This window comes from Acipenser ruthenus, chromosome 7 (assembly GCF_902713425.1).
Source record: "Acipenser ruthenus chromosome 7, fAciRut3.2 maternal haplotype, whole genome shotgun sequence".
NCBI lineage: Eukaryota > Metazoa > Chordata > Actinopteri > Acipenseriformes > Acipenseridae > Acipenser > Acipenser ruthenus.
The window spans coordinates 11,303,491-11,375,579 of NC_081195.1; the positions used below are offsets into that span (position 1 = coordinate 11,303,491).

The following is a 72,089-nucleotide window of genomic DNA, read 5'->3' on the forward strand; positions in this document are numbered from 1 at the left end:
AGAGTCATAGTTAACATGAGGATTTCAATAGCTGGTGTGACCTCTCTCTGTAAAAATCTGTGATAGCTGCAACCTCTTTTATAGCCATTTTTAATAAGCTCAAAATTATTCATAATGGTCAAATTGTAAAACAATTGAATTTCTTAGTATGCAGCACAATGTACAATTAGCAGCTATTTAGGTTAAAAATTAGCTACAATTACACATCACGAAAAAAGGGTTAAATTACAAGAAGCAATGTACAAAATAATCTTGCTAAATAACCCTAAATCAATGAGTCCTTTGAGACTCAACAATAATCTATAATAATACAAAAAAGAAATGCAGGTGGAACAGTTAAAGAATAACTGAATATGAATGTGAGGATTAGCATAAATGTTGCATTGCGTGGTGATGCTGTGATAGCAGACCTGTCTGAGGACAGTAAATATCAATAAAATGAACAATTATAGCAGCTGACCTAATTTATGCAAACAAACAGAACATAGGTATAGATTTAGCACAAACTATTAAGAATGTACAGGGGTCTCTGTCTGTATATCAGTCCATCGTATGTCATAGTTGCAATTGTGCATATATCTGGAGAACAGCAAATCCCATTGTGATTAAACACTTCATTGCTAATTCTTATTGTATACCATTCTGTTTATACGCTTCATACATTTCATGGCAATTAACTTATTCATAATACTGATAGCTAATTCTGAATCTACAGCCCTGGCAGGGCTTGTATTGCTTCTGACACACTTGTATTATACAGTTGAACAATATGCTCCCTTACATTTTCTTATCTGACTGACCGGTGTCTTCCTGGCAGACTGGTGCTGTTTTGCCTTGTGTCAGTTTGTTTTTCTTGCAGATGAAAATACTTCCAAGTGCAACTTTTATGGTCTAAATATGCACTATTTTCAGTTTTAATTGCAAAACTGCAATACCAACTATATGTATTATTTAAAGCATTGCTATCCTGTATCAACCCAAGCTGATTGTATTTCTGTTGTTTAACTGAACTATTTAACGGTACCTTTGATCATGTTTATGATAGCATTCTAGATTTACAGTACGTTATTTCAAATCCATATTTGTAATCCACATTTTTAAATGAGTTAATTAAATAGATTTTCTTTAATTTTTTTTTTAATACATTTTCTTAAAACTCTTTATGTGAATCCTATGGGTTAAGCCAAGACTTTGTGCATTAAAAAGCATAGCATAGATAGTAAACCTAACATGGTACATTATACACACAGTGACCAAAGGGGATATATTTTAAACCTTTTCTTTAATTGATCAATTCACTAAAGACAACCCAAACCTAAGGACAATGGCATTCTCTGCAAATTACATTTATTCTTATATCTAGAAAGCATTATTGTAGATATCATTCATAGGCATTGTTACACTCATGTCTTTCAGACAGTCAATACAGAGCTGGAACTCATTCAAATTTAATTACATAGCACCGTTCATTCAAATTTGCAAAGCTTGACAGCCTATTTGGTACATTATACAATTTCCATGCATCAAGAATCTAATCATATTCTTTAAATTATTTCTTCACACAAATACATACATTTTTCCATATTTCTTAGACCCTGAAAGACTAGCTTGTCACATGCATTTTTAAGTTATATTTTAAACCTTTTTTTTAACATATTACTTTTTGCTGGCACTGTCTTGGATTGTATCCGTTTGAGATGTTTTGGGCTCTTCTTGTGTAGCTTTTGTCTTTTCTACCTGACTCTCCTTTACAGGCTTGTTTGTCTCCTCTGTGTCGATTGTCTTCTCTTTGCTCAATTCTTCACTTTCATCAAGACCATTTTCTTGTGTTGTGGATGTGACTTTTCCTTCTTTCACTTCTTTCCCAGTTTTTTCTTGCATGCCATCTATCAAGAGTTTGTCCTCTTTTACAGGGGTTTCCTTTGGAGATTGCATTTCCTCCTCCACTGTTTTTTCTTCTTTGGAATCACCAATCTTCTTTTTATCTGCTTCAGTATCTGGGCTCTCTGACCTTTCCTGAACTTTCTCTTCTTCTCCAAGCAGCTCCTTCTCCTTTGAATTCTCTGGCTTCTCCATCTCCGAGCTATCAGCAGGTGTCTCCTTTTCTGATGGCATCTCTTGAGGTTTTGTTTCCACACTGGTGTCAGTTTGTGTTCTCTCTTTCTCTTCAGATGTTACCTCCCTTTCCTCCTCTGTAGATTTCTCTTGTTTATCGGAAGGTTTTTCATATGTTCCTTCACTTAGTACTGTAATGCTGTCCTCTTTCTTTTCTTCTTTTGGAGACAGTGCTAATTCTGGCTTTTGGTCTTCCTCTGAATCAGATTTTTCCCCTTCCTCTAGAACTTTGTCTGCTTTTAACTCTTCATCTTCTGGGGTTGCTTTCTCTTTGGGTTTGTCAGACTTCAGAGCAACATCTACTGATTTCACTTCACTAACCATCACCTCTTTTGGAATTTCCTTGGTTTCTACTTTGATTTCTGTGGTTGCTTCCTCTTCAGGTTTGTCAGACTTCAGAGAAACATTTTCTTCTGATTTCTCCTGGCTCACTGTCTCCTCTTTCAGAAGGTCTTTGATTTCTACTTTGACATCTGTTGATTCTTTCTCTTCAGGTTTGACAGACTTCAGAACATCTTCTAGTATCAATTGGCTTACTGTCTGCTTATTTGGAAGGTCTTTAACATCCAACTTGTCATCTGTGAATACTTTAATTTCAGTCTTTTCAGGTTTCAAAATGTCCTTTTCTGATGACTTTAATTCACTCAAAGTTTCCTGTTTTACATCTTCTTCTGCTTTGATATCTGGGGTTGTTTTCTCTTCAGGTGTACCAGGCATCAAAGCAACATCTTCTGATTGCTGTTGGCTCATCAAATCCTTTTTCTGAATATGCTTTGGTTCCACCTTAATATCTGCATGTGTGTTCTCTTCAGGTGTGTGTGGTTTTGAAGCCTTTTCTTCAGATTTTGTCTGGGTGACCATCTCCTCTTTTATAAGGTACTTGTGTTCCACTTTGAAATCCATGCTAACCTCTTCTACAGTCTTCTCAGGTTTTGAAGCCTCTTCTGATTTTAATTCACTTACAGTCTCCTCTTTTGGAATGTCTTCTGGTGCTGCTTCAATATCTGAGGTTGCTTTCTCTTCAGTCTTCTCAGGTTCTGAAGCATCCTCTTCTTCTGATTTTAATTCACTTACAGTCTCCTCTTTTGGAATGTCTTCTGGTGCTGCTTCAAAATCTGAGGATGCTTTCTCTTCAGTCCTCTCAGGTTCTGAAGCATCCTCTTCTTCTGATTTTAATTCACTTACAGTCTCCTCTTTTGGAATGTCTTCTGGTCCTGCTTCAATATCTGAGGTTGCTTTCTCTTCAGTCTTCTCAGGTTCTGAAGCATCCTCTTCTTCTGATTTTAATTCACTTACAGTCTCCTCTTTTGGAATGTCTTCTGGTGCTGCTTCAAAATCTGAGGATGCTTTCTCTTCAGTCCTCTCAGGTTCTGAAGCATCCTCTTCTTCTGATTTTAATTCACTTACAGTCTCCTCTTTTGGAATGTCTTCTGGTGCTGCTTCAAAATCTGAGGATGCTTTCTCTTCAGTCCTCTCAGGTTCTGAAGCATCCTCTTCTTCTGATTTTAATTCACTTACAGTCTCCTCTTTTGGAATGTCTTCTGGTGCTGCTTCAATATCTGGGGTTGCTTTCTCTTCAGTCTTCTCAGGTTCTGAAGCATCATCTTCTGATTTTGATTGGCTCACCACCTCCTCTTTCAGAATATCCTTGGATTCCACTTTGACATCTGTGGTTATTTTATCTTCAGTTTTGTCAGGTTCTTCTTCTGATTCCAATGGACTGGTCATCTCCTTTGGTTCCATGGTATCTTGTTCCTCAGTGTGTTCATGGATTGCTTTTTCTGCTGTCTTTTCCTCAAGAGGACTTTTCTTTTCTGGCGTAATTACCTCCTCCTCTGCTGTGACACTTTTCTCTTCAGATGTATCTTCCTCTTTCTTTGTTACACAACTCTCCCCTTTTGTGTCTTCTGTTTTGTCTACTTGTTTTACCTCTTCAGTTTTGTCATCTGAAGTCAGTACCTTTTTTGATTCTTCACTTTCATCTATTTCTGGAGTCATTTCACTGGGTAGTGATTTTGGTTCTCCTAAAGGTTCATCTTCTGGTGCCTCTGCTGTTTCGGTTTCTGCTACATCTGTAGGTTCCTTTGTGTTTTTTTCCACAATAGTTTTCTTCACTTCCTCAAAGGCTTCCACTTTATCAGTGCTCTCTTCTTTTGCTTCTTTCTTATCATTGGTGTTTTTTGCATCAACCACATCATCTTGAGAGGTTTCTATCTCTTCTACAGCTTCTGATGCAACTTCACCTTCAACTGCTTCTTCGTCATCTTTTTTAACTGCAGTTTGCGCCTCATCCCCAGGTTCAGATGAGGTCTCTTCTTGTTCATCTTCCTTGTGTTTCTCTGCTTCTACAGTGTCCACTTCCTCTCCATCCTCTTGTGCCTCTCCATTGTCAGTTGTTGTTTCCACCTCATCCTCTGGACTCTCCTTTTCCATCCTTTCTTCTTCACTCATTATTTCCTCTGTATCAGTGTCATCAATCTCTGTCATTTCCACTTCTTTGGTTGTTTCTGTGATGATCTCCTCAACAAACTTATACTGTGGCTCCACCTTCTTAGTGGTAGTTTTCTGCCTTGTGAAACTTGGCACAGTGTAGACAGAGGATTGTCTGTACTCATATGATGCTGGAACATGGCCTGCAGCAACTGAAGAAAATCTTGTTTCCTCACCTTCCAAAAGTTTCCTGAGAAAAGAAATGGAATTACTGAGGTGTGGAAATAAGTTTTTTATATTTTAAAAAGCATTTAAAAATGATACCCTCACTGTATAACATATTGCATTAGATATCAATGGTCAATATAGTCAAATATATATTTATATAGATAAAACATAAATGACTTGAGATTTGAAGTTTTGGAACTGATAAATAGGGGCAAAAGTAAAAGTGACACATACAGAATATTGAAAGAAAAAATAACATAATAGTGTATGCTGTTTGTAAGAAGAGTATGCATTAAGTAACTTGAGATACGTTTATCAAAGAGTTGGATAGTTAGGTGCCAGCAGTAATAGAGCAGTAGATATGAAAGCATGAATTATAGAATGAGTTACCATGCCATCAATTGTTTGTTATCACACACCTGCCCATGACAGAAAAACAGCATGTCACAGATATAATTTAAATAATTCTGTTTAGCCCATGACACCACTGTGAATTTGACAGTCAGGGCATGCATGTGAAGGATCAGGAGTATCTCAAGCTTGTATAATGTATCCGCTGCTTAAAAAGTAACATTTAAACCAATAGGAATCTACTTTTCAAAGGAGTAAAAAAATAAAAATAAAAAAAGACTAATTTAGTTAATTGTTAGTGATTTCCTGCTAGTTATATCTAGTTTATATAACTATATATACTTGCTTCAAAATAAGGTCCACAGTGTTGAATCTACTGTATACTGTCACTCTAGTGTACACTGTTGAAATGCAAAATGACTGGAATGCCTTTTTCTATTTATACCTATAAAAGATACAATGCAAGACAGTGAAAGCAAAAAGTAATATGGTAAAAAAGTTAAAAATAGAACTTAAAAATGCATGTGACAAATAAATGACTTTTGCATGACAAGTCCCAATGGTATATACAAGCAACCTCCTACATTATAGTGAAAGGCAACAATGTCTGTGATCTTCTAGAAGCCACCTAGGGTGACAGCATTGTGAGTAGATATAAATACTGTTCTCTTGAATCCAGAGTTCTGTAATGCCCCATAAAATCTTTTTAAGCTTGGAATATTGATAACTATTTTAAAAAGGGGATTTATAATAAATGCATCAATAGAGACAACCAAAATAAATGAATCAGTAATTCCAAAAAACAAACAAACAAACAAAAAGAAAAACATTGTAGACCATATAACCAATATAAAAGTACCTGTAGGAAGCAATCTCCACATCTAGGGCCATTTTGACATTCAGAAGATCCTGGTACTCCCTCAGGTGGCCAGACATATCATACTGTGTGTGTTTAAGCTCATGCTCCAGCTGTTGGATAGCATCCTGCAAAAATATAAACATTTGATCAGCAGTTGTAACACTGTCTAATGAGTGCAGGGATAATACCTAATTTAATCTATTTATGGAAATACAAATCTATTGAGGGAGGTATAATATTGGTGAACAGTATTCCTTTTATTGACTTGATTTTAAAGTACCAATTGACAGGCCTTTCCTATAAACCCATATACAATAAAAACTCACAGACAAACATACACTGCCATTGAGCTGACAAAAAATAGAACACTCCAAGTGTCAATCATTAAAACAATTAAGTTATTATTGTTGTATTGTGATGTAAAACTGAATACCAATCAGCTAGATTTTACTGTAATTCAAATTCCCATTAGTACAATTCTTTCAGAAAGAGAAAATGCACCCCATGAAGTCAGTGGTTTAGGGGTTTCTAAAGAGCTTATAGCTATGTTCTGTTCTTATAGCGATGTTATATTCGTTTAGAAGGTAATTGATGGGTTTGCCTTTCAGAAAACGTTTTTACAAATAGCAGTTTGAGTAAAACGCTTTGAGAGCATGCACAGTGTTGTTTAAAAGGTTACATTAACTATGTCAACTAAAGAGAACCAGTTTTAACGGAACGGTTATTAAAATAGTAAACTATACAGTAGATATTACCTGGTTCAACATGTAATTTGTATTGAATTTGCAACAGTGGCAAATGTGATCTCAATTAAAAAAATAAAATAAAAAAATAAATCCAAAAATAAACTATTACAGAAAAAATACATTATTTTCTGTATTAGTTAGTAAACATGGTAAATAAGGATCTAAAAACAGAAATAGATATTGACAGCGGCACACATAATAAACAAATAAATATAAAGTATCCCTTTAACTGTTTGATGTATTATTGTATTGGCATTATTATTAATTCTACATCAACAAGAAAATGTAAAGAAATAGAATACTTGTACTCTTTTTTAAAGCGTTAAACAAACGGGTCAATAATACATAGAAATACTAAATAATAATAAGTTATCTACATACATATAAACAAGATATTACCTGGTAATGACTGATTTCTGCATCGTGCCTCTCTTCAAGGGCACCGAGTTGCTTCTCTAAAGATTCCCTGGTGCCTTTAACTGTCTCCAGCTCTATGGTTTTTGACTGCAGTTGGCGTCTGTGCTCGTGGATGTGTTCTCTTCTGACTTGGAGTGCTTCATTATTCACTTCAGCTGCTTTTGTCAGTTTAGCTACCCTGGCCCTGAAACATTCCTCTGCTTGTTGCCTGTTGGTATTGGTGTGATCTTCAAGCTGGCTTCTGATTTCCCTCAAAGCCGCAGTGATGTCTGGCTTTCCAAAGTCTTTCATATCGACAGTTACTTGCGCATCGTGGATTTGGGCCATCATTTCCGATACCTCTTCTTGGTGGTTTTTCTTTAAGAAAAGTATTTCTTCCATCAGAGAGTGAGCTTTTTTGTCCAGTTCCAGTTTGGACAGCTGTGCGTCATTAATATCTTTCTTCAATGTCATAATGCTGGCCTCAGTGTCTGATCTACTGCGTGCTTCCTCTTCATATCTCCCCCTCAAAAGGTGAATATCTTCCTCCAAATGATGATGCTCGAGCTCAATCTGAGCCTTTTGAGAGGTAATTTCACCGACAAGCTCTCTTAGAGCTTTGATTTCAGGATCGTAAACTTCAGACAGCGAGGACAGGGAAACTTGCTTTTGCCTTAGTTCCTGAATCTCATTTTCCAAAATGTTGTTCTGGCTTTCAAGATGACGAACCTTTTCGATAAAGCCTGCAAAGCGGTCGTTAAGCCCCTGGAGAAGCTGCTTCTCGTTTATATTCGGCACTTTAAACGGGTTTACAAGGTCTGTGCTATCAGTGGATCTGAGAACAGGAGAACTGTATTCTTTTTTACGCATCAGACTGCACTGTTTGAATGACCCAGACGACCCAGTGCTGAGAGAGCTCCTGGAAAACTGCACCCCTGTAGAGGACGATCCGAGGTTTTTAGGCTGAAATTGGAGCAAGTCACCTCGTGCCCTCCTATGCGGAGAGCTCGTGAGATATTCCATGCCGTAGCTCATCTTCGAGAATACCCAACTGCGGTGCCAGTGTGCAGGATGAGAGCTGTGGCTGCTTTTATACTCTCTCGGAATCTTGCGTTGCAGAATGGAACTGCCCAAAGTGCTGAAACAGATCAGCTGTAGAATTGGTAATGAGCCAGCTCCACGCGTTTGCAAGAAAACTGTAGATCCGGTCAATAATGTAGTCAAACGTTTAACAAGCACCACCTTATAATAAGAATAACTATAACTAGATCTAATAGTGTGGGGTAATTTAAAATATAATTCCAACAAAGCCATGAAAAAAGTTAGATTGTTCATAATATATTTTGTATATATGGTTTTATCAAATAAATCGCCCAGAAGGTGTTTTTCTTTTAAATTTGTATTTGGGAGTATGTGATGTGTTGATAGTAAGATGTGAGTGAATACTAATCATGCTAATCATCTGATTGTATAGTTATCTTTATTAAAAACACTGTATGCATTTTTAGAACGAAAACAAAAAAGTCAGAAAGAAAGGGAAATTACCTGAGAAACATTTATGAGTGTCTGACACATTTTTTCTTCATGTTTTCTGCTTCAGTTTTAAAGTATAAAACGTGGAGTTGATTTTATTTCTCAACACACCTTAGATATATTCCTAACAGTAAAGTCATAAAAATCCAATTAACCGTCCACTCCAGATCCCAACATGCATTTATAAGTAATTACATACTGATATTGTGTGATATTGATGTACTGTAACTACATTTTAAATTACAATGCGTATGTATTTTACAAGATACAAGTGGTATTTGTGTCACTCGTAATGCAGTTTATCTGGTCATATTGATCAGGTAAGATTGTCTCTAGTTTAGTTTGAAGGCATTTTATAGCTCTCCAGATTTAATCTCCTTATATATTGTTGTATTCACTTTTTAAGCGTGTGCTTTCCATAGCAGCTCTAAAGCTACATTCCCATCTACGACTGTGATTTACTTGAATGCATCTTGAAAGGAGACTTGTTCTCTCCCTTCAGCAGCAGACTCAGATTAAATCCAGTTAGAATTGCAGGCTGGCAGAACTCAATCTCTCCACCTCACACTGATGGTGGAAGTTACTTGATAAATGTTCAGTACATATATATGCAGGCTGAACTTGAAGGCTGTGAATGACATTATACAGTACTAAATTAATTCACACATATCAGTTACACAAATATGTGAAATGTACAGGTGATCTTTGACTTTTGTGTAATGTCTACTACACTGCACACTGGATTGTAGACTGTTGAATGAACCAGTTGTAGTGTAATAATGAAGCAGGATTGGACTGAGCTTTACAGACTGGTTTCAGATGGTAACAAAACCCATACAATAATATGTACCATTAAGCATAAATTAAATAATGATGCATAGTATGTATAATTATGTAAGTGTATTGTATTATATATTTACAGTATTATCTAAAATCATATTGAATGGTTTAGATTTCATTTCCTATACAGTCTGCAAAAAAAGGTTGTTTTTTTTGTAAAAAGTCCTTCAGTACAGGAACACACTGCTGGTTCTGCATCGCTCCGTATCAATCCTTATACAGTAATGAAATTCAGTTTTTGGTGCAGGATTTGTCATACACACTATTTGGAGTATGTTAGAAACAACATAAAAAATTCAGCTCTAACCTTTATACGATTGCACATTGTTTTCAAAGGATAGCAGCAAAACGTATTGAATTTACTGCTGTTCACCCACACATACCCAATAACATGCACTGCAGTGCGTAAGCTTTTTTTTTATTATTATTTAAAGACACATTCCGTCAGATATTTAATATGACTCAGGGTGATCATTTTCTTAATTGATTTATGTCTTTTTACAGCCAGCTGAAAATTCCCCAAATTGTTAATGAGCTGCTGTCCTGCAAGTGTTGGGAATTGAAACACACATTTACTTGTTTCTTACTGGACACTCAGCAGTTTTTCAAAGGAACTGTATTAATTTAACAGGGTAGAAAACATACATTTGCCTAACATCCAACATTACAGAACATCAAACTACTAGCTCTGATTGGGCTAAAGTGCTATTGATCATTATTGGAATTTCCAGAGAGGTCTCTCTCAAGGTAGCCTTTCACCTCTAGAGGCCTTGGTTTGAATATGGATTATTTTTTTAATCTTCAGTGGACATTAAAATAACTACAGTAGAATAATTGTAAGTTTGACCTGGGGTCCAGTGAAAGCAAAGTAAAAAAGATGAGATGATCTTTTTCACTTTGACCAAACTGGCCTCCTACCCACTACGACAGTGATAGAAGTCATAGAAACATTTGTCTAATATCCTATTTGCATCAAAATAATATGAAATAACACACATTGAAAACACAACTTCTTGATCAGCCATTATTTAGGTAATGTCAATAGGCTATAAATGTATTACTATATTTCTTTATGGTACTACGTTATTATCTTATTGGGGTTTAATGAATCATTTACCTCAATCTAATTGAGAGACGGTCAACCCAAACCTGTTAGTAGTGGTTAGATTAGATACATTTCTGGTGAACTGCTTCACAGCTGCTCCTCTGGGACTGCAGCAAATGCTGATACACTGCAGATAAAATGCAGTTTTATATGCAGTGTATCACTCTCTGTATGGAAGCACAAGAACATGATTAGCTGGGCATATGTCTAAGCTGCTTGAGTTTTTGTTCTATGCATTAGGTTTTGTTAAAGTTGAAAGGCTTATGTTAATAACAGTAATCAAAAAAAGCAATGAACTGGACAGTGCAAGATGTATATCATTTTAATGAAAAAGCTTACTCAGTGAAAGCACTCATCACTACTATGACTGCAGTTGTATTTAAATTCCCACAAGATGGTACAGATGAATAGACATATAGTAAAGATTGCCAATCAATAGCAATTACTGGATTAGGGATGTCACACAATTAGATTTTATGTCCCAGTAAATAATTGTTATTAAAGAATAATTTAAAAAAAACCAAAAAAAAAACAAACAAAAAACACTAACAAGTTTATTGATACAAACATGAACCAACAAAAATATATCAGCATCGACAAGCCATGATTATTATTTTTTTAATAGATAAATAATGTCAACTATCACAAATGTATTGTACTGTTCATTAGAGTGGTGCAATGGCTGAATGAGACTGCACAGAATAGTAACCCTCATTCCCTCTCCTCAACCACACCAAGGCTACAATATTCTATATTGAATCTTCAACACTAAGTAACTGTATAGAAGTGGTGTATAACTCTAATATAGCTAATTAAATAGCTGCAATGTTAAAGAAATGTTCTATATTGGCATACCACAAACTAGTTTACCAGTATGTGGCGAGTGGAGTTCTGTTTCCTAAACCTGTATTCTCAGTCTGCATTAATGGCATTCATTTTGAAAATGTAAAGCTTGCTAATAGTGGGTAATTCTCTGATAGCTGTCACTGTATTCACTATTGTTTTAAATCTAGATATTCATTTCTTTAAGACTCAGACAGTGCTCAAATAGAAAGACTGAGAAGATGCTATCTTTGGTCATGCAATTAGAATTTTCTTGCTGACTAGTGTCTTGAGACCTGCTCCATCACTCTGAGAAACTCTGGACTCAGACCATCCTGACGCAAATCAAATAGCACTGACAGGTACCCACTGTACTCTCTGCTGCTGTGAAACACATTCTCATGCAAAAAGCTGTACATATTACATTAGCTGGGGGATTCCATCACACTGTGTGATATCTAACAACATTTGTACTACTGCTAACTGTATTCTTATGACTTCTGACAAAAAGCACGGATTCATTTTCAGAATACAATTTACACAAGTTATCTATGACAGGTTTAATGCATAGCTGAGAACAGCCTGTGCAGATGTTGCTATGCAGTTTTACACTAAGATGCTCTCTAGAATGTTAATTTGAACTATATGGAAATGCTTCCACTAACAAGGCTCCCAGTCAAAGTGTACACAAATGATGTATTGTTGAAGATGCTATGAATCACACATAGACAGACTGGAAACTAATGCACATCTGCCCCTTTCCCTTGTTTTGTTCCATTTGAGTTTTTTTTTTCTGACACTTGGACTACAGCATCAAGTACTATTGAACAATATAACATATACAAACCCTGGGGCCTGGGGCAGAAGTAATGCATCTGCAGGAGGGGTGATCTCTGTCGTGTCGACCCCAGTAGCAACTTGTGAGTCTCCATGAAGGAATACGCCTGTCCCTTTTTTGCAGAATCAGAAGTAATCAGAAATAGAGGAAGCATTCAAGTGTTTGAATGTGAATGTGATTTCCAAACCACAGATTATTTTTTGGCATCAAACTGTTATGAAGAATTAACTTTTTTATTGAATGGTACATATCATAATGCCTTATCCATATGCATTTTTTACTTTTAATATGCCACCATTGCAATTTGTTAAACATATAATGGCCACAAACTAGATACAAATAATTAACAGAAAGACAAAATACTTAGAGCAGTGTAATATATACAGCTATGGTCAACATTTTTGCATCACCCTATATAATTAACTAATTTTGCTTCATAAAGTCGAATGAAACCAGTTGAATAATGTTACGTTAACATATTGAATTACATACCGCTTTGTAGTTTTCCCATATACTTAAAGTAAATACTGTACTTCCAGTAGACTTTTGCAATGTCATTTTGTAGTTTCTTTGATTGCATGATGTTAAATAAAATACCTAAATTATGTTTATATAGTTTATTTTTATTTTTATTATGTCTCAATCCAAAAGTTCTAGGTGATGCAAAACTTCTGGCCATAGCTGTGCATCTAAGAAGGCAGAGTGCATGTTGAGTGTTTATCTGAGAAAATAATTCCTCCTTTTGCGGTTCAGCCATGTGTTGTTCTGATCAGAATACCATGTAGCAGGGAAGATACTAACACTGTTCTGTCTATATCAAAAGCCTTTTGAGCCAATATACATTCAGAACACAACCTCTCATCACTCAGTGATCATCCAGAAAAACATCTCAGCTCCTGAATATTATTGGCTGCTGATATAAATGTGGGGAGACTTTTGATTTGATTTTCTAACATTCACAGCTTTGTCCCAAACAAAAGAAACAACAAGAATTTCTGGAAATCTTGTTTTGTATTTCAGTAAATGGGAAAAATAAAAAATATTGCCAGCAAGCTTGATGGAAAATCTTATTAGCCATTGCTATTGGACTGCAATTATATTTTGACATCTTGACATTCTGTGTTTGTAAGCAGAACCATTGAATGTCACTTTTAATGTATGTCACTAGGTGAATATGTGTGACGCTTCAACCTGAAATTCAGTAAGTTATACTGTACTATTTGTGTCTTCAGAAAGAAAGCAGAGGACCTTGCTTGCTTACTAGGGTGTGCATTGGTGACAACAGCCTAATCTGTGTTTCCCGAGGCACTGGCACACATTACTGGGCACTCCTTCAATTCCAGAAGGTCACCCCGACCTGCAGAAACTGGCCTTAGGCTACAATCTTAATTGAACGTCTTTCTGCCTGGATACTATTCAAGCACTATTGTACCCAAAAATGTGTGTGTCAGTGTGTTGATATTATTTTACACCAACTGCTGCTGCTCATATAGTCTAGTGTGGAGTAATGGTTAGGGCTCTGGACTCTTGACCGGAGGGTCGTTGGTTCAATCCCAGGTGGGTGATACTGCTGCTGTAACCTTGAGCAAGGTACTTTACCTAGATTGCTCCAGTAAAATGGGTAATTGTATGTAAAAATCATGTGTAAAAAATAATGTAATTGTATGTAAAAATAATGTGATATCTTGTAACAATTGTAAGTTGCCCTGGATAAGGGCGTCTGCTAAGAAATAAATAATAATAATTATAAAGCTTGTCTCCCTTCTAATTTTGTGAAGACATTATCCATATGCCAAAACCAGTGATTGCAGACCAAGGTTATCTGGCAGTCCTCTGTATTATTGCAGATTCAGTTCTGTCTGCAATGCATCTTCTTCCTGACAGGGGCTGTTATTGTTAATATGGCAAAGCCTCCAACGCTAGTCTTGGAGAGCTACTGTGGCTGCTGGTTTTCGTTTCAGCCAATCTCTCAGTTACTTAATTGAACCAATTATTGGCTTAATTAGTCCAAATTAACATGTGTTCCAGATCTTTAGCCACTGGTGATGTAAAGACACCTATAAAACCTGCTGGATAGGGGCTCTCCAGGACCAGGGTTGAAGACCCCTGCTCTAGGCATTGATCCAGAGGGGTCGGGTTAAAGAGTGAGCACTTCACACTGTGAATTTGTTTGTTTTTCAGAAAGGCAGGCACAGCATTACACTTACACGCTTTATCTTAACCTGCCAGTTCCAGCTCTACACCCCTGTGAAAATAGCTGCCCTCCACAGAAAATGTTTATTTCTAAACACCATAAAACAATAAAACACTTCCTCATAGTTATTTTAATTGTATATGGCAATGGCACCTACAGAGTTAGTTTCATAATTCTATAAATTGGTGATCAAAGCATTTATAAAACATGTAATGATGTAGTTTATAAATTAATAATAACTATGCTTAACATATATATTGATGTTATATTAATACAGTAATTAGCCTTTACTTATAATTAAAATACCTGTACAGGCTCATGGAGTCTAATAGCTTACTGTCTTTATGCTGTGGTAATCCAACACTCGCTGTTCTTCACTGTCTTTGGAAAATATTTATTTTAAACAAAGTATTTAAACAATTTCTAACATACACTGAAGCTCTGGAGGACATTCCCATTTGAAGTCGATTGCCTTTTTGTCGCCGAAAAAAGTTTGTACGCAGCTCATAATGTTACAATATCTTGTCTCTGAAACAAACTATATATATATATATATATAATCCCTAAATTTAACAAGTGGACCTTAACCTTAATGAACAAATTAAACTAAGAACAAAGACACGTCCGAACCTGGGATCCATCCAGCTCATTAAGAGGTTCTGTCCTTTTAACACTGTAGGCAAAACATTCTGCCAGGTTAGCTTAAACGCCCTATTAAGTATCTGTCTTTATTTATAATGCACCATCAAGTAGAGCATTCCAATGCTCACATTAGACTGCTGCTTATGCTCTTTTTTATCTTTATGTGAGGGAGAGCTCTGCATACAAAAAAAAAATCAAAGCTGCAGGCAGTGCTACCAGAGTAAACATTTACCATTGCCTACTTGGGTCATTTTAATCTATTTGGAGACACCTGAGATAACACTATTTTTTTGCTCTAAAGAGCAGTCTTTATCTGTTTTAGCAGCCTTTTTTTCTTTTTGTAGAGTGGTCAAGTAGGAGAACTGATCACAAGAAAACCAGTTGTTTCATATTTACTAAGCCTTTGTTCCAGTAGAAAGTTTGCATAATTTTTTTTTCAAAGTGGAAAACTGTTCATTTTCCAAAACTAGTAAGAATTTAGCAATAAAATCAAAGAAATGCAGTGGAGTTTACTCGAGAAGCAAAAGTTTAGTCCCATTCTATATGAGTGACAGCTTACAAGTTTACAAACTCAGTGTATTATAGTGCTTTTAACTTTCTGTTAAAATTATAAAACTAGGGAAATCAGAAGTCTCAGAGAAACCCACAGTTCTGCCCTTTCAGTAGCGCGAATCAAAGGGGAAACATGCTAACCATTGTACCTGAGATAACATCCAACACTGTATCAAAGCTTTGAAAAGGGATTTTGATGTACTTATCTCACTGAACTAGAATGTAGTGTTGATATTGCAGTCAGTCAACTGCTGCACACCTCCTGGAGTGCTGGCAAGATTAGACAGCCTTTCTTGTTACAAAAAACACACATTATTGCAAACAAGCTCCCATTAGGGACCAAGAATTAGAGAATGTGATTGCATTTTAAAGGAATATAAATGAATGATTATGTTGGAGAAGACATGTGCAAAAGTAGCTTATAATAATGCAGGATTATAAAGAAAGCACTGATAGAACAGTACTACAATTTACTTAAAATAATTATATAGGAATAATTATACTTGGAAGAGCAAGTGCAACAGGCTACCTGAAAGTAAGGTGTGCAAACTGAAAGCTTTCTTTAAACTAGTAAGGTACAATACATTTATATCAAAAGCATACAACACTTCAAATATTACATTTTCACAAGGGAGTAGTGGGTAGCTTCAAGAGCTGTTGAATATCTGTGAATTCTTCTGATGATTTTTACAATATTGAAATATGTAAGAGGTTACAGAGAACTTTTGTCTGACATTTTTATTTACAGGACTACCATGCTTCGCTGCATTTTGCTAAGAACATGTTCTACATTTAAAATGGTTAGTAGTGTACATTATTAATATCCAGTGTCATGAAATGCTGAGCTGTCTTTGAATTGTTGAAATAATTACCCAGTGGTTTGTAGGTCGGATTTCTACAGAAGACCACTAAATTGATTAACGTTGAAGCTTATTGCTAGTTAGATGTGCATTGCAATGCTGCCATCCTGAAATAACTCCAGCACATTGGTGCTGTTTATAAACTACCACTTGAAATTCATAAGCATTTATAAAGAGGCATTGCTGTGTCATCCAATCTTTCTCTGCTTGTAAAGTGTAATGATTGAGACACTGGGATTTTGAGGAACATTGCCTGATGGGTTTATATTGTCTCGAAAACGACCTTTACAAAATGACCTGACAGATTATTGAATATTTCTACTTATATTCCTTTCCAATGTTTTAATCACTTTTAAATAATTGTGAATTCATAAACACTCATTTTATATTATGTAGTTATTGATGTTTGAATCGCTACAAGTGCCATTAATTTCACATACAAATAGAATGAACAAAAATAATATATTGGTGTGTATTAAATAGACATGAGCTTATACAAATAGTATGTTGTAGATTTCGAATTCAAGCTCTGTTGAAACTTCTACTGTACTGTATTTATTTTATATATAAATGGGTGAGCAAGGTTAAGGTTATCACAAGCGTCATAGAAAAGATAAAAAAAACCGTCTTTACAATGTATTTGATTGTCCAGAACACTGGATGAAATACAACAAAAGTTCATGTCCATCTAGATTTAAAACAATAGCAAACATGGTTAAAAAAGAAGAGTAGCTGTAATTAATATATTATGAACAATCTAACTTTTTTCATGGCTTTGCTAAAATTATATTTTAATTTACCGCACACTATTAGATCTAGTTATAGTTATTCTTATTATAAGGTGGTGCTTGTTAAACGTTTGACTACATTATTGACCGGATCTACAGTTTTCTTGCAAACGCGTGGAGCTGGCTCATTACCAATTCTACAGCTGATCTGTTTCAGCACTTTGGGCAGTTCCATTCTGCAACGCAAGATTCCGAGAGAGTATAAAAGCAGCCACAGCTCTCATCCTGCACACTGGCACCGCGGTTGGGTATTCTCGAAGATGAGCTACGGCATGGAATATCTCACGAGCTCTCCGCATAGGAGGGCACGAGGTGACTTGCTCCGATTTCAGCCTAAAAACCTCGGATCGTCCTCTACAGGGGTGCAGTTTTCCAGGAGCTCTCTCAGCACTGGGTCGTCTGGGTCATTCAAACAGTGCAGTCTGATGCGTAAAAAAGAATACAGTTCTCCTGTTCTCAGATCCACTGATAGCACAGACCTTGTAAACCCGTTTAAAGTGCCGAATATAAACGAGAAGCAGCTTCTCCAGGGGCTTAACGACCGCTTTGCAGGCTTTATCGAAAAGGTTCGTCATCTTGAAAGCCAGAACAACATTTTGGAAAATGAGATTCAGGAACTAAGGCAAAAGCAAGTTTCCCTGTCCTCGCTGTCTGAAGTTTACGATCCTGAAATCAAAGCTCTAAGAGAGCTTGTCGGTGAAATTACCTCTCAAAAGGCTCAGATTGAGCTCGAGCATCATCATTTGGAGGAAGATATTCACCTTTTGAGGGGGAGATATGAAGAGGAAGCACGCAGTAGATCAGACACTGAGGCCAGCATTATGACATTGAAGAAAGATATTAATGACGCACAGCTGTCCAAACTGGAACTGGACAAAAAAGCTCACTCTCTGATGGAAGAAATACTTTTCTTAAAGAAAAACCACCAAGAAGAGGTATCGGAAATGATGGCCCAAATCCACGATGCGCAAGTTACTGTCGATATGAAAGACTTTGGAAAGCCAGACATCACTGCGGCTTTGAGGGAAATCAGAAGCCAGCTTGAAGATCACACCAATACCAACAGGCAACAAGCAGAGGAATGTTTCAGGGCCAGGGTAGCTAAACTGACAAAAGCAGCTGAAGTGAATAATGAAGCACTCCAAGTCAGAAGAGAACACATCCACGAGCACAGACGCCAACTGCAGTCAAAAACCATAGAGCTGGAGACAGTTAAAGGCACCAGGGAATCTTTAGAGAAGCAACTCGGTGCCCTTGAAGAGAGGCACGATGCAGAAATCAGTCATTACCAGGTAATATCTTGTTTATATGTATGTAGATAACTTATTATTATTTAGTATTTCTATGTATTATTGACTCGTTTGTTTAATGCAGTCAAGTATTCTATTTCTATTTTTGTTGTTAATGTAGAATTAATAATACAATAAATATAATACATCAAACAGTTAAAGGGATACTTTATATTTATTTGTTTATTATGTGTGCCGCTATCAATATCTATTGCTGCTTCTTTTTAGATAATTATTTACCAACTAATACAGCAAAGAATGTAATTTCTCTATAATAGCTTTTTTTTTTTTTAAAGTGAGGTTTGGAATTGTATTTTTTATTGAGATTTGCCACTGTTGCAAATTGGACACAAATTACAGTTGAACCAGGTAATATTTACTGTGTAGTGTACTTTAATGTACCAATTTAATAACGTTAATGTAACCTTTTAAACAACATTACACACTGTTCATGCTCTCAAAGATTTTTACTCAAATTGTTATTTTTAAAAACCTTTTCTGAAAGGCAAAAACTTCAATTACATTCTAAACGAATATAACATAGCTATATGAACAGAACATAGCTATACGCTATTTAGAAACCCCTAAACCACTGACTTCATGGGGTGTATTTTCTCTTTCTGAAAGAATTGTACTAATGGGAATTTGAATTACAGTAAAATCTAGCTGTTTGGTACAATGTTTTTTACATTGTATTCTATGGGTTTATAGGAAAAGCCTGTCAATTTTTTGTCAGCTCAATGGCAGTGTGTGTTTGTCTGTGAGTTTTTATTGTATATGGGTTTATAGGAAAAGCCTGTCAATTGGCACTTTAAAATCAAGTCAATAAAAGGAATACTGTTTACCAATATTATACCTCCCTCAATAGATTTGTATTTCCATAAATAGATTAAATTAGCTATTATCCCTGCACTCATTTGACAGTGTTACAACTGCTGATCAAATGTTTATATTTTTACAGGATGCTATCCAACAGCTGGAGCATGAGCTTAAACACACACAGTATGATATGTCTGGCCACCTGAGGGAGTACCAGGATCTTCTGAATGTCAAAATGGCCCTAGATGTGGAGATTGCTTCCTATAGGTACTTTTATATTGGTTATATGATCTACAATGTTTGTTTTTGTGGAATTACTGATTCATTTATTTTGGTTGTCTCTACTGATGCATTTATTATAAATCCCTCTTTTAAAATAGTTATCAATATTCCCAGCTTAGCAACAAGAGGTTTACAAAGATTTGGTGGGGCATTACAGAACTCTGGGTACAAGGGAACAGTCTTTATATCTACTCACAAAGCTGCCTAGGTGGCTTCTGGAAGATCACAGACATTGTTGCCTTTCACTATAATGTAGGAGGTTGCTTGTATATACCATTGGGACTTGTCATGCAAAAGTCATTTATTTGTCACATGCATTTTTAAGTTCTATCTTTACCTTTTTCTTACCATATTACATTTTGCTTTCACTGTCTTGCATTGTATCTTTTATATGTATAAATAGACAAAGGACACACCCAATGAGGCATTCCAGTCATTCTGCATTTCAACAGCGTACACCAGAGTGACAATATATAATAGATATATATATATATACACTCCTTTGAGACATTTGCCTTTGCCAATTTGTACATGTTTCAAAATACGGTCCTATTGGTTTAAATGTTACTTTTTAAGCAGTAGATACATTATACATTATACAAGCTCAAGTTACTTAATGCATACTCTTCCTACAAACATCACATACTATTGTTATTTTTTCTTTCAATATTCTATATGTGTCACTTTTACTTTTGCCCATATTTATATTGCCCATACATATATATTGCCATTCATGTTTTACCTGTATATATATATATATATATATATATATATATATATATATATATATATATATATATATATATATATATATATATACAGGTAAAAGTATATTGACCATTGGTATCTAATGCAATATGTTATACAGTGAGGATATCATTTTAAATGCTTTTTTAAATATAAAAAACTTTCCACACCTTTCCACACCTCAGTAATTCAATTTCTTTTCTCAGGAAACTTTTGGAAGGTGAGGAAACAAGATTTTCTTCAGTTGCTGCAGGCCATGTTCCTGCATCATATGAGTACAGACAATCCTCTGTCTACACTGTGCCAAGTTTCACAAGGCAGAAAACTACCACTAAGAAGGTGGAGCCACAGTATAAGTTTGTTGAGGAGATCATCACAGAAACAACCAAAGAAGGGGAAATGTCAGAGATTGATGACACTGATACAGAGGAAATAATGAGTGAAGAAGAAAGGATGGAAAAGGAGAGTCCAGAGGATGAGGTGGAAACAACAACTGACAATGGAGAGGCACAAGAGGATGGAGAGGAAGTGGACACTGTAGAAGCAGAGAAACACAAGGAAGATGAACAAGAAGTGACCTCATCTGAACCTGGGGATGAGGAGGAAACTGCAGTTAAAAAAGGTGACAAAGATGCAATTGAAAATGAAGTTGCATCTGAAGCTATAGAAGAGATAGAAACTTCCCAAGATGATGTGGTTGATGCAAAAGACACCAAGGATAAGAAAGAAGCAAAAGAAGAGAGCCCTAATCAAGTAGAAACCTTTGAGGATGTGAAGAAAACTATTGTGGAAGAAATCACAAAGGAACCTACAGATGTAGCAGAAACCGAAACAGAAGAGGCACCAGAAGATGAACCTTTCGGAGAACCAAAATCACTACCCAGTGAAGTGACACCAGAAATAGATGAAAGTGAAGAGCCAAAAAAAGAACAGACTTCAAATGACCAAACCGAAGAGGAAAAAGAAGTAGAAAAAACAGACCAAAAAAAGGAGAGTTCTATAATAAAGAAAAAGGAAGATAAATCTGAAGAGAAAAGCATCACCGCAGAGGAGGAAATTAAGCCAGAAGAGAAAAGCCCTCTTGAGGAAAAGACAGCAGAGAAAGAAATCCATGAACACACTGAGGAACAAGATATCATGGAACCAAAGGAGATGACCAGTCCATTTGAATCAGAAGAAGAGACTTCAAAAACTGAAGATAAAATAACCACAGATGTTAAAGTGGAATCCAAGGATATTCTAAAAGAGGAGGTGGTGAACCAAACAAAATCAGAAGAAGAGGGTGCTTCAGAACCTGAGAAGATTGAAGAGAAAGCAACCTCAGATATTGAAGCAGCACAAGAAGACATTCGAAAAGAGGAGACAGTGCGTGAATTAAAATCAGAAGAAGAGAATTCAGAACATGAGAAGACTGTACAGGTAACCACAGATGTCAAATTACAGAACAAAGAGGTGGTCACCCAGGCAAAATCTGAAGAAAATGATGCTTCAAGACCACACACACCTGAAGAGAAAGCACAGGCAGATATCAAGGTGGAACCGAAGGATCTTCATAAAGAGGAGTCGATGAGCCAACAGGAATCAAAAGATGTTGCTTCAAAGCCTGGCACACCTGAAGAGAAAACAACTCCAGATATTGAAGCAACACAAGAAGACATTCCAAAAGAGGAGACTGTGCGTGAATTAAAATCAGAAAAAGAGAATTCATTACCTGAGAAGACTATAAAGGAGGTAACCACATATGTCAAATTGGAACCCAAGGATCTTATTACAGAGAAGGTGGTCCCCCAGACAAAATCTGAAGAAAAAGATGCTTCAAAACCACACACACCTGAAGAGAAAGCACAGGCAAATATCAAGGTGGAACCGAAGGATCTTCATAAAGAGGAGTCGATGAGCCAACAGGAATCAAAAGATGTTGCTTCAAAGCCTGGCACACCTGAAGAGAAAACAACCCCAGATATTGAAGCAGCACAAGAAGACATTCCAAAAGAGGAGACTGTGCGTGAATTAAAATCAGAAAAAGAGAATTCAGTACCTGAGAAGACTATAAAGGAGGTAACCACATATGTCAAATTGGAACCCAAGGATCTTATTACAGAGAAGGTGGTCCCCCAGACAAAATCTGAAGAAAAAGATGCTTCAAAACCACACACACCTGAAGAGAAAGCACAGGCAAATATCAAGGTGGAACCGAAGGATATTCATAAAGAGGAGTCGATGAGCCAACAGGAATCAAAAGATGTTGCTTCAAAGCCTGGCACACCTGAAGAGAAAACAACCCCAGATATTGAAGCAGCACAAGAAGACATTCCAAAAGAGGAGACTGTGCGTGAATTAAAATCAGAAAAAGAGAATTCAGTACCTGAGAAGACTATAAAGGAGGTAACCACATATGTCAAATTGGAACCCAAGGATCTTATTACAGAGAAGGTGGTCCCCCAGACAAAATCTGAAGAAAAAGATGCTTCAAAACCACACACACCTGAAGAGAAAGTACAGGCAGATATCATGGTGGAACTGAAGGACCTTCAGAAAGAGACAATGAGCCACTTGCAATCAGAAGATGTTGCTTCGAAGCCTGGCAAACCTGAAGAGAAAACAACGCCTGATATCAAAGCAAAAGAATTAAAGTCCGCAGAAGAGGACACTTTGAAACCTGAAAAGACTGAAAAGAAAGTATTCACAGGCGTCAAGGTGGAAGTTAAAGACCTGCCAAAAGAGGAGACAGCAAGCCAATTGATAATAGAAGATGTGCTGAAGTCTGTCAAACCTGAAGAGAAAGCAACCACAGATACCAATGTCGAAACCAAAGAAATTCAAAAAGAGGAGGTGGTTAGTAAAGTGAAAGTAGATGTTGCTCTGATGTCTGACAAACCCAAAGAGAAAGCAACCCCAGAAGATGAAGAGTTAAAAGCAGACAAAGTTCTAGAGGAAGGAAAAGAAGCAGATTTAGAGGAAGACCAAAAGCCTGAATTACCACTGTCTCCAAAAGAGGAAAATATAAAGGACAGCATTACAATACTAAGTGAAGGAAAAGATGAACAACTTTCCAAGAAAGACTACAAATCTACAGAGGGCACAGAGGAGGCAAGACAGTTCAAATCTGAGCTAAAGGAGAGCACAGAAACTCACACTAACTTAGAAACAAAACCACAAGAGATGTCTCCAAGAAAGGAGAAACCTGCTTACAGCTCTGATATGGAAAAGACAGAGCACTTAAAGGAGACAGAGTTGATTCCACAAAAAAAGAAAGTACAAGAATGTCCAGAGAGCCCAGATACTGAAGCAGATGAAAAAAAGATCAGTGATTCCAAAGAAAAAAAAACAGTGGAGGAAGAAGTGCCATCTCCAAAGGAAACCCCTGTAAAAGAGAACAAACTCTTGACAGATGACATGGATGAAAAGATAGAGCCAGAAGAAAAGGTGACAGAAGAAAATGTCACATCCACAACACAAGAGAATGGTCTTGATGAAAGTGAAAACTTGAGCAAGGAGGAGATGATCGACACAGTGGAGACCAAAGTGCCTGCAAAGGAGAATCAGGTAGAAAAGACAAAAGCAACACAAGAAGAACTCAAAACCTCTAAAAAAGAAACAATGCAAGATATTGACAGCAGAAAGTAATATGCAAAAACAGTTAAAGACAGAACTTTAAAAATGTATGTGACAAGCTAAAAAGCTTTAAAAATGTATGTGACAAGCTAAAAATTCTTAATGCATGAAATTGTGTAATGTACTGAACAGACAGTCAAGCTTGCTAAATTTGAATGTACAGTGCTATTTAGTTAAATATGAACTTTAAATGAGTTTTAAATCTATATTGACTGTCTGAAAAATTTGAGTGTAGCAATGCCCATGAATGATATCTACAAACATGCTTTCTGGATATAAGAATAAATTACATTTGCAGAGAATGTCATTGTCTATTAGTTTTTGTTCAGAAGCAATTTAATAACTGGGACTCTGGTTCTTCCAATTCTAGTCTCTGTTCCAAACCTGTTCTAAATTGTTTAAGTCAACCAATTAAAACTCCATCCAGACCCTAAAGTATTTCATTATAGCATGTTACCTGTTAAACTTGGAGTGCAATGGCCCTCCAGGTCTGTGATTGGGCAGCTCTGCTGTAGGGTATAGTTCATTGTTAAGGGTCAGTTAGCTAATTTAGAGCCTGCTTTGAACAAAGACCTGGTCTGAAATGGTCTTTGAGGAATTGTGTTTTGCACCCCTGTTTTAGGTTTTTTGGGATGAAACATGGTTGACATCAGAACCATGAATGTCATAGTGAGGTAATGGAAGCATCTGCCACAATGTCATAATGAAATAATTTCACTATGCCCTATTGGGCTGCACTGGTAAAGAGGCAATTTATTAACTGATATTTTGAGAATCAGACTAATTCATTTGGAGGTTGGTTTTTATTATAAATTACATCTGGTTTTATTATTAGTAACATACTTTATCAGAAACTCTCTCTCTCTTCTCTCTCTCTCTCTGTCTCTCTCTCTCTCTCTCTCTCTCTCTCTAAAACAAACAAGAAAAAAACAGACTTAGCAGTTGTGACCCAATTATAGTATAGAGAAAGTATAACACAAAGTTTAACTATTCATAGTTCAAGTAATGTATCAATAAATCACATTAGTTAAAAAACAGATGTTTTGTAAACTAGAACACCTCACCTGGTAACACATCTGTACAAAATACAAATGAAAAATCTGATTACTGTTATTGACAGTAGATTAAAACACAAAGCAATATTCTCTCTCAAAATCTCAAACAGGATATATATATCCTAGCTGCTTTTATCTGTAAAGCAGGTAGCTTTAGACATTGGCAGAAATGCATTAGCTAAAGTAACACGTAGCTCTATTGATTTCCATTACACGAGAGTAGATGTTAAAACTTCATGCTGATTTGAACTCGGCTCTCGCCAAGATAAGCACCAACTAAGACGTAGCTTTACAGTAAACTAATGTGATCCATCTGTGTCTCCATCCATTTGCGTTTCCTTCTGTCTGGTGTTGATGGCTAAAGTGTAATGCTGGCTCCAGGGATCAGTTTATTTGCCTCCCTGGCGCATCAGCACACACAACGGCTGCGATGCTGGCTCCGGGGATCAACCACAGTGCGGTCTCCCCAGCGCATCAGCATGACAACCGTCTGGATTGAGCAAAGTAGGGTACATCTCTGGGGTCTTCAAGTGGGCACCTTCCATCCTCAGTGTTTCATCGACTAGCCCACGACACCTCAAGAGGGCTCAACGGTGATTCTGGCATCCCAGCATCACCCCCCTCCATCCCCCGCTCAACTCAGCCCAGCTTATTGTGCTTGAGATCCCCAGCCAGAATCTTTCCGTCTCAACCACAGACAGTTGCTGCTCCTCTCTGCTGCTTCAGATAAGTTCTTCACTGTGCGACGCAACTCTTGGCCACTGAATCTGACATCTCTGAGAGACTGGGTTGTAGATTGTGCCACAAATCCTCGACAACCCACCTCCACTGGGTAAACCCGGACTCTCCATCCTGGCTGTTCCGCTTCAGCAGCTAGTTGAGCATACCGCAGTTTCTGATCCAGACCACAAGACAATATCTGGTCGAAGGTTAGTGGTGGCAATCTCAGGTGGAAAAATATCTAAATATTTGCTTTCAAGTTCACTCCACACAGCTTTTTTTATATTTTCAAAATGTTGGTTGACTTCATGAGAATGTATTTGTCCAACATGGTATAACAAGCAAATCCTGACATTACTGGCCAAACTTAAATTATATGGTATCAGGAAAAAAAACCCTCCTACCATTAGGTCATCAAATTGTATTTCCCTTTCATTTTTAATGCCAGACTCTGCACCATCACATGTTTTACATAACAGCAATATCAGATTTCTTGTGATTCTAGTTTTAAGAAAGAAGGATGAAAATATCTAGAATGTCTTATTATTGGCATGTTCAGCCACTGGCCATACAAGCTAATGGAGTGGCTACTCTATATGGGTTTTTCCATAACTGCTGCATTTTACCTGTACTTCCAGCATGACATTCTGCAGCTGCCCAATGTGATTTGGTACATATTTTAAACCATTAACTCTTGAAATATCATCAATTATGATTTTGAGGGAAATGCAGTTCCCTGGAAGATCCAGATTATAAGGAGAATTTTTGTAAGCAAGCCTCAGTTACAAACAATAAGGAAGGAATAAGAAAAAAAAAATGTGCACATAGGATCCCTTTTTATTTTATTTTTTACAATTCTCAATTGTTTATTTCTGGTTAATAATTGCAAAGTACTTTGTATAGTATATAAGTATACATACATTCTATGCCATGTAAGAACACATATTTGTTAATCAGAGTTATAGAATAGACAATAATGCTGTTACTTAAACAGTGTTCAGTTAATTTTCCCCATGTAAAGATTTATATTGTTAATAAAAAAGTAAAACAAAAGTTTATTAACTGAACCAGATTTCAAAGTCATAATATTTCAGATTTGATACATTGCATTATTGCTCAGTTCAGCATTCCCTTCTCTTACAAGGGTTTCTCCACATTACACTTGACATTGCATTGGTGCATTTTGAGCTTGTTAACAGAGAAAGAAGGTTTTTTTAGGTATGGGAATAAAGCCCACTGTGAAGAAATCAAACATCTACAGTTCATGTGAGTCTCCAGGGAGGTGCTATTTAGTCATTTAAAGGAGAGCATTTTTTATACCCAACTGACAACACCCTCCTATATCTAATGTTTGTTAAAGTTAAGTTGAAGGATTGTGTATATAGGTTATAGTGATCTAGACACTTAGATAATTTATGTGTTTGCATAGTTTAGCCATCAGTGTACATTCAAAATGCTCAGTTAAAGGAAAGACTAATTCAGTGTCTTCGTCAGCAGAGAGAGAACATTCTGATATTCTTTATTGTGACAGTCAAATTGCAACACCCTCTCACAGAACTCGATGGCTTTCATTTTATGAATAAACCCCAGAATGCCAAAGGCTTCTCCATCTTGGGGATTCTTCCTGATGCGTTTATCAGCAGTTTTCTTCAGTGTGTAAAAACACATTTCACGTTCCTTAGAAGGATGTTGTATCTTTAACCCTTCTTTGTAGTGTTTGATGGCATCCGACTCAGATTTGTTGTAATTCAAATGGAAATTTCCATAATGTCGATGCAGAGCTTGTATCTCTTGTGGCTTCATATCAGGAATACCAAATAAAGTCTGAAATATTTCTTCTCCCTTTTTGATGTTTCTGGATTTTGCATACATTTCTGCCAGATCCATCTGAGGATACACGTAAAATGGTTTATGCTTCACCACTGTTTCAAAGTGAGAAATGCACAGCTGGATAAGGTTTCTCAGCTCAACGCTATAATTATGAGAATAACCTGTTTCCCTTATCCAGTCATTTATTTTCCATTTATAACAGAGGGCTATTTGGTGGTGCAGAAGCCATTCATCAGGTGACAGTTTCAGTGCACCTTTTAAAATTTCCAAGGATTTATCCAACAATCCCAGCTCTTTGAAAAACTTTGCCACGTGGTGAATTACCTGGGGGTTTTCTGGTGACATCTTCAGAGCTTTCTCAATATACTCCAGAGCTTCCTTTTCCTGTTTACATTGCTTTAATTTATTTCCCAGGAATACCATAATCATTGTGTCTTCTGGGTTAAGCTCTAGTGCACACCTTAGCTGTTCTAGTGCAGCTGAGTCATCTGATTCAGAACCCCCAAGGCGATACAGTGCAATGGCATACCCAGCGTTCCATTCTTTATCACCTGGTTCTTCCTTGAGGGCTTTTCTGAAACATTCTTTGGCTCTCTTGCTATGTTTCGCGGAGAACTTCAATAAGGACCATCCCTTTTCCCCATACACTTCAGGGGGAAGGGCTGTGATGGACAACCTCTTGCAAATGTCTTCCAGCTTCTCCAGGTAGCTCTGGGCTTTGGTGATCTCACCCATGTGATAGTACACCCAGGCAAAGTTTCCATAAGTGACAATGACCAGCTTCTCAAATTCATCTCCGTGGTCCTTCCTTGTAATTTCTTCATCTTTTTCTAGATTTTGTATTGCTTCTTCATTTAACCCCTGCAGGTGCTTCACATAAGCCAGTTGGTTGTATGAGTGCCCAGTCCCTTTATTTTTACCTAGAGATACCTGTATTTGATTTTTTAGTCTCTCTTCCACATATTCAATGTCAGTGTCTTCCGTTACCAAATCCCATGTGAAGTGACACTCTAGTTGCAGAAGTGTGTTTTCTAAGGCATTCTTTTGGTTCAAACTGTAAAACATTAAAAATGTATAATCATAAACATGGAATATTTATTGCATGGAACTACATACCACCCTATATGGTATGTAATTATTTATTTTATTACATTTTCTTCACTTGATTGAAGAGTTTTGTTTTGGTTATTTATTATTTATTCAATGTATGTAGTTTTATATCATTTGCGTTCACATATTTCTTCTTTGCCATGTTTGTTTTACTTTCACTGCAAGGAGTATTTTGTTTGCATGAGAAAAGTATTTTGCATTTTGCAGTTTGCATTGTTGTGCTGCCTTTAATAACTCTAATTAATGGGGTCAAATCACCCCAGGGAACACACCAGGATGACTAATACAGAGTTACAGGGAGGTGTGACAGGGCGAGGAGCGGGGTACCCCTCCGCCCTTGGGCAATTTATTATTTTGTATTTGTTTTGTTGTTGTATTATTATTATTATTATTATTATTTATTTATTTATTTATTTATTTATTTATATGTATTTTTGTAATTTTAAATGACGGTGTAGCCGTGCGTTTGTTATTTTTATTTAAATGTGTTCTTGCAGAGGCGAGGTCGGCAGCTCGTCCTCTGCCAGTAGTAATTAAAAACCTTGTGTAGAAGGTGGCCATCTCCCAAATTAATTAAGTGATTAATCGGGAGATAGCCACCTGCATCTCTCTGCACTCTGGGCGGGTGTTCTAGGAAGGACGAACAAGAGCGAGGTAAACTGAAAAGAAAACGAAACTAAAAAGAAATCTGCGTCAGTGAAGGCTACTGCACAGCCTGACCGATCTATGTGTTTTGGGTTCGAGATTGTGTTTTGTTTAACTGTTTTATTTTCGCTCTGTGAGCGAGTGTGTCTTTTATTTGTTAAAATATTTTATTTTCTTTCTGTTTAAATAAACGGCACCGCAATACTTGTTTCTTTGTTTTCGTTCCTGCATTCAGGCCTGATGTCACCACTACAGCCATCCCTGTCGCAGGAGGTATTTAAGCTATTTAAATCTACTACTGTTTAGATCAACCAAATATACCTCAATACTGTGCCAGAGTTCTTTTAGTATTGAGTACACTTAGTTGGTATACTATGAACAGCAGCACGTCTAGATACCATAGACCTATCTATATCCCCAGCCTGGAGCATTTAATCAGCTCCGTGCTCACTGAACACTGAGTGGCAAGAGCTCCACTTTAGAGCTGGTTTGAAGGAAGCAGTATTTAGTTTAAATCAATAAAATTGGACCACTGTGTGAGTGATTTCAATTATATTTAGTTTTTAACTAACATTCATTTTTGAGTTTATACTAAATTCATACAAAGTAATTGATTTGCATTTTTCATGTTAATGTGTGGTCATTAAACTATGTATAGAGTACATATTAAAACATTTTATCCAACAAAAAAGCTTTTGAAAAACAGACAGATTAATATTAATCTTGAACCCTTATGAACATTGATTCATCACAAATTGGTGCTATTTTAAAGTATGAGCCTATTATTGTAACATCTGAAAAAACATATTAGCTCAGAAAAGGAAAAGCATTTTACACACAGACGCATTCCATTAAACACTGTATAAATACTGCATGTATACTTACTCCATAATGAACTGCTCCAAATTTCAAAAGTATCCCTATCTTGAGCTGCTGCAGATCACAGCAGTACTGTCACGAGCTGTACTTTTGTTTGAAAGAGAACGACCTAAACCATCACATGTTTAAACAAGAAACAAAACTAGTGTCATATTACATTGCTATTGTGAATGTCAGCTAAGCTGATACTGAGCTCATTCTAATTTTGAAACTTAGCAAGAAATCGAAACTTAGCAAGAAACCAAAACTCGTAGCTACAGACCACTGACCACTTGAGTCAACAAATAGTTTACACTGAGTACCCAACCCATAAGTAGCAAGGGAACCTCATATAGCACCAGCAACATTAAATGCTTGCGCCAGTAGGCATGTTTAAATTTAAAAATATATACACTGCTGTGCAAAAGTCTTAGACATGTAGCATTATTCTACGCTGATGCATTATGAGCATCAACAATTTACTCAAAGCCTCCACTAGTGTTTTCTACTATTATAACAACCTTGATTTGCATAAAGAAGGAAAAAAAAGTGAAATAGCTCGCATCACTTGATTTTCAAGGTGTGGTATCCGAAGCATAATCGACAAGTATAGTGAAACATCATCTGTAATTGACAAACAAAGGACTGGATAACACAAAAAGCTGTTTAACAAGGATGAGCAATAATTTAAGATAATATCCTTAAGGAATAGAAAGAAGACAAGCATTGAATTGACAACACAACTGGCAGAAGGTTTAGGTTTCTTTTATATAGAAATGTTGGTGTTAGCGATTTTTATATATATATATATATATATATATATATATATATATATATTACAGCATAATTGTTTCTAATACCATTCATCAATTTGTTAATTAGATTTTTTTAACCCAGTAAAATACTCTTTTGTGAATGGAATAATGATATAATAATAGACAATTAAATTATATCTACCCACATCTAAAAGACTCCCTTTTATAAGTACGTGTTTGTTTGCAAATTTTTCTTCTAAGAAAAAATTAAAATATTACAGATTGCTATGTGTCTTGCCATGGATGAGAGAGATGTGACAATTTTCTTTTTACAAAATATAAAGCAAGTAAACATGAGTACAAATATGGGTGTGATTAAATATAGGGTATATTTTGTTTAATATTTACTGTAGCACAAAAAACAAAAAAAAACATTGAAGAGCATATAAACAAAGGCCTAGACGATAGTGTAAAATAATTCTCAGTTTATTTAATCAGTATCCAAGAAAGTTAGCACAGCTGTTAAAGCACAGACCACAAATCTTGCTCATGAAAACTATAGATTGTAATGAAGAATTAATAGAACTCAAGAAAATGGGTGATGGTAGCTCACAGTCTCGCTAAAACAAATCAAACAAAATACAAATCACTTTCAAATCACACACAAATCTCAAATAATACATAATAGAAAAACTAAACACACAAAACAAAGGTGCAAAAAGAAATGCATCTTTCAGACAGCTATTTTCATGAACTTAACCTTCATATTTCTTATTCCTTTAATTTTAATACCAATAAAACAGCACATAATACAAAAGTAATAAATAATTAAAACAGTCAATGCAAAAACTCTCACATTCTGAACACTGGTTGATTATGCACCATGGCTGAAACCTGGTGCCCCGCCCAAGACCTGCATCAGCCCTGGGCCAAACTCGGATATCTTGCCGTGTCGTAGTTTCACGGCTCAGATCAGTGTCAGCGCCACAAAACGCACAGTAGAAATGGGTCTTTCATTTGTGGGGTATGACAGTGGAATGTGGGTAAAAGTGGATTCTAACCAAATCGGTTCAATGGTGGAAGGAGAGAGAATGTAAAAGCCTAATTGGAGGACAAGACACGTTCAGTGGCGATCAGAAAGAGCTGAATTTGGATACTTACTGTATCAAATGTAGTGAGATTGTCAGTAATTGAAATCGATGGGTAGGTCTATTGCCTGATGAGGCAGACACATTTTAAAGATTCACCCCCAGGATTGCTGTAGCTCTGCTACTCCGTCCCCTGCATTCACACACACTGGCTGGTCCCAATAGTTCTCAATATTAAAAAAGGCAGATCAGTAGCCTGCACTAGAACAGACTTAATTCACACATTTCCTAGGAAAAAAACTGCCACTCAAGCATTTCTTTTGCTTACATATGGAATACATTTGTGCAGTATGTGTGCTAAATATTTTCCTGGATAGAACGTCTGTTATTTGAAAAATAACTAGCTAAATGTAGATAAACATTAAATGTTGTCTGTAGGATGAGACACACACTGCATAATTATAATGGTAACAGTTTGTAATAAATACAGAGAAGGTGAGGGTTAAAATGAGAGTATTCATTCTGGCTGTGCCTACAGTGTGAAAAATATTTTTAGCACCTCATGGTACACATACAGGGTAATCCGGTATGTTTTTTTTATTTTTTTATTATTTATTTATTTTTATTTTTTTTGAGAAAGCTGCATTACAAAAGCAATTTTGTGAAATGAAAAAGAATGTCTCAAAGGAAAAAGAAAAGCTTCAATCCAATCGACTGGGATTATACCACTCTGTGGAAATAACAATGATGAAAAAACAATAATCTGGTTACATTCCTCAGGAGTCATGTAACAGCTAAGACGGAATACGTCATTCACAACAAATTCATGTACCTTCATTTGATTGCTAAAGGTAATGGTAGTGAATAGGAATTCTTGTCTTTCACATGAAGAAACCACAGGGAGCTTTTCAATATTGAAGCAACAGCATCTTTCTCTACCACTTTGCAATATTTCATTTAAAACCATGCAACACTTTTGGGGGCATGGGGCATAGAGGGGGGGTCTACCAAATGATTTAAGAGTTAACTAGTTGGAGCAGTCAATTTGCACATAGGAAAATGAAGGTGTCATAGTTACAGTATGATGTATTGCTTCAGCTCTGGTTTGTGCTCCGAGCTTTGCTGAACAGAATTTGCAAAACAAACATAATTTGTCAGCTAAAGGTCACTGGAGAAAGTGCCATTGAGGCTGCCCTTCTCATTGAGGCTGCCCTTCTCGTTGAGGCTGCCCTTCTCGTTGAGGCTGCTGTGTAAAGGGACTGATCATATTGGCGATCTCTGATAATGACCTTTTCACTCAAGTTAGTATTAAAGGAGTACAGCTTCAAGTGGCATGCTGCACCAGAACTCTGTACATTTATCTTTTGATTTATTATTATTTGATTAGGAGCTGCACAGTCATCTTTCTGGCTTCAATTGTTCTCTATCTTTAGATATTACCATAACATTAAAACTACACCCCTTAATTGGAAGCTTTATACCATCTGCATTATCACTAAATTACATTTCTTACCTGTTTAATGTGTGTTTTGTATAATTGTGTGTTAATGTTTCCTAGGCCATTTTGTGTACATTTCATAGTGACCAAAATATTCAGAGTATAAAATGTATTTAACATACTATGACTGTAATACTAGATTTAAGTTTGATGTTTTTAATAATTGTAGATTGCACTGACCTGTTTTACAGTAGTTAATCATTTTAAAACCAACTAAGCATATTAAATGTACCAGTACATTTACAGAAATGTTCATATAATAAATAATAATAAATATGTTACTGATGCTGACAATCAAAGCACATCTAGATCGGTCACTGTCAAGCTTAACTGCATATTCATATTGAACCCTTCTCCCTTGCAATATTTGATAACGGCAAAGAGCTCAATAACTTCCTTAAAACTAGCTAGCTAGAAGGTCATATGCTGCATTTCTATTCAATTTCTAGTCAAATCATATCTGAACACATGTAAATAGCTTCAATGTGAGCCACATAATATCCAATATTTTACCCTGAATTTCTACGTTATAAAATAACGTAGAAATATGAAGCTATGGGAAAAGATAAGCAATTTATTGGGAAACTGATTTCAGATGACAAAAGTTATGCAAAATCTGAACAAATATATATCACACTTATCTTTATTTGTTACCAGCATCTATCATTTCAAAGAACAAAAAGTACCTCCGATTGTCCTCCTAACAATAGACATTGACAGAATGTGAGGCGAGAATGCTGCGGCAGTGCTGCTGTTGATAACTCCTGTAATGTCTCCTCCTGTTTCTCATTTCAAGATATACCACTTACAAAAGATGAGGAAGGGAAGAGTAATGACATGTCTGCCTCCAGAATACCAGAAACCTGGTAATGCAAGACCTCAGAAAAGTGGTACTGCTAGAATTTGTCTTTTTTTTCAGAAAGTTTAACCAAAACATTTTAACTGAAATGTGAGAAAAAAAAATGTCACTGGATGTAGTGATAATGGTTGGGTTCTTAAAGGTATTTAAGTGATCCTACTGTAGAACAACTACTGCACAATAAATAGTTCAGAAGAGTTTGCTTGTTGATACATCCTATGTACATTTCTCATTGATGGATTGATTAAATACCTTTGAGGTGAATGGCTCCGTGAAATAGCAATGTGATGAAAACCTTTCACCTCTGGGTCTTGCTTCTTTTTTTAGCTGGTAGTGACCAAATAGCATTTATAGCTTGAGGGCCTATAACAAATGAGTTTTGGTGTCCTCAGTAAAGTCATTGCTATCACAAGCATTGGCAGAGTTGCATTGGCATGAAAATTAACTTTCCTCCCCTTGGGAGAGCATGGCCCGTGGTTGAAATACAACATGTAGTGGGGTGTGTCTGCTCTATGGAAAAATAAAAGATAGAGATGGGCAATGCAGTCATCACAATAACTTGAATACCTCCTCATAAATCCACAAAGCTACCACATCATTTACTTACAAAAAAATACAAAAAAAATAACCCTACCGACAAGCAAACTAGAATTCTGGTATGCACAGTACTGTATGTTTCACTGAGTTGCAGAAGTGAGAATTTTTTTATGAAGGACACGCCATTAATCAATCTCTCAATCCATTACCCCATAGGCCCTGCTCACAAAATTACCCACATTCATTTTTATAAGCACAGCTGTTCGAATTCACCCTCAATTAAATATTTTGCTTACAAAGGGCTGTATCTCCTTCTATGACCTTATGTTCATAGGGGACACATTAAATGTGCATCACTCAATAAGAAACACACTGTATTGGCTATGCACAATAGAAGCAATAAGACACTTTTGTCTAGTTACTGTAAGAGTTGGACTTGAGATTATCATATAACGCTTCAGCGTGAACCTGAATATATTTATGAAACCACCCGTGGGACCTTGAGAGATAATTTGTGTTTGTGCTCTGCATATTTTGTACTGACTTCATGTCTGCTTAATAATAGTACTCCCCAGTACAGAGCACAATAAAGCTTGCATGACCTTGATGTGAACCGCAGCCAGGCAGAAAAGGCTGTAGCTGTCCAGTCACTTTCCTTGTGAAATAAAGGTGGTTTGGATGAAGTGATCATGAAATAATGTGTTATGTGAAACCAAAAACAGATTAAGAACTAAGAACATTACCAGCACTTTTATTATTGTGAGGGAATATCATTTAGGGAACAAACAGGTCACATCTAGTCAAATTACCCCAGTAACTCACAGCTATGACATGCATACTGTGTCCTATTTTCAGAATGTGGGGAGGGCTCACCTTCAAATAGCCTGAGAAGACAGCTCAATATCTCAATAGAGTCGTTCCAGTGGTATAGTGTCAAATTTGACAAGTAAACCCAACAGAGCAAGATCTATCACAACCGTTGAGCGTGCAATGTTTCCCCTTGAGGGTATATCAGATGTTTAATTACTTTATTAAAACAGAAACTGAAAACCTTTTCTCAGTGTACCGGAAATTATGTGGTACATTAAGATGTTGGCAGCATTTAATCACAACACCTTTGACTGGTTCACAGACCCTGCTGAGCACTAGTGTTGGACTGTATAATGTTACCTTGGGTAAGGTAGTCCAAGATTAGTGCTAAGCAGGGTCTGAGAAAAAAGCCACTTATCCTATTTTTTTTAAAATGCACTGTTATAAATTGTGTGTAACTAAAATGGGCCCTTCGAACAATTATTCCTAACACAAGCACATTAACAATAAACTATTTTCAAAAACACAAAACCAAGGTCTTTATGAAAACATGATTTGAGGTGCCATGGAAAGGTCAACCAAATTGTGACTTTGTGGAACAGCAAGCAGTTCAGTTTGAAGCATTAGGGCAGCAGTGTGGAGTAGTGGTTAGGGCTCTGGACTCTTGACCAGAGGGTCGTGGGTTCAATCCCAGGTGGGGACACTGCTGCTGTACCCTTGAGCAAGGTACTTTACCTAGATTGCTCCAGTAAAACCCCAACTGTATAAAAGGGTAATTGTATGTAAAAATAATGTGTAAAAATAATGTAATTGTATGTAAAAATAATGTGATATCTTGTAACAATTGTAAGTCACCCTGGATAAGGGTGTCTGCTAAGAAAAAATAAATAATAAATAAAATAAATAATTAACACATTGGTTTACATTATGGAAATTCTCAGAAATTTTGGACTACAATAAATTTCACTTGACTAGCAAAAAGAACATTCCATATCTAGCACTGCTCTGCTTGCAAGCAGATAAGGGCAAGGCTATTTTTCTGTAGGTTTTTTGTGTACTAAAGTTATTGAATACAATTTACACTTTGTCAAATATTCCAACTTAACAGTTCCTGTTTTTTTATTGCAGTAAAACCTTTGTATAAACTAAACATTTATATTCTTTAATGTAATGGATGTTGTAATGTCTAAAAGATTTTTTGTTTAGTTGGAGAAAGAAGATTAACTCATTCTTAAATTGATTAAATTAAATGCTCGTTCCTGCTTTTACAGACTATTTGTATTACAATAGAGCCTTAACAAGCAAAAACACTTGTTAGTTTACATATTATGTTTCTTATTAGATCAAAATACTTAAAACATATTTCTCTTCAGAGTTTTGTCAATCTATTATTAGATCAGAATACTTTATTTAAAACCTCTATGCTTAGTAACAACACAATCAAATAAGAAACATAAGAAACATAGTTTACAAACGAGAGGAGGCCATTCAGCCCATCTTGCTCGTTTGGTTGTTAGAAGCTTATTGATCCCAGAATCTCATCAAGCAGCTTCTTGAAGAATCCCAGGGTGTCAGCTTCAACAACATTGCTGGGGAGTTGGTTCCAGATCCTCACAATTCTCTGTGTAAAAAAAGTGCCTCCTATTTTCTGTTCTGAATGCCCCTTTATCTAATCCCCATTTGTGACCCCTGGTCCTTGTTTCTTTTTTCAGGTGAAAGAAGTCCCCTGGGTTGACATTGTCTATACCTTTTAGGATTTTGAATGTTTGAATCAGATCGCCGCGTAGTCTTCTTTGTTCAAGACTGAATTGATTCAGTTCTTTTAGCCTGTCTGCATACAACATGCCTTTTAAACCCGGGATAATTCTGGTCCCTCTTCTTTGCACTCTTTCTAGAGCAGCAATATCCTTTTTGTAACGATGTGACCAGAACTGAACACAATATTCTAGGTGAGGTCTTACTAATGCATTGTAAAGTTTTAAATCAAATAGGTCTTTTTAGTTTCAAATATCGTTCTGTCTAAAAAGGGTTACCCTTTTGTTCTTGCTAATTTGCAATACCTAGCCTCTGTGTTTAGTTCCCCCAGAGGCCTGCTTCTTTCAAGGTTACAGGCTTCCACTTGCAATAGTCTGACCGGCTTCCAAGAGTATATGTGCACTAATGACAAAGGCACACAGACAAGCGTTTTTTCTAACATTAACACTTGTTCAGTTTTCTTAGTTCAAATCATTGTAACCTGTTCATAATTTGCTGCAATATTATTTATGCTGGTTTTATATTTTTTAAAACAGTACAATTATTACAATATTCTGACAGTGTCAGTTAGTACTGAACTTCTTTAGTTTTTAACTGTAATGTTCCTTCAACAATAATAATGTTATTTGTATAACAGTTTAACGTTAAAGGATTTTATAACATGTATTTCTAATTCAGTTACTTCAGTATAAGAGTTGCTCCTAGAAATGGTAATATTAATTTACTGAATTAAGTCTGACCTCTTTCTCTGTTCATACAAAATTCAATTGAAGCAGGTTTTAAGACATCCTAGCCTTTTGCCAATTTTTTTATGTTGATTAATATGAGACATGAATTAATGAAAATAAAGTAACGAAAGAAGCTACTTTTTCTCATAAAACTGGAATATGTTAACAAGGCCTTATGAAAGAGCCTGCCAAGTTTGACTCCTTCCAGCAGGTGCTTTCATAGACTGCTAATATTTTCTACTGGTTTTACAGATCTATTTGAAAGGAGTATATACAGTATTACTATAATTATTGACAAAGAGTACATCATATTATTTCAATCAATACAGGTTAGTTTAAATAATCCAATTTGTGTCTAATAACTCAGCACGTTCCCAACAGGATTCGAACTCTGCACCAGGCTCAGCTCTAACTGGTTCTACGAACACCACGACAGGCCTGTGCACATCTGCTAAAAATATTTTCTAAAACACATTACAGTCATTACAATATTTGTTGCAGTTTCACAAATATTCAATTTGTATCCCAAAAATCAGCCTGCTTCCAGTAGCTGTGACAGTCTTGGGTCAGTTTCTGCTCTCAGTGAGTCAGTTTCTGCTCACAGGTGTGGGTGACAGTCTTTAAAAGCCTGATACCTGCATAAACTTAAATCTTGTTAGCTGGGCTCCCATCTCTACATTCTCATTCCCATCGTCAGTAGGCAAACACATTTTAACTGAATCTGGGTCCATCAAAGAACCGCACACCTGTGCAAGCGAGGCCTTCCATGCAAAAGGATCTACTGACTTATAGCACAAAAGGGACGAGCCAGAACTGTCTGTGACAAAACATATATTTGTACAAAAGAAACATTTGACAAATTTAAGTTTCTGTGCCTGAAATACTGCAGTACTTTGGTTGTAAGAGAAAGGTTAACAGGGACCACAGAAGAGTTGAAAGTGAAATCCCAGGACACATCATAAGACTCCACACCTACCAGATGGTATAGAAGGTGCCTTTGCATTTGATTTCAGGCCAGATCTGATTCAGCTTAAATGTATGTCTGGAAAGAGAATAATTGATGATACTGTCTGGCCACCTGTTCTCAGACTACGGACCAGGCAAATCCTGTGAGATCAAAAAAATGAAAAACGTAATTTGCTCCAACAGGTCCTGTGCAAGTGTAAAAATAAGCAGCAACAATTATTGAAACTGCAAGGAATTGAAAAAATGACATTAAGGATATTGTTTTACTGTATGAACTTGCCTAATGCATTGCAGGGATTAAAAAAAAAAAAAAGTATTAACAATAATGTAGCAAAGTGGTTAACAGAGTTACCACTGATCAATGAACAGACAGACAACGGTAATCCAGGTACAATGTTATTTACTTTTATAATCCAAAGTCTGATGACAAAACGGCAGTAAACAATAACAATGAGAAACAGACAATACAGCACCGTGTATTGCACTGTTTTAATTCACGGGTTGGTCCTGAACTAATAGTCCTGATCTTAATTCACCCACACGTAACACAAAACACAAACACACAGGGAGTGCTAAAGTGCTCATGGTGCAAATACAGTTATTCGTGAAACAAAGTGCATTGTAGTCTGGATTTGTGCTGGCCTCTGGTGACCGATCCGGATCGTGTTATCCGTCTAAATAACAACAAACAGTATATTTAATAACGATAAAACAAAACACTCACGATAATAACACAAGTCTTTCCTTCCGGTTCAGCTTAACCATAACAAGGAACAGATCACTTCGCTACGCCCCCCTTTTGTACCGTCAATCATGACCCCTTGGTTAACTAGTGCAACTGCTCCTCCAATCCGCGGCTGCCATGTCTTTCCCTTCCGGGTCGATGATTTAGTGGCAGTCCAAAGGTAACACAAAATTCTCCTGTCAGGACACTGCACTGATTGGCTTAATAAAACAACGAATAATCCTCTCCCTACACCGAAACCCTAACCTTAAGGTCAGTATCCTATACTGCAGTCATCTAAAGTAGTTCATGTTTTGTTACTTAAAAAAAAAAAAGTGACCGGAGGTGCTGACTTCCTCAGTTGTCCTGACAGGAATATTTCGTGGTACCTTTGTAAGCACTGCAATTTAGTGTATCGTAGCTCCACCCCCTTTCTAGATAACCGACTTCCTTCTAACACTGGGAAGAATTGTCTGGCCATCCAGTCAGGGCACTCTGTTCCCTTTACACAGCGCCCTCACAGGTCGGGAGAGAGATTTATCACCAAGAATCATTCTGTCTCTGTCACAAGCAACTATTAAGAAACTATAAAATATTCAATGGAAAAATGAATTCTAGTTTTTGAAAGCATTGACCGATTAACATATCCACTCACTGGGAACTGCTTTGCTTAAAGGGGGTACAGCTAGAAATGAACTAGAAATTTTCAATGTAGTACCCATGTGTTTGTAATATATATATATATATATATATATATATATATATATATATATATATATATATATATATATATATATCTATGGTACCCCTTTGTATACGAAATGTATTGTGTTTGTTTACCCTATAACATCTTCAACATGATATAGGTTGCAATAAACCTGATTTGATTAGGTTAATTACAGGAAAGAAGGCATTGAAGGAATGAGGATAATTTCATTCTCCAGGTAAAATGACCAAAGGAAAGACTAGCTGAAAGTACTGCATGCAAACAGAGTTCTCTCAGAACTCCATCTGTGGGTGATACATAGCAAATGGAAGTGCATGACAGGTGAAAGTTACAGAATTATTTTGTTGGCAATATGTGCAGTGGGTCCAATTGATTTCCGTGTCTCTCAAATACACTTGATGATATCACTAGGCTGTCGAGGACAAGGTAATGCAGAGGTCAGTGTGGCAAATTGAGTACTCAAATCTCTTTTGCTGAACAGTTTTTGTCAGATATACACCATTTTTGTAGCATAAAAAGTGTGTGTGTGTGGAGGGGGGGGGGGGGGGTAGTATTAATGAAGTTAATGCAACATTGAAAATGGATAACTGCAAAGCATACGACATGGTCTATTTAGATTTCCAGAAAGCTTTTGACAAAGTCCTGCATAAAAGATTAATTCTCAAACTGAACGCAGTAGGGATTCAAGGAAATGCATGCACATGGATTAGGGAGTGGTTAACAGGTAGAAAACAGAAAGTACTGATGAGAGGAGAAACCTCAAAATGGAGTGAGGTAACCAGTGGTGTACCACAGGGATTAGTATTAGGTCCTCTGCTATTCCTAATCTACATTAATGATTTAGATTCTGGTATAGTAAGCAAACTCGTTAAATTTGCAGACGACACAAAAATAGGAGGAGTGGCAAACACTGTTGAAGCAGCAAAGGTCATTCAAAATGATCTAGACAGCATTCAGAATTGGGCAGACACGTGGCAAATGAAATTGAATAGAGAAAAGTGTAAAGTATTGCATGCGGGCAATAAAAATGTGCATTATAAATATCATATGGGAGATAGTGAAATTGAAGAAGGGAACTATGAAAAAGACCTAGGAGTTTATGTTGACTCAGAAATGTCTTCATCTAGACAATGTGGGGAAGCTATAAAAAAGGCTAACAAGATGCTCGGATATATTGTGAGAAGTGTTGAATTTAAATCAAGGGAAGTAATGTTAAAACTCTACAATGCATTAGTAAGACCTCACCTAGAATATTGTGTTCAGTTCTGGTCACCTCGTTACAAAAAGGATATTGCTCTTCTAGAAAGAGTGCAAAGAAGAGCAACCGGAATTATCCCAGGTTTAAAAGGCATGTCGTATGCAGACAGGCTAAAAGAATTGAATCTATTCAGTCTTGAACAAAGAAGACTACGCGGCGATCTGATTCAAACATTCAAAATCCTAAAAGGTATAGACAATGTCAACCCGGGGGACTTCTTTGACTTGAAAAAAGAAAAAAGGACCAGGGGTCATAAATGGAGATTAGATAAAGGGGCATTCAGAACAGAAAATAGGAGGCACTTTTTTACACAGAGAATTGTGAGGGTCTGGAACCAACTCCCCAGTAATGTTGTTGAAGCTGACACCCTGGGATCCTTCAAGAAGCTGCTTGATGAGATTCTGGGATCAATAAGCTACTAACAACCAAACGAGCAAGATGGGCTGAATGGCCTCCTCTTGTTTGTAAACTTTCTTATGTTCTAAGTAAAACAGCAATTAGAAAACAAATCCAGACACCATTAAATGCTTCATTGATTTTATTAAGCTTCATTTGCATTCTAAAAGTAGAGAGATACAAAATGACTTGTTCCTGCTACTTTTAGGCAAGGTTACAGTAGTTTGTATAAAAGGCATCTTGTTAGTTGCAACAACCAACTAAAACTATGAAATAGTGTTAAATCTTTGTTGTATAAAAAGCACTACATCACTTGTTAATTATTTTCATCCCTGTAACCTATATGGCATGAACAATCAAAATTGTCATCAAATCTTAGACATACAATATCTACACCACACACACGCACAGAATGCATTAGGTAGTTGCAGTCATTATTTTTAAAGTGTTCCTCTACTGTACTTCCAAACAGTTTTTGGTCATAAAAAACACAGGACAGATTCCCTGACCTATATGCTTTTAACATCCATAATTAAGGCCCTGTGAAAATTGTGGAAATTTTCTTTAAAATTCACTGCATTGTCACGGGTAAAGTATCGTATTTCACGGAATGTGCACAGAAATAAATTACGTGTACAGATTATTATAATTTTTTTTTTTTTTTTTTTTTTTAAACAGCAAATACACAGATAAATGCACTGACATCAAAACTAACATCAAGGTAACTCAAGCACTTTACAATAGCTTGTGAAACGATGTTGTAATTAACAGCCTGTAGGTAAAGTGTATCTGCAAGGACAGCTTTCAGTTCTAGTACGTCAGGTGCATGTTCACCATGTAGGTCTTGCAAAACAAATAAAATGGTTAACCCATACTGATCTTGTGCCTCAGTCGACTCGTCAGTGTGACCACTGACAAGCAACCAGACTGTTTTACCCATTCCATAATCTCCTGTTTGTGATACTCGAAAACTTTAGGTAAGTATTCACGTCTCAGCTGGGCTGATGAAGGAATCGGGCCACCATTTGCTACACTCTGTCTGAAGAATTTCCGTAACTTTTGGTTGTCCAATTTTTCAAAAGGGATATTTGCACAAACAAACGCCTCTGTCAGGTCAAAATTTAATAAGTGGACTTTTGGAATATGGAAGTCACCGTTTTTTGTTTCTTTGCAAGTAAAGCAGTCGCAGTACTGCTCTGGATTGCCGCCTTTCTCTTTTCAGTGAATCTAAATGCCTGTCAACAGATGAGTTTCGGTAGTGATCTACAGTAATGTTGCAGGACATACAGAACAAGAGCTTACCTCCATCGCTGTGTAAAACTCCTGCTGGATACTGCTTTACGTGATCTGCTGCAGACACATTTTTAGCCTTTTTAGAGACATCCATTTTCTTGTTTACAGTGTGTAGTATTTTAATTTCCTGTTTAAATTGCATATAGTGACATGACAGTCACTGCACAGCACTGTGTGCATGGCGAATATTACACGCAGGCACTAGCAGAACTGTACAATTTCGTTAATGTGATTTTTTTTTTTTTTTTGTATAAAATACAAACAATTATGAACTTATTTTTATTTCCTAAGAATACTGTAAAAATCGAGGTACTGGGCTAATTTCATGATTTCCGTGAAATCGCGATTTTCACAGGGCCTTATCCATAATAGGTTAGAGCTTGAATGCTAAGGTTAACCCATCTCCTACTGTTATCATGCTGATATTGACCCTGGTATCTCGATGAATTTTCTCATTGAGCTTGTGAATGCACTGGGTGTCTTTGTCGCCCTTCTCTGGGTTCAGCACTTTTCCTCCCCAAAGCACCTGAAAGACAAAAACAGGAGGTGTTGTAAGGGGTCAACTACTGCAGCCGTACACAGGGATCTCAGGAGTTTTGCAGGAGTTTCATGAAGTAGCCTGTTTGTCACATGTCTTCCCTGTATTGCAACCTGTCATGAATATCTTCAAAGTTAAGTCATGGTTTACCTAGAATACAATTATTGTATATGAAGGATGAAGCCAAATTCTTTCTCTGTATAGTCGTATGTAAGGGCACTGTATAGAATAAATAATTCTATACATACTCTCAACTATTTAAGTCTCTAACACATATGTATAGTGCTGATACACTCAGTGATAACAACTGCTTGCCCAGATTGGTTTACATTAAAAACATGTTCCCCTTAAAGAAAGTCTAAAGAACATTCCAAAATTGCCTGATGTAAATCAATTGGTAAAAAACATGACTTTTTACACCCAGTGAGATTTTCAAAAAGATGTAGGCTAGCCAGTCCAGAGGTTTATTTAGCAATATTGTGCATCACATTCAGAGTTTACTTTCCCGCGCTTAATTGAATAATCCCATAATAATAAACACATTCAAGTATAAAGCATATAGAGTATAAAGCATTCCTTTAAATGACAATATAATATTTACTTAGTTGTATGTGTTTTGAAATAGCCAATGCAAGTTTCAGTGAAATGTAAATTCTTGTGGCACAGACACTGTATAACAGTAATTTCATCCCTTACCTTATTCTACCTTCCTCTTCTAAGCAATCTTACCACAAGCACCTCAAGACACAGGCACCCCAAGTGAAGCAGAAGTGAAGTGACACACATACGCTAAAGGAAGTAGCTGGCACGGAAACTCTTGAAATGGCATTTACACCAGCAAAGGCGGTTAGTGTAAAGACGTGCCTTAGAGGACCATACTCACATTATCAATGGCTATAATTCCTCCTTTCCTAATTAGCAGTAGACACTTCTCGTAATATTGGTCATAATTAGCTTTGTCAGCATCTATAAAGGCAAAGTCAAAGGTTTCAGCTTCACCAGCGGCCACAAGCTCATCTGTAAAACCAGAAAGAAAAGTTTAGACATGCAATACACAAAGAATTTGATATTTCACTATACGTTTTACACAATGGGTGGAAAAGGGGTTCTTGGTCCTTAGCCCAGAATATATCTGGGTCTGAATTGAATCAAGCTTTGCTAGATCTAGTTGAAGAGTGCAATATTCTAGTATCTGGCTGTTAAAAGTGAACAGTTGAGACCCCCTAAGTGTAAACATGTTGGGATGGGTGTAAGTATTGATGGTGAATACATTTCTCCTGAATTGTACCTGGCTTAATCTTGGTCCTCCAGATGCAGTAACACTTAACTGCTAGCAGTGAAATGGATGTGTGATGCATGTACTGTAAACCAGTGGGAGCTCATCTTTTATGCAATGTCCTTGAGTCTGGTCTGGTTTGCTCAGGCACTGCAGGCTTAAGTTTACTATTTGCATATCCAGCTTCCACCATACAGCCAACTGGCAGTTTTTATTTAAAAAAAATAAACAGTGCTCTTGTGACAGCTGGGGCAGCAGTGTAGAGTAGTGGTTAGGGCTCTGGACTCCTGACCAGAGGGTCGTGGGTTCAATCCCAGGTGGGACACTGCTCTTGTACCCTTGAGCAATGTACTTTACCTAGATTGCTGCAGTAAAAACCCAACTAAAATAATGTGTAAAAAATAATGTAATTGTATGTAAAAATAATGTGATAAAAATACATTTTGCAAAGTTTTGAACTGTGATGAGCATATTATTAGCGTGACATCTATGTTTGCATTAGCAAAACAAAATTGATTAGTGGCATTATTCTGCATTAAATATACATTTCTAAAAACAGGGATGTAGTTTGTATGTAAAAGTTCCTTGCACTTATACTATAGTAGAGGTCTACTGTATGCAAGGGTGTTTTTTCTACAAAGTTTTAAGCAGGGATGAGCGCATTAGCATAATATTGTGATAATATTATTCTGTCTAAACCCTTACATGTAGAATCTGATTGCTTCATCATTGCAATACGGTTGTGGCATGATTGTGTTTTACAGCTGTATTTTACTTACCAAGGGTTTGTAGAGCTGGCTGTATCCTCAGGTCAATTTTATGTTCAACTCCAGCCTACAAGAACAGAAGAAGGTAACTGCAGTGAAGGGGACTTCTCATGCTTGAATAATTCAGTGTGGTGAATTTTATATTACATTCCTCAATAATAATAATAATAATAATAATAATAATTAATAATAGGACAGGACTACAATGGTACTTTGTGTTAATGTGAAATGGATATTGGCACAGTCTCAATCTTGGTTTTGTCATTAATTGCCTATTGATTTTTTCAATCGCATACAAAATGTCAAGAAAGCAGAAATCAGAAACACAAAAGGTGAATCTTCCTCATATACATGATTTTTTTTTTTGCAGCACCCCACAGTATTTTTTCTTTAAATATATAATACGACTGCGTGGTGGGGTGCTCTGCCTCTTTTATATATATATATATATATATATATATATAATAAATGTGCGCTGTATTATTATTATGGTTGTTATAGTTTAATTGTTATGCATTATTGTTATGATTTGTGTATGTGTTTTATTGTGTTTATAAATGTTTGTCGGCAGGGAGGGGGTTAGATTAATTCCTCCCTGACAAAATATGTGGGAATGTGGCTGGAGCCTTAATGAGGTAATGGTTTAATTAACGGTTAATTAGGGCTCCAGCCACATAATATAAGAGAGCTCAGACACACCTGTGGGAGGGTTGGAGGAGAGAGAAAGAAAGCAAAGAGACCATTGCTTCCGGTGTCAGTATTGCTGAAGGTATTCGTTTGTACAGTTTATTTGTATCTTGGTTTTGTTTGGCCCACGTGCCTTTTCATTTTGTGTTATAAATCTGTTTTGTTTGTTTTACTTTGATTATTCTTTAATAAATACACTGCTACGGCAGTTTAAGCCCTGCATTTGCCTGTGTGTCCATACTGCTTCCTGGTCTGTGACGTCACCACTACAGCCTGCTGGTGGTAATACAAGAATCACTATCTGAACTAAAGGCAAAGCTGCAATTTCATGAATAAGGCAAGAAGTGGATCTGTGCAAGGCAGAACCCCAACAGTGAAGCTATTACGACATTTTTGTTGATGTAAAATTCAGTCATTTTAGTCTGCTTCTTGTGCAAACCCAGTGTGTTACCCACTGTATTTATTTTTTAATTGGGATATTGAACAACTAAATAATCCAGTTTAGTGTATTTGGGGTTGACATAAGGTTAGGCATAACAAACAATTGTGGCTGCAAAATCCAAATTGCCCAGCAGCCAGGCAATTATTTTGCACTGCGGCCTATGTATGAGCTGCATTCCTGATGATGGTCGCAATGAGCGCCGCCTGTGCATCAGGCTATTTAGCGGCTGCACTTCCAGCCCAGCGGTGAGGTATTAGGAGTACAGAGAGTAGTAGGTGCTGTATGAAGGGGGCAGCAAAGACCTCTTCGCACACGAAAAGAAAAGTTTTCTGAGGAGGAGCTGAAATTTAGTTATTTGGAAAAGCCTTAGCCAACATTAGTTATGCTACCAAAGAGGCCATATGGTCCTCTATAGTGGAGAAAGACAATGCTGCCGGTGTTACCAGGAGGAAAATCAACCAGGTGATGAAAAGGTGAAATTCAGCTATTAGGTCTAGGATGACCAGCGGAATGAGACGATAACGCCTTACCACTACATCCTCCGGCATCCCAAACAAAGTGACCCTGTCTTCTCCGTCTTACCCTTCTCCTCCGAAGGTTTTCCTGCCTGTCCTCAACAAGAGCCAAGGGTTGCTGCATCAGTGTACTACAGCAGCCATTCTGAGGCCAATGACAAGTCTCTGATGTGTGGTTTTATACAGCTCTTAATTACTCGCTTCTACAATGGTTTACACCGTAAGAGGAGGTGCAAAGCTTTTGGAGGGCCAGCAAATTGCCCAAGTGCAAAGCAAAATCCTTACATCTCATTCTAATGCTTGCGCCCGCTTAGTATTCCAGATCCCTGCCCAACTCCATGCTCTTTTCTTCATTTGCATACATTTCAATATAATTTAAATAGAATAATGATGGAAAAGTGCTAATTTGATGTCAGGTGCAGCAGGTGAAAACCATTCTTTACATACGCTGGGTTTTTAATGGCTGCTAAAGTCCCACCTTACGGTTTGTGTGTGCAAAACGCAGATTTTGACCGCAATATGGGTGTTTTGCAGCCGCAAAATCACTTTGCATGTATCCTTAAATCAGCCCCTTTATGTGCAACATGGAAACAATGCATGGTCTTACTTCTTTCCAGAAGGGTTTTCCCACACTGGTAAACTCTTCACTGACATCACAAGCAACAACCTTGCCATCAGCTGGCAGTGCAAGAGCCAGGTTTAAAGCATTGTACCCTGTAAATACCCCTGAAAAAAGAAAGCACAGTTACAAAAAACAAATAAGTTTTGGGAAGTGCTCTAAACTATGGGGCAGTTCCCTCTGAAAATGAGGCACATTTTATCTTCAGCAATGTGCAAGTCTGTCTTACCAGTCAGTACCAAATTAAGATTTTTTTCACACTATACATCTATGTAAGATAATTTTTTTATAATTTAGATCTAGGCAGATTAGGAAACCTGTATACTGTTGTGTTGTCAATAATGCATCCCTGACACAGGTCAGTCACAACCATAACATTTGTACCTACCAACTTCAATTGCTTTCTTTGCTTTAATGAGTTTGGCAAGGTTGGCCATCAGCTGAGCTTGTTCACAAGCCACCATCATCGCGTTTTCAAGATGTTCAAGTGTACGCTGCAAAATTGAAGGCCATGGTTATCCGTTTGAAATCCAGCTAAAAGTCCTTATAAAGCAACAAAACATCCCTCTTTGCTATTTTGCAACTGTGGACCACGGTTTCCTTTTGTGAAGATGGTTAAAATAATTTTATTTTTATATATAATGTTTGGATTCTTTCCCTTTGTACATTAAATTAACCACTTTTACAGAAAAAAAGGCAGAGCCTTCATTTAAAAAAAGTAGAAATATTTGTCCACAAAAATTGCTTAAGAAAAAAGAAATGTGGATCCAGTGGTGACATTGAGATCTATGCACCAATGGCACCATCTGCTGGTTCAATGTTAGCTTTGCCATTGAAATCATTTTCTGGTTAATTTTCTGTTTTATGAATCATAGGGCCTCATTTACAAAAGGGCACTAAATGTAGATGTAATGTGCACATTAAGTAGCGAGCCTAACATGCACCACAAATCTAAATTTCCTGTGCCATTTACTAACAGAACACATTAACGTGCACACTATCTGGCTAACTTACATACCATAGCATGCACACTACATGTATTGTGAGCGATATTTCATGTGCACAATAATGTCCAAGACTTACCCACGACCACCATCATATAAAAAGCCCCAGCAGTTCAGGTGTATCTTTTGGTCAGTGGCTTATTGTGAAAGGTGGAGGTGGCTTACATTGACCGAAAATGAGCGATCAAACTAAAACTTTAATGCAAGTAATGCCACCATGATGCCAGACAGATTTCAGCCGAGAAAAAATAGGTTTAAATCGTGTGCCTATCAGTGGTTAAAGCCTGGTTTCCAAACTAACTATCATTCACTGTAAGGTGCAGACCATGATTATCGCCCCTTCGTAAATACGGTGTGAATAAAGCTCATCTAATTATTCAAAGCTGGGTCACATTTAAACACACCATGCATTACCTTACAAATCACATATCATTCTGATTACCATAGTGTGGCACAATAAAATCAATGTGCGCAATAATATGCCCACTATTCCGTGCGATAATGAATACAATTGCAATAGTAAATATGGAAATCATCAACGGACACATTAATAACACCATAATTTTAGTGCTCATAGAACTTAACAGTTTAATCGCAAATTGATATCATACAAAATAGTGTTTATGGGTGAAGCAATGCCCTGTCTTCCATTAAGAACGTGCGATTTCCCCATTTGCTTTAACATGCAAAGCACTTGTTTCACTTGAGGCACCTGGTCTGTCAGAACATGCTATTCTTCCACATATTTTGAACTGGCAGGTTGCACAATTGAAGGGCCATTTATAATAAGGAAAATAAGACTTTCTTCAGCTTGTTTCTACATAGTCAAAGCTTGTGATCTGTTTTTTGTTGCCTCACTCTTGGCATTTTAAAATACTTCACACCCACAATAGATGGTCCCTAGTATATATTAAATCATGCTTTCAAACTTGGATGCACTACAGCCATTTGTAGAAACTTGGGCTTTGTAGAAAAAAAGAATGGAATAATACCAAAAAATAACACAATTCAATTACAAAATACTGAATGTTTTCCCTTAAACCAAAAAGGAAAATCTACTGTTTACAAAATAGATTGCATTATGGGCCATCATTTGTTTGTACAGCAGGGCATAGTACTGAAACGGCAGAATAGTTTCAGTAACATTGGCCAGCAGAAATAGTATTTGCATGCCCTTGTATCTATGTGAAAACTGCTTTGGTGGACAGAATAGGTTGCTAAGAAAATGTCTTCTCTAGTTTCCCCAAGACAGCAGTTTGCTTTTGACAACTGAGCCCTAAAATGTCAGTTGGGCAACCAAGGATATCTATGTGCCCTTGTACTGTAGAACCCTTTATCACACTGTGCAATACTCAGCATTATTGCCTGATGAGTTTTAGTGCATGGGACTGCTATTTATAACTAGGGTTGGAACAATCAAATATTGTAATATTACTAATAATTTGTCTCTGATTTATTCTGAAAAATTATAAAATTGATAATTTTCCTCTCTTTCTGTAGACAACCGATTTGTCCAAAAAGAGTTGCTGGGGAGGTGTTACAGTATGTTCCATGTAATTATACTGGACATAGAAAAATGACTTTAATCCAATCACCCTCTGTTGGAGGAGAAAAAAAGTTAAGCAAAAAGCAGACAGAGAAAAAAATAAATAATATGTGAGAGAGGAAGAACTACAAGGGAGAAGGTCACAATTAACATATAAAAAGAATCGCGGTAATGTTGGTGTTTTTTTTAGTGTTTTACAAATGAATGTAAACTAATTAGAAATGTCAATTAAAAGCGATGTCAACATTAAGCATCAATTATTCACATCTCTACAATGATATTCTATACAACCAGGAATAACTGTTTAAATTGAGATAAACAATGAAAGTCTGAGTTTCCACCACTGTTAACATTGACTTTCCTTCTAATCCAGGGATGTCCAATCCAGGTCCTGGAGGGACGGTGTGCCTCCTGGTTTTTGTTCCAAATGTGCCCTAAATTACTTAATTCAAACAATGGTAATAATTGGTCCAATTAAGTAACTTAGGGCACAGTTGGAACAAAAACCAGGAGGGACACCGGCCCTCCAGGACCAGGATTGGTCACCCCTGTTCTAATCTATACTGTCAAAAATAAAAAATAAAAAAATCTAATAAAATAAAAACACACATGTATAAAGCAACACCACCACCACACATCCCGAAAGCACTCCTGCTAAATATCTATGACCAAAAACATTTGTACTCACCAGTTTTAGCTTCTTTAATACAGGATGCTCTCTCAGCGAGTGATCAAGCACATACCCCATTAAAGGATTGCCTTTTGCCCCAGTATGACTCTTAAAGGTGTTAAGAATGCCATAGGAGGGCACCTGTCTTCCTCCTAAAAATAAATTGAATGAAAATTACTCCTCAAACAGAAAAATCCTTGTTACCCAGTATCATATTGAACTAACCAACACTAGTGTTTGAAATGTAAATTGTGTACGTGCTTTAACACATTTTAATAACTCTGCTACCAGATATAGTCTACCGTAACTACCATTATATTCCAAGAAACGCGTTTGGTTTCTTGGTTTACATCAGTCTGTATGTAGATGACTGTTATAGCGCTGCAGGCAGAAGTAACTCAATGAACAAGACTGTTTTGTTCACAGCTAAAACTACTAGTAATATAACAGGATGTAAAGAAATTGGAACGCCAATGTAAGTAAACGGCGCAGAATAGTGCACTATAAAACTGAACATTAATTGTGTACTGCAGCTTTAAGAAATGGTTTCGTTACTCTTTTAATTTTAATAACGGGTAAAATGATTGTTAGAAAGATTCTCACTGTTTTACCAACACAAGCTAATCTTTGAATACCTTCTGCTCAATGAAACGAAAATTGAAAAAGTAGGTTTGACCTTTAAATAAAATCTTTTTTTTTTTTTTTAACCTATAGTGCTTACCTATCCATAATCCTACAGCAAAAACAGCACCGAGGGCTGCCGAGCCAATTAGGGCTTCTTTGGATACATTATATAAAGCCATCGTTGAAAATGAACAGCGGAAACGACTGTAGTCACGAGACCACAATGTACAGTAGGATGTTGTCACGTTACAGCAACAAAGCCTACTCCTATGGTAGCCCAAAAAGTACATACGACACGTTTGTTTTAAGTCACGTTTATTTTCACAGTATGTAGCAGCTGTATAGAGAACACGTGATAAAAAATAATATACAATCTAGACGCAGACCTACCTAAACTTCCTAAACTTAGCGGAAGATTTATTTATTTATTTATTTATTTATTGTGCGCGATGTTTAATATATGTATATTTTATTACCATAATAATGTATGTTGTAAAGCGCTAAAAAAATACCACATTAATTTAATCTGATTTCATAACATGCCATTCTTTACCTTCTGATGCCATTTTTTCACTGCTCCAAAATCAACAGTGGCTATGCCTGCAATCTTCTGGACAGAAATACCCTACAGGCTGGTGCTGCTTGCAGTTTATTGGCTGAAAAAAAGCTGAGTAATGATGACAATACTTAACAAAGTGCATTCCTCCAAAAACTACCAAATTTGAGTACTGTATTTTATATAATGAAAAAATACCGGTGGAGTAGAATGCTTACTATATATAATATACACTGAGTGTACAAAACATTATGAACACCTTCCTAATATTGAGTTGCACCCCTTTTGCCCTCAGAACAGCCTCAATTCGTCGGGGCATGGACTCTACAAGGTGTCGAAAGCGTTCCACAGGGATGCTGGCCCATGTTGACTCCAATGCTTTTCACAGTTGTGTCAAGTTGGCTGGTAGTGGATCTCTACTCCGAATAGCTCGTTCCGTTCCATCCCACAGATGCTCAATTGGATTGAGATCTAGTGACTGGGCAGGCCACTGCAGTAAGCTGAATTCACTGTTATGTTTGTGAAACCATTCCTGGACAATCCTAGCCTTGTGGCATGGGGCATTATCCTGCTAAATAAATCCATTAGCAGATGGATACACTGCTGCCATGAAGGGATGCACCTGATTGGCAATGATGTTCAGATATCCTGTGGCATTCAAACGTTGCTCCACTTTTATCAAGGGGCCCAATGTATGCCATGAAAACACACCCCACACCATCACACCACCACCACCAGCCTGCAATGTTGACACGCGGCATGATGGATGCATGTACTCATGTGGTTTTCTCCATACCCTAGTCCTCCCATCAGCGTGAAACAGTAGGAACCGGGATTCATCAGACCAGCCAATGTTTTTCCAATCCTCCAGTGTCCAGTGTTTTCGTTCCTTAGCCCACTGCAACCACAGTTTCTTGTGTTTTGCTGAAAGAAGTGGAACTCTGTTAGGTCATCGGCTGCCATACCCCATTCGTGTCAAGGTATGACGAGCTGTGAATTCTTTTATGGGTGTTTCGGCACCAGTGTTGTACTGGACTGTCAGTTGACTAACTGTAGCCCGTGTCTGTTGCTCTGCACAATTTGTGTCAGCCTCCTTTGGCCTCTTTGGCTGGATGTCCTTTGGCTGGATGTCCTTTGGGTGGTGGACCATCCTTGATACACACAGGAAACTGTTGAGCGTGAAAAACCCAGCAGCATTGCAGTTCTTGACACACTCAAACCGGCGCGCCTGGCACCTACTACCATACCCCGTTCAAAGGCACTTACTGTAAATCTTTTGTCTTGCCCATTTACCCTCTGAATGGCACACATACACAATCCATGTCTCAAATGTGTCAATGCTTAAAAATCCTTCTTTAACCTGTCTCCCCTTCATCTACATGGATTGAAGTGGATTTAACAGGTTACATCAATAAGCGATCATAGCTTTCACCTGGATTCACCTCGTCAGTCTATTTCATGGAAAGAGCAGGTGTTCCTAATGTTCTGTACACTCAGTGCAGTAAACTTGTTGATTTTCAGCTATTTTGAGGATGTTAAGATGATGTCAGAATAGAATGTTCATTCCTAGAGGCTCTAAAGTTTCAAGTTTGAAGATAAGCTCACATTCTCTTTGCTTCTGAGTAGAATTTGTACCAAAACATTGACTGATTCCACAGATGGTGATGTCTTCAGCAGTGTGATTATTAAGTAAACAGCGCAGGCCCTAAATCCTCACTCCACATCCACCAGCCACTTACATGTACTTCCCACGTCTGTCATGCTATGCTGACTGATTGTATAACTGGTTAAATTTGTACTTTTAAAAAAGTTTCTGAAGAAATAATAATAATTTGGATTAATTTATAAACTACAGTCAATTCTCATTATGATGAACTTGGATAAAATGTATTTCTTGATATTATTTCCTGGCCAACTTAAGCAGTCGCTTATTAAAAATTACTAAGTTCCTGTTTGTGCAAATTATTTTCGAGAAATTTGTTGAATAAAACTTACAACTGTATTTTCAATAAAAACCACAGTACTTTTAAATTTGTATTAATTTAAATTACAGTACAATGAAAGGCTTTATTTCAGTGTTATTGTAACTACAATAAAGTGCCACACAGCTTTCCTAATAGATAATTACTTTTGAGAGAACGCTGTATATCATTTCACTAACTCACTTCTGGTGATGTCCATGTTTAAAACAGTAATGCGTATGAGAACGTTTTCACAAGGGCCTGTATGCCATGCCTCTCAGCAGAGTGCAATAGCAAATAAACCGGATTATGTTGGAGTAGTGATACAGTAGACACAAGCAACAGGGTGTGGATATTTTACAGAAATCCACATGTTTAAACATGTACGTGACGATAGAATGTATTGTAGCTCAGCAGTCACCACAGCTGTCTTACTGTACTAAATTAGTTTAGGTGTACTTGGATTATTTTCCTTGTTACAAAGGCAAAGTGCTTTTTCCTGGGATGTTCTGATTCACTTTTCAGAATTAGTTTAGGAAAAGGATATCTGGAAAAAAGGTTGTAGGATAAAGTTGGAAAGAGTTTAAAGGCAAGATCCAACAGGGAGAGGAAATAGCTGGAGGGATTAGGGAGATAAATGAGCAGGATCAAAGTTAAGAAGAGAAGATAAAGGTGAAGATCAGAGAGCAGTCATATGGGGAACATGTAAAGGGAATGCAGCAACAGAGGGAATTAAATGAAGTCATAGAACAGACCAGTTTCTTTCCAAAGTAATGGATAGAATAAGGAATTGTCAGAAGGGATTAGTTTGTGCTCCAATTTTTCAGGCTGCCAAAGAGTGTGCACAATCTTTAATTTACTGTATTGGTCTAGGTTTTCTACTGCCCTTATTACTTTGAAAATGCCCATTGTTTGAATTTAAATAGACCAGTATCAAATATGAAAAGGAATGCTGTTTAACCCTTTAGGGTCCGATCTATTTTCGCCTGTTTTTTACTGTTAGATTTGTGCCTATAACTCTAACTACACATGTTTGTTTACTGCCCCAAGGTAGGTATGTCTTACAGCGCAGCAATAACATTGCAAAATACTCGCATTCAAGGCTATCCCCTAATATGGTCATCTACAGGAAATACACAAGTAGGACCTCGTTTTAAAGCTCTGACTCTCCTCTTTCCAATCGCAAACACGGCTGTCTCTCACAATGCCTGACTAAAATGATTTAAAGGGCCAGGTCGCCGGCATGATATTTAACATTGGGGCAGACCCTAGTAATACCAAAATATGAACCAGGTGTAGTTAAAGAAAATGTGATTATACCATCATTTATTTAAACTAAATTAAGTCCGGGTTATTGGATAGCAACCCAAACAGTTTGGTTTATCCATTCTAGCCCCTATTCTTTTCTCAGCCAATTAGGAAAGGTGGTGTACATTTTTATGTCATAGGTTGGTTCAAGTCTAATGTACAGTGTAATCCTTATAAGAGTCTCCCATAGTAAAAGTAGAGCAAAATAAAAGTATAGTAAAGCATAGATAGGTAAGCATCGTTAAGCACAGAGAAGTATGGTAAATCATATTAAAAAAAAAAAACAATTCAAACCAGGGTAAACTATGATAAATGCATTGTAGAACCATGGCAAAAGCATGGTAAAAAGTACAAATGTACTGTACAGAAATACTGTGAGTTTTATAAGGGAAGGCACAATTATTACAACCACTCACAGTTTTACTGTCTGTTGTAACCTGTATTAGTGATAGCAGTAAGAGCCAACAAAAGAATTAAAGGGTTATATGGTTTCACAGGGCTATTCCCTAATCCCTGGTAACTTCTGATATAAACGGAATGTATGCTATTGTTTGACATACTGTATATATGGGGTTTTATACATTATTAGTGCAGTGTATAAATGTGCTAAGAATTACAGATATGATTTATGTTATTCTTTGTATTAGATTTCTTTGCACATATTCCCTGCAATTTTACTGAAACATAATTTTACTTTCAATCACCCAGTTTAATTAAGGATATTTTTTAATCGTAGTGACAATACCCAAGGTTTAGGTTCGCTAACAGTAAATACTGGTTAGCTAATATTAAGCGTATATATGTATGTTTGTTTTGCAGGATTTAAATGATCTCTTGTCTTATAATTTGGTAGTAGGCTGCTGTTCAGGATATATGGTATATATTATACTAGAACAGTGCAGATATAAAAATTGTGGATTTAAAGGTCACAACTCTATGAAAAAGAAAACTTTGTAATTTGTGTGATCATCAGGAGTGATGTGTATATAATTTTGCAGGATATAAAGTAAAGGTCTTCCTAAGAGTAAAGCACTGTTTTGGCATTATCATTACCAACAGCTTAGGGCTCCTTAGGTGACACTAATTGTTTTTGCTACTTGTACCAAGTACAGACTATTTCTGAGCAGATTTTGTAGACAGGACCCAGTCCCAGAGCTGCTTCTTATGTCTGTACACCAATGAAAAGATGCAGCTTTCATCTGTAAAATGCGCTGCTCTATTCCTCTTCCCAGCACTCATTTCCCTGTGTGTCTCTGCCTGCTTGTTCTTTGTTGCTCGGGACTGTCACTGTGTCACATTAATGCACTGTCAAGACAATTGTCAAAGCTTTTTGTTTCAATGCAGAAGATGCATCTTTTCTTCAAATAGAAAACAATGTTACATAAAACTAGAAAATCATCACTATTATTAATTATTAGTCCCATATGATTAGTCATGGTAGTTAAATTTATTCACATTAAAAAATAAATTCCAAGACTTTAGTTCTTTGTTACTGCTTTGGATTTAAGCAGATTTGATTAAATATTTATCAAAATTGTAATTAAAGCAAACTTCAATGATTAATGTTTTAATCAATTAAAACCTCCAGTACGTGTTACAGTAACAGCAAAGTTAAGGTGTAAGTATAAGGACTGAGATACAACGCTAACACATTTCTGTCGTGTTTTTGTGATGTAACACTTGTACTGCTGAATCACTTGTCAGTGCCTTTTCCATTTCTTAAGAACTGACTTAAGAAAGGATGATAATATTATCTAGGAAGAGGCTATTATATTATATAATGATGTGTAAAGTTTAAAAATGAAAACTGTAGAAAACACATTTTAATACCTATCTAACAAATATGCTCTAATAACTTATATAAAAATGAAAACAGAAGTAATTTTGCATTCTTGCTGTCTGTTACCATAATTACGTGTTCTGCTTGCTGGTGCTCTGGTATTTTGACATACTTGACTGTCTGATACCTCCTGTGTCTACAGTGACGGTCTGAAAGCTAACGGTAGAAGAAATACCTACTGCTGCTTTTTCCCATTATTGGCACCTTTGCTTTGATAGCAATACTCAGAGTACTCAATACTCCCACAGAGGTCAGGCAGTAAGTGACCTGTTTAGTACAATAACACTTGCATCTAGGAGGGTTAAGAAGGAGATAAAAGAGTTATGTACCCCAGTTAGTTGCTATTAGGTACTGTATTTCACTTTGTTTTTCAGACAGCTTCATATCAGTTTTTCAGAAGCCAGCCACAAAGCTGAAACTGGCATCTGGCACTATTTTTTATTTATTTATTTATTTTACCCATGTAATACATCATTCAGATACAACTTTATAATCTATTCAAAGTTGTGTGCACTGTCTCAAACTGTACTTGTATCCAGGTCAGTGATTCATGTTGATAGGTTGTTCATAATCTTGTTTACATCTTTGTGAAAATGCCAAGTGATGTCATCAAGATGTGTTGACAGCATCGGCATCTATATCTGATGCTACTCTGTAAATTTACCTTTAGTCTACTTTAGGAAATAACAGCATGTACCATAATTCATAACACATAAACACAATAAGCTTTATATCAGTCAGCAATGTCTGCTTTCAATCTGTTCAAATTTGAAATTAAATATACAGTACTTGCATGTAAAAATGATTAAATATTTTAGGCAGCAGATGGTGCTGTTGTCAAAGAAATAGGTGTATTCTAGCGCTTTCCACTGCAATGCATTTAATCTAGTTCAGTTTTAATAGCTACAGGGCAGCTGTTTCTGTAAATTGTAATTCATTTACCACAGCCTTTATGCATTTAATGTTCCCTGTTTACTGTTTAAAGTAATTATTGAAAATTGTATTTAAACACTATCTTTTTTGTAGATACTTACATTTAAGTCATAAAGTACATGGATAAAAATATGGTATTTTATATATAATGGTACTTTTTTTTGTCACAACTCAGTTTTGTATTTTGAAATATGTCAGTCATTCTTTACCACCAACCTGTGATCACTAAGGCATAGAAGGTAGAGTGGGTGTGTCTACTGTATATATTTCTAATATTTGTAAATATTCAACAGTTTTTTATATATATATTTAAAATGTTTACAGAAGTGTGAAAGTTGTTTTACAATAAGTAATCCGGTTTATACAGCCAGGGTTATATGATAATGAATCATGCTGGATCAATTAATCTGCCAGACATATAAGTCAAAACAGTTTACACAGCCAAACAATTCTGGAGAGGTTAATTATTCTGGAAAGAAACAGGGAGGAAGTAGGAGAGATGATTGACAGTGCATTCCCATTGGCAGATCACCTTCAGGTTTGTTTGAAAAGTTGAGGACGGTCTGCCTTTTTTCAACTTCTCAACTTCAGGGTACAAAGAGCTTTGCTGTAATAACCAAGGATTTAAGATGTATCTGTCCTTGTAAACCAGAGATTTTTTTATTTTTTTTTGTAAAAGAACAGTATTCCAGGAAAGAATTTGGACGTTTATACAATAATATAGCACCCACTGCCTTCAGGTTGAACACATAGATTTATTACCAATTTTCCCTTATTAAAGCCTTCAACACTAAAATGTTCTCATTACATTTGGAGCATCAATACTGTAATTTTTACAATACAATGATATTGTTTTACACATTAAGTAGTTTAAGTTCAGTAGTGTAGCTTGTTTTATAAGCATTAATTAACTGGATACATTTACCAATGGAAAGATAAACCAGTACTGTAGAATTTAAAAAAAAATATCTCCCAACCAGAACAATGTATGTTGCACTGGAAGTCAGTCAACTATATTCAATGTTAGAACAGTACTTTTACTTTTAAATTAGGACATAAACTTCTTAATCATAAGACTTCACTCCAGCAGCATAACACAGTATTCATTTCATATCCAAATTGTTGCCACTACAAACTTGAATTGTGTACAAACTGATATGGCAGTTCCATCATGTGATGCTTTTTTTTAGCAGTACAAAAACACTGTAATTAGGTTTTGAAAGCTTGCTTTAAATTTATTTATACAGAAATACCAAACAATGCTGTTTGTTTCCAGCTCTGCATGCCACCATATTGACACTTCAGACATTCCCATGATTATCGCAGGAAGCTGAGTCATTTTTTTTTTCTGTCAAATTATATGCAGATCAATACAAATAGAAATGTAATGGAATTGGGCACATCATGACTGTATTCAAACTTTAAACAACATGTCCATGTATTGAGACTACTAATATGATAGGCACTGACACCTTTTTACAAACCATTAGGCAACACTGCCTCACTATACCACTTTGGATTCTAAAATCACTACGATGTGTCAACCAGTAATGACCTGAAAACCAAACTGACTCCCACATTAGAGGTTACTCTTGATTATTTTTGTTTCTAACACTATTGCCAAATGAACAGCAGTTAGTAATGGCAGAGTGGAGGTATAGATAATACTTCCCAGGTTTGTGTAATTAGGAGATATACAGCTGCCACAAGAATCTTTTTTTTTATCAATAAACTAAATCCTGTATATAGTTCAGTTGCAGTTTGTTTATAATTATTTTTTATATAAAAAGTCAAAAAGACAACAGAATATAAACTTCATAGGGTCTTTTTTAATGATCAAAATATTGCCCGTGTAAACCTGCTCTGTTGCTGATTTATCTCAACTACTATCTCAAATTATATTTTGTGATGTGGCTGTGCTTTCATCAGGCTTCTGTGTGGCTATCTAGAAATCAGGAAGTCTGCAACAACTCTTGAAACATGTAGCATGGAAACAAATGAGTATAATATTACAGGCAATGCTCCCTGTTCAATACAATTTCAAACAAGATAATCCTTCTAGGAAGTTACGATTTTCTAAAATGCTAACAAGCGCTATTATTGTAGCGCACAATTGAGACTCTTGTTACAAGACTGGTGCAACCCATATTTTTAACACGTTTTCTTAGTGACAATTTGTAACAAAATACATGATGCTTATTGACTAGTATAACACATGCATATTGAATAACGAGTCTCTTAACCCCTTCAGTCATGTTTCTTAACAATACTAAAAGTTCTAGTAAAATTCTGACAACTATTTTGACTACAAGTCTTTTTCAATGTCTTCCATGGTCTAGAATTTTTATAAGCTATATAGGAAAGCACAAGTAATTTGGCTGATACAGATGTTACCACAGCAAATATTTATCACTCATATAAACTTATCTGAGTTTTCATTTCAGATATTTTCCTGTAAAGACGATGTATATAGAACCAGCATTAAGCATCCACTATGCAGAATATAGCTGGAGGTTTTACAGGACATGTAAATGACACAATAGTCAATGTCAAATAGGATGATGCTGGCTCTATACCTCGGAAATGTTATTGTGCCTTTTTCTTTTAAAAGAGTCCCAGCAGCTCCTCAAAAATGGATACAACAGGTATGATTTCTGTGTATACATTAAAAACAAAAACTAAAAAGATAATAAAAAATATGATGGATTTGTTTTCCCATATACAGTAGCTGTACTCAGTCAAGGGGGGTTATCGACTTCTGTACGAATCCAGGCCATTCCATTTCTTACCAGCATAGTCAATATTCTTTCCTTCATATCAGCTGATGAATGGCTGGCTGACTTATCTGACATCCACCCTCCAGGTTGAAGTAAATCCCACAAGACCAAGAATTCCTGCAGCCGCTGGTTCAAGTCAAACTTAAGACAGTCAGGGAGAGTGGAGGCACCTTCCTTGAGGGACTTGTCCATGCAGCTGCCCAACAGTGGAGAGAATGCCTGAGGCTCACGCTTCAGATATCAGACACATATTGCAGTAATACAAAGATAATACATTAACCCATCTATCAGGAGTCTTCTATTTGTGATAAATATTGCTACTTTTTTCTGCTTTTTTTTTCAGTTGCCGGGTAGCATTGCTAAGCCATTGTTTACATAACAACCACAATCTGATAAAAAACAAAAAAAGAAACAGATACTGTTTTTATTTATTTAAAAAATAAAGACAAGATTATTGCAAGTGAATAGTTTGACACTGGCATTTTTAAGTGAGGCTGCATCCTAGCTTCTTGCCATGGTCATTTGACACATAACTGGGACTTGAGCAGGCTTGGCAGATATCAGCGGCAGGTAATCTTGCATATAGAAACAACCCACCACTAACACACTGTGCATTGCTGAGATCATGACAGGTGTTGTATTAGGGCTACATGGCTATGAATATCAGCTACATGAATTGAATTAACAAAAAAAAAAAAAAAAATAGTTTGCTGATAAGAAGACACTATAGAGTAAAGAAGACTTTGCTCTAGTGGAAACAAAAACTTACAAGCTCTGCCTATTAGATTTACATTCTTTATTTAAATCTGACGTGGAAATAGTCTTCCAATTTTGACTGTAACAACAGTCCATATATGTATCTTGTTTGTTAAAACAATGATTTGGTCAGCTATACCAATGGTGATCATTCACTTGGATAATTCAATGGACAATACCGTACTAAACTATAGCCATCACATAGATAATTGGTTCTATTAACATGAAAACTGTATTCCCTGAACCCAGAGATTGAAGGAAAAACAAATCCCACAATCATTGTGTATGATTAGTTTACCTGTTTGACAGTGACCTCCATGACCTACTTAATATTTGTAGTGTATGTCCCTAGCTTCCACAGTAGCAACAACAGTTATGAGAGGCCTGTCAGAATCTCTGGCAAAGTATTCGTCATTTTGTCTGAAAGGTTAAGAAAGCAGTTTGCATTATCACCGCATTCAAGCACCTTTAGAGCAGGTGTGAAACTGCATTACAGATTGCAGATTCTGGCATCTAACTTTTGTTAAACATAATAAATGGGGACAATTTTAGGACAGTCTGAGAAGGTTTTTTGTTTTTTACACCCCTGTTAAATACAATTTTTATTAAAACAACCATTGTAGATGTAATAATACAGGTCAAGGATTTTACACTAAAGCAGAAGATTCCATCCTCGTGCCTGTATTGTTTCAAACATGATCAATTCTATGGTAAAGAAAAAAAATGAAACAAATTACACTTGGTTGGATCCTATTCAGATATTTAATCAAGAAAACGATTTCAAATCCTGCTTCATTTAAAATACAGCTGAATTCGTACAAGTCTGCCAAGTTTTCCTCTTTAATCCACAACTCATTTACCTTGACTGCCGTGATTGTGCAGCAACAAGCATGCAGCAGCCATGACAACTGAGCTGATGACAGCATCAAAAAGTGCCAAGATGACAGGTCTGCTCAACAGCACTCAACCACATAATCACACTTGTTATTTCTGTCACAACATCTTTGAGGGGGTTTAAAAATGTTTCTTTATAAAATATTTTTAAAAAAACAATCTCCCCTTGGTGACGATGAAAACCATGCTAATTACACTGACAGCTACCCTCAATTAGATATTAGGTTATTTTTTTTTATAAACAAATGATAAAAACATTATCTTTAAGTGGTTTACTCTGATATAGACTCTTAAGTAAATATGGGAGAGACAGGCTGACATAGTGAATGAAGGTTTTAGCTTCTCAGTATTGTCCCTATACACCTTTTAACAAGCCACGTCCACTGCATGTTCATTGACGTCATGCATGTGCCATCTAGAAACAAGACGTGGCATTTTAGCTGGGTCTTTCCGGTGACTGAAAATCCTGAGAATGTTATTCATAAAGTCCTCCCACTGACTTTAAAGTGAGTGCTTACACAGCCTAGTATTAGTACATGCTATGCAGTGCAAAAATGTGCTATTGATTAAATAGAACTTGAGGAAAGTGCAGGGTTCCATACCTGTGAAACTGATTCTTTCTAAAATGAGGCAACTGTCAGCATTTGTGAGTTTCCTAAGTGGGAAAAACCTTGATCCATTAACAATATACTGAATACACTGTGCCTATACCTAATGCCCTTCTTTTAATATAACCTTGTATCTCCCAATAACAAGCACAGATCGGACAAGCCGTTAGGTGTAAGCAATCTCTGTCTGACCTTGTGTGTCTGCACTGAAGTAGTGTTTCATGCAATAAAATAATTGGGCATTTGATTTATGTCTAAATGTTCCAGTTAAAGAAAATGTATCATTCTGCTTTAATCAGACTTTAATCAAATGATTTCCCTTAAAAGTAACCACAAAGAAAAGTACATTGTAAACTCAAAAAATATTTTTGTGCTATATATAAACCACAAGTAAATAATCACAAGGGCACCTTACCTATGGTTTTGCACAATGCAGAATACAAATTACAGCACACTTAATTTTAGTATCAACTGTGACACTGGTTTTTACATATTGGGGTCTATTTTAATGTTATAAACTATAGTAGAACTAAGTACCAACACCCTAAAATTTCCAAACCTGATTTTTTGCGAAGCTGGCACAGTATTTGCATTGCATTTATTGAGGTTAATAAATCACTCCTGTGGGTAAACACCTGCAGGATTAATATAGCATTAAGATCCACCACTGGTTAGATAATTAAAATAGACCCCACCATTGTTTGCCAGGCATAGTGCAGAAGGTGTGATTCTGTCTGTGTCAGGTTATCGTTGCAGAAACAAGAATATAATATAAGTTATATACAGTTGGGTATATCTGATGGACAACAAATAGTGTTGGTCTCTGAACTTGGAGACCTGGGTTCAATCATCAGTCTCTGCCTCTGTACTACGGTCAGGATTTGATGGACCTTCCTTGGGGTTCTTTACAATAGTTAAGATCTGAGTGATTTTGTGGAAGTGGGTTTTTGGGGCCAAGACCACCCCATGGTAAATTTGGTGAAATGTAAGCCCACATTTATAAAACAGCGCATGTAAATGTTGCAGTGAAGTATGGAAATCCTAGCAATGCATTTGAGTTGACTGAAAATAATTTGCGACAGCATTCTTTTTTTTAAGATTACCTTTTTGTCTCGTATCTTGTGTGTTTACCATGAATCCTCATTAGGAGGCACTTGTCACCATTCCCCTTGGAAGAGTCTCTGCATGGTTATTAACAGCCTGTGCCTATCAAGGACCAGCTGCTGTATCAGCAGTGAGTGCCTCAAAGTCAGCTTGCTCCAGTTCTTTGCCTCTCTGGGACGCATACACTTACATTGTTAGTGAAGTGGCTTAACCACCTAACTACAACAAGAACATCAATAATTTATCATTCTTTTGGTGTGTGTGAATTGCAATTCATGTGACAGGGGAGAGGTGGCACAAACAACTAGCATAGGCTGAAAAACACAGTGTTGTGTGGATGCCAAACTGTGGTGCAGTGCTAATGTTACTGAAAAGTAAAAACTGAATGGAAATCCCAATTAACCTTTTCCAGTACTGTATCTGTCATACACCTACCATGACAATATCCTCTCTCCCGGCAGAGGAGCTTGACAAAAACTATTCTTGGTATCTGGATTCAGTTTCAACTGATTAGTGCAATAAATAAAGCCGTGCCCTGAAAGTGTGCAGTATCCAAGTATGAGGAAGACGTTTTCAGGATTGGTTTGTGTTGGTATTCAAGTTTTTTTGTTACAATTATAGTCTTTATATTTTCTGTGTGAACTGAGCCTTAACTTAACAGTTAAAAGTTAAATACATGGTTTTGCTGTGAATAGAACTATTCTGTTATATTCTGAAAGTTTTAAGTAGATCATAGGTGTGACATACATTATGATGTGATTGACTGTAGTATATAATGCATGGACTGGTACAAGCAAATGTATGGTAAGATCACTCATCTTTAAAGCCAAACATCCCAAGAGGTGGTTACTGAGCGGTCTACTTGCAGTCAGAGATAATGGATGACTGTGACATCTTTCAAAGTGTGAATCAGTATGCACAATTACCCAGCCCTCCAATTCAGATATTGAGCAAGCTGTATCAATCTGAACACAGAGCAGGGAGGTATGCAGGATGGATTTTACCAATACTGATGGTGTGGGCACATTATTGCTGTTGTTTTTTTTAGGTTTTGAGTTGGTCATAAAAGGAGAGACATTATTAGATTTTTCACAGTTAGAATGTATGATTGTATCATTGGTTCACTCTCCAGTCATGGATTACTTTAAAATACAGTACTCAGGATCTGACTGTTAGGCAGGTAAATCATGCAAGGTCATTTGCTGCTGTGTCCTTGAATAGTACTTTGTTAAAGATGGGTAAAGATGGATACTAATCTGTTTACTATGAATTTATTTATACACTTTTATTTATTTGTTTCTTTTTTATTTAGAATGCCCAATTATTGTACTCAGATTTTTCTCCCCAATTTAGAATGTCAAATGAAGTTCCCTCACTGCAGCAAATTTTCCACACAGCTCAGGAGAACTGAATGTTCAGCAGGCGTCCTCTGATCCCATGACTAAGCCAATGTCCTCTTTTACGGGCAGGAACTCGAGAGCAAATGTCCACAAGCTACTGGCCTCTTGAGGACAAGGGTCAGTCCTGTAAGTGTCCACTGTAGTGTGATGAGGAGAATCAGTCCCTGACAATTTTGCCTCCCTAACTATATGAATCACTGTGCACACCACGTGGGCATGCTTTTACCAGGTGTGCCACTCAGGGAACCCCAATACTTACATACATTTTTAAACTTGTAGTAGCATGAAGAAGATATTTTACTGCCTGTTAAGTAGTGCAAAAAAAATATGAACAGTTTCAGCTTTATTTGTCAATTATTAAATCATAATTAGAAATTGCTATTGCCATTAGCAACAAACCCCATATTCAGCTGTGATAGGTCAATAACTCCTCTCATACTACTACTATCTAGATTTGGGAAGTGTTAATTTAAATCATTGTGATATGCCTCAATTCTATTTTCCCCATTAAGCTAATAAAGTGCATAAATGATTCATGGCAGCCATATACATAATGCATAATTAAATCACAGCTTGATGGAGTGGAATGTATTAATTGTGAAGACACATGTGCTGCCATAATATACTAATTTATTTCTTTAGTTTTTATTGGCACATTGCTCACTCGGCTGTAATCAGCTGCTGTGTCTAGTTACCAAGTTGCAATAACGTTGTGGCAACAAATTATCTGTACATTTAGATATGAAACTCGTGCAGTGATGGCCACAATATGCATTTGCCTTAAAAACTTAGAGGAAATGTTCTTTATTAAACTTGTCACATTGCCTGACTAAGTAATTATTTCAAACACTCTTAAGATTAAAGTTAATGTATTCAAGACGGGCTACACAGAGATGGAGGCCTGCAGTCTGAATGCACAGGCTTTCCTCTCTCTCCAATCATAGCCTCAAAGAACCATTACATGCACTGTTTGGAAACATTGTAATGCTGCTGTGAGTTTCATAGGCTGGTAAACATCATGTTAACCTACCAACCAAACTGCCTCAGCTACTTACCTCAGTATATTTTAATTAAACCATCCATGTACAATGTACAAAAGTGTAAGTAGCTTCACATTACATTTTCAAGGATTGTCCCCTTACCTTTATATTATGTTTGTCATCATTCTGGGTGTCTTATTTCAGTTCCTATAAATAGGGTTTGTATTTATTAAAAGTGGTTTGACCTGAATTCAGAAGCTTTGTTTCTAGTTTTCAGCCTGTGACAGGGAGAGAAGGAATCTGAGCTGCAATTCTACCTCCCGACCAGGGAGGGTGCAAGTAAGGTTGGTGGTACGCTTTCACAGGGATGGGCTGACTCAATAGTAGGACGGAACTGGAAGTCGGCCATCTTGGTGGAAGGGCATAGTTGTAAGACTGCTAAACAACTCTATTGTGATCAGATGTGGGGTACGCAGTGATTGGACAAATCGTGGCGCCGAGCTGATCACAGAGAGGAGTTTGGCAGTACAAGGGGACGCGGCTAAGTGAGTATGGCCCCTTACGCTTAAACGCGCTGGAGTGCTGTTGTTATTGTTTTAGTTTTCGCAGACGAGCGAGCCAGCACAACCACCCACAAACAGCAGTACCTCTGCACAGCACGGCACCACCACAACGGAGCACTTTTCCGTGGAATTGGTGGATAATTGAACTGTGTATTTATGATTTTTTTAACCTTTTTGTTTGGGATTGAAGACCCACCGTTTTCAAACCCCTGTACCATTGCTGGTATAGGGGGCTGTTTGTTTGTAAATAAAACGGACCATTGTACAATTAAACTTTCTGTTTGGACATTTGACTCCTTACACACCACTCACATAGGAAAATAACACTGGCTAAATCAGCTAACGTGTCTTTATTGCAGCTGCACTGTATTTCCTGCAATACAAAAACAAACTTGATTCATAGTAGATGTCCACTAGGTGTCGCTGGTGCTTATTAACAGAAAGATGCTTTGGTTGATCTAGCCTATGTTATTAAATCTGTCTATGACTTGCGATGATAATTGCAGATCAGTTTGTGGCAGACACTCATGACTCCATAACTGAGAAGCTGTGTTCAGTCCTCCTTATGACCTCTGCTTTCATGTGGGGAAGAAATGTGTGTGAAAGTAGAGCTAAAGCTGATAAGTTCACAGATAAGTTTGAAAATTGAATCTTGCTTCTTTCATGAGATGCACAAAAATAGAGCCCTGTTTCTAAACTATAAACCTGTCACAAAGATATCTGTCGCTTGCACTGATGGCACTAGCTTTCTTCACTCTGCTATCTCTGCTGTTATGTCTCTCTGCTCTTTTAGACAAAGGGTAATAAAGCTATAAATTGCAGGTCCTGTAGCAGCTATAGACATTCTGTCTAAGAACTGCTGTTAAAACTGCCATAAACCACCCTCAACGTCTTAGATAGAGATTTACAGTAATTTAACATTGTCCTCTTTCTCTAAATCAGTGTGGTAAGAGAAATTAATGCAGGCTATAGGTTCTTTGTCCTTAGTCTATTGATTTTTTCTTTTCTTTTTTTGCAAAATAGTCCAATATGATAAATTTATTAAACTCTGCATTGGTTTCCTTGTTTAAAAATATATATATATATATATTATTGAGTAATTCTGTTGTGTTCAAATTAAAAAAAATTAACTTCTCTAATAGACCTAAACACTTCTTTTAACCACATTAAAAACCATTCCAGTGTCTGGGTCACTATAATCCCAAAGCAGGTCTGAGGTCCAAAAGTCTGAGCATCCTGTTGATGGAGGAGTTGTATTTTAATGGAGCACAATGCATACTGATGATGTCATAGAATGCAGTCAATGTATTAACTTGTAAAAAGCCATCACAATATGGAAAACCATAGATTTGGTCCTGGGGATGGCTACAGTGCAATTAAAACTAATCTTTTATGTTTTGAAAATGAATAGAGAATTCTTATCTACTTCTGAATGGGGTTATTATGGGTTAAAATATGTAAGTAGGCTTCAAATGGAGCACATCTGTTATGTACATGATTATGTTGGTGAGAGTTTATAATTTTAGTAGCGCATGTGTTTAAAAAAGTCACAATATTAATCCAATACAATTAAAATAAAATCCAACCAACAATTAAATAAGGAAGGGGGGATTATTATTGGTTAATTATGTTCATATAGAAGACCAGTGTGCAGAGTTTTTAATGTGCTTATTTAACCTCTATTTAACTAATGTTAAGATACATATTGGCTTTGTAAAGAAGTCTCGTCTGGGGTTTAATATCTGAGCGGCAGCGATATAATTTCACATTCCAAAAAGTCTACTTGCTTTAAAAAAAGATGAGAAGAAAAAACCTCAAAATTCATGAGCTTTACAAGCATCTGTCCAGCTCTAGGGGTTAATTTAAGCATAAAGGAGGAACAGTGTTGTGTCCCACCTTCTACCTGTTTATTCTTGTTTTCTGAAGCATGGTTCAAATAAGCAGGAGCCTGGGGCTCCTTGAAAATCAGCTTCAATGCCTTATTAATTCCTGACAGTTGGCTCCTTAACAAAGACACAGGGAGTATAATTAAATCATATTTACCTTTGATTCTGAGCCAGCTTTGTAATTAATTAATTCGCCCAGGGTTAATTTGAATCAGAAAAAACTGTACTTCAGGGACAAAAACAGTTTTTGTATTGTTTTGCTCTTTGTGAACCTTTTAGAAAATGGTTGCAGTCTACCATTTCTAGCTAAGAGGACTTGAACACCATTGTTTTTTTTAAGCTAATGTATGGGGACAGCAGTTCCTTACATGTTTTTGTACCCTTTAATTTTCAATGACCTTTAGTTTAATGAGAGGAGTATTACATTTGACATTGTCCTCTTGCTGCAACAAAAATAGGTTTTTCAGGTTTAATGCCTGTTTGCTGAATGCAGCCTATGTCTATGGTTTTGTCTTATGAAACATTTATTTAAAAAGTCATACCTTCTTCTGGCTAGTTTTCACTACGCTTTGATTACAAGGTGTAATTTATATATATATATATATATATATATATATATATATATATATATATATATATATATATATAATAGACACCTATATGATTTTTTTATAGGAATTATCTACTTAACAGCACTTGTGTGTGACCAAGTGTATTAAACATAACAACAAGATATCTGCATTAAGGTAAAGTTTAGATTTACAATAATAGAATAATAGTATACAAAAGTCTACCTGTATGTCTCTGCTGGTTGATGGAAGTAAAAATAAGGTAAAAACACCCCAATGAAAATCTACCTTTTCTTTAATGGAATGAAACTGTTGTTTGTTTTCTAATATATGTAATGTGTAATGTAAACATCTTGTTGCACATTATTAGACCAGATTTCAATATGAAATAAACTGATTCTTTCACTTGCTTACCATGCTGCAACAAAGTAAAATATAGATATATTGGTATTTTATAAATTATTGCCAGGAAGTAAAAAGCATTTGAAACCACTTTTGTAAATTATCGTCAATAAATAATAATGAATGACTTATGAAATAGAGTGATTCCTGGTTTATAATTCCAGGTTGAAAACACTAGGAAATATTACCACTGGAGCCTCTAGGGTTAGTTTGGTTCTCAAACTCATCCATCATCTGTCAGTCAAATGATTTTAAAATGTACAAGTCTGGAACATTACCCTGCAAGAAAATTGCTGTCTTTTCCTTTCCCTTTCTTGTTTTACAATGCCAGAATACTGTAGGTGCTACCGTACATGCTTACCCAATATTAGTTGTTCATTTGAAATGCTGTTTACTCTCTGTATGTGTGTATCAGGAACATAGTGGACATTATTTTTCTTTTTATTTCTGAGATAGTAAAAATTATATGGAAGGGTGGGCAAGTCGCTGTAGTTGCTGAAAAATGGTGGCATATACAGGAATACAAAAATAAAGGCCTTTTTCACAAAACTGGTTTGCTGTTGAAATACATGAAGAATATTTTAAAGATTTGACAAAGTGTGTTTGTTTTTCTAATGATTTCAGTAATATATAATACAAGGTATTAAGCCTCAATCGCTGCACTTTTGTTAGTGGATTAAAAATCTAAATACATTTCAACCATATGAAAGGCTGCTTGACCTTCAATAAGACAGCACAATGGAAACATCCTTGAAGTCCTGGATGCATCTCCAATTGTGTCCTGTTCTACCTTAACAGAAAACCTGCAGGCCATAGTTTATCCTGGGATTCCAATCGTGTTGCTGTCTCTGTTTGCAAATGGACACACTGAACACCCCCACCCCCTCCAGCCACAATACCACTGCTGAACACTGGCTGCTCAGCAGATTCACTTCCTCACAAATTAAGACTGCTCTTGCACTTATAAAAACATATGCACCTCCATAATGGTTACTGATATTTATATCAAATGTACCAAACAATTAGCTAGTAAAAGGATGAATTGTCTGGACCCGGTCCGAGGTTATCCAATTGTTGTCATGGCCCACTTTTCCCCTCCCATTTCTTGGCCCAGTGGAAGTAGTTTACTTTAACATGAAATTCAGCAAAAGACTTGTGATAATGCCTTGGCAAGGCTAAGCAAAAACCTTTCATATCGAAT

General features: G+C 36.5%; 4 protein-coding genes across 5 annotated transcripts; 1 reads left to right on the forward strand and 3 right to left on the reverse strand.

Annotated features, from left to right (window-relative positions):
• Positions 1–1,263: 1,263 nt before the first annotated feature.
• Positions 1,264–8,254, reverse strand: LOC117414876 (neurofilament medium polypeptide-like). The gene is made up of 3 exons (XM_034024710.3): positions 7,129–8,254; positions 5,984–6,108; positions 1,264–4,795 (listed from the first exon to the last, which is right to left on the reverse strand). Exons 1-3 carry the CDS (start codon positions 8,158–8,160, stop codon positions 1,657–1,659), a joined length of 4,296 nt encoding a protein of 1,431 aa, XP_033880601.3. The 5' UTR covers positions 8,161–8,254; the 3' UTR covers positions 1,264–1,656.
• A 9,289-nt stretch (positions 8,255–17,543) lies between these two features.
• On the forward strand, positions 17,544–24,353 carry LOC117414887 (neurofilament medium polypeptide-like). The gene is made up of 3 exons (XM_034024728.3): positions 17,544–18,591; positions 19,550–19,674; positions 20,643–24,353. The coding sequence occupies exons 1-3, from the start codon at positions 17,560–17,562 to the stop codon at positions 24,061–24,063; spliced, it is 4,578 nt and encodes a 1,525-aa protein (XP_033880619.3). The 5' UTR covers positions 17,544–17,559; the 3' UTR covers positions 24,064–24,353.
• Positions 24,354–26,652: 2,299 nt separating this feature from the next.
• Positions 26,653–30,573, reverse strand: LOC117415273 (interferon-induced protein with tetratricopeptide repeats 5-like). Its single transcript, XM_059026367.1, has 2 exons — positions 30,297–30,573; positions 26,653–28,710 (listed from the first exon to the last, which is right to left on the reverse strand). Exons 1-2 carry the CDS (start codon positions 30,299–30,301, stop codon positions 27,300–27,302), a joined length of 1,416 nt encoding a protein of 471 aa, XP_058882350.1. The 5' UTR covers positions 30,302–30,573; the 3' UTR covers positions 26,653–27,299.
• An 11,921-nt stretch (positions 30,574–42,494) lies between these two features.
• On the reverse strand, positions 42,495–52,983 carry LOC117414945 (catechol O-methyltransferase domain-containing protein 1-like). Of its 2 annotated transcripts, none has more exons than XM_034024804.2 (7): positions 52,905–52,983; positions 51,746–51,879; positions 48,896–49,001; positions 48,496–48,614; positions 46,257–46,311; positions 45,085–45,218; positions 42,495–44,189 (listed from the first exon to the last, which is right to left on the reverse strand). In XM_034024804.2, the coding sequence occupies exons 1-7, from the start codon at positions 52,915–52,917 to the stop codon at positions 44,037–44,039; spliced, it is 714 nt and encodes a 237-aa protein (XP_033880695.1). In that variant the 5' UTR covers positions 52,918–52,983; the 3' UTR covers positions 42,495–44,036. The 2 variants fall into 2 exon arrangements, with proteins under 2 accessions (XP_033880695.1, XP_033880694.1); XM_034024803.3 differs by lacking the exon at positions 52,905–52,983 and adding an exon at positions 52,449–52,591.
• Between the last annotated feature and the right edge of the window lie 19,106 nt (positions 52,984–72,089).

Excerpts from the sequence above, each read along its gene's own strand:
- LOC117414945 (XM_034024803.3), bottom strand. The coding sequence starts at position 52,530 with ATGGCTTTATATAATGTATCCAAAGAAGCCCTAATTGGCTCGGCAGCC. Across the intron at positions 48,615-48,895 it reads AAAGAAAGCAATTGAAGTTG|GGGTATTTACAGGGTACAAT; the intron begins GTAGGTACAAAT and ends TTCTTTTTTCAG. Across the intron at positions 45,219-46,256 it reads GCCAGCTCTACAAACCCTTG|ATGAGCTTGTGGCCGCTGGT; the intron begins GTAAGTAAAATA and ends CTGGTTTTACAG.
- LOC117414887 (XM_034024728.3), top strand. The coding sequence starts at position 17,560 with ATGAGCTACGGCATGGAATATCTCACGAGCTCTCCGCATAGGAGGGCA. Across the intron at positions 18,592-19,549 it reads CAGAAATCAGTCATTACCAG|GATGCTATCCAACAGCTGGA; the intron begins GTAATATCTTGT and ends ATATTTTTACAG. Across the intron at positions 19,675-20,642 it reads GTGGAGATTGCTTCCTATAG|GAAACTTTTGGAAGGTGAGG; the intron begins GTACTTTTATAT and ends TTCTTTTCTCAG.
- LOC117414876 (XM_034024710.3), bottom strand. The coding sequence starts at position 8,160 with ATGAGCTACGGCATGGAATATCTCACGAGCTCTCCGCATAGGAGGGCA. Across the intron at positions 6,109-7,128 it reads CAGAAATCAGTCATTACCAG|GATGCTATCCAACAGCTGGA; the intron begins GTAATATCTTGT and ends ATATTTTTGCAG. Across the intron at positions 4,796-5,983 it reads GTGGAGATTGCTTCCTACAG|GAAACTTTTGGAAGGTGAGG; the intron begins GTACTTTTATAT and ends TTCTTTTCTCAG.